At 41.3% G+C, this 72089-nt stretch overlaps 1 long non-coding RNA gene across 1 annotated transcript; it reads right to left on the bottom strand.

Annotated features, from left to right (window-relative positions):
- Window positions 1-15509: 15509 nt before the first annotated feature.
- LOC140190499 (uncharacterized) lies at window positions 15510-58310 on the bottom strand. Its single transcript, XR_011883620.1, has 3 exons — window positions 58233-58310; window positions 19108-19199; window positions 15510-17150 (listed from the first exon to the last, which is right to left on the bottom strand). It is a non-coding gene; the product is annotated as an uncharacterized lncRNA (long non-coding RNA).
- Between the last annotated feature and the right edge of the window lie 13779 nt (window positions 58311-72089).

Genomic DNA, 72089 nt, shown 5'->3' with positions numbered 1-72089 from the left:
TATCACTGCCACAGACTCTACAGAGTCATGAGAGACAAATATGGAAACCTCCAGAGGTGCCTTGATTTATATATGGATTTGTCATGTCAAGTATGGTGAAAGACACATTATCAAATACTTCATGCAGTGACATCACACACACACACACACACACACACACACACACACACACACACACACATATATATACTGTATATTGCGAATGGCGAGAGTGGAACACCATCAGAGGAGGTGTGGGACAGGCGGCAGAGAAGGATTGCCATGGTGGGGGCTGCAAGGGTGCAGACAGATGCAGCCGTCAGACACCAGGCAAGCTCATTTGATTCCAAACAATTGGTTTATTGATCATTACAGAATGTCCCTCTGGTGCTTCCTGCTCCCTCTCCTCTCCCTTCCCCTTTTCCCAACCATGATTCCCCTCTCCCTGCCCCTTTCCCACTCTCAGTCCACAATAGGGACCCATATCAGAATCAGGTTTATCATCACTCACATATATCATGAAATTTTGTTTTTTTTTGTGGTAGCAGTACAGAGCAATGCATAAAATTACTACAGTACTGCAAAAGTCTTAGGCACCCTAGCTATATATGTGTGCTTTCGACTTTTACATTGTACTGTATATTGGTTAAAATAGGAAGGCGGTTGGGAAACAGAAATAAGAGTACTTAGCTTTGTATTAGCTCAGTAGTATTAAGTGTTATTTGGTAATTGGAAAGACGTAATATACAGTACTGTGCAGAAGTCTTAGGCACGCTGGTTTTATATATATATATGCCTAAGACTTTTGCACAGTATTGTAACCTTAAGCATTACTCACCATTCACAAGTTTAATGTACGCAGAAATAGCCAGCCACTCAGGAGCACAGTTAGCCCGTGTTGTATATGGTGATCAAGTTGGTATGCAGTCTCCATGTGGCATATTGTAGTTACCTTGCCTTCTTTCAGGATTTCTACCAGAACCTTTGGTCTGTGCTTCAGATTTAATATCTTGATCCCTCTGATTATATTTTTCCAGACGTTCACCACTGCAGCGTTTTCCATCACCTTCTGCAGCCCAAAAATCTGTCATCTCAAAGTGGAATTCTAATGAAAGATTAACTTTTGTGTCCGTCTCCACAGATGCCGTCTGGCCTGCTGATCTTTCAAGAAACATCTTAAAATGAGTTTTACGACTCTTTTGCTTTCATCCCTGCAAATAATTAGCATTGGATTACCTTATTTGTCCTCTTCCCTCTTCTCCTTTCAGACACTCATTAGAATAGATCAATTAAACAAATATGTTCTTACTGCGACGTGTCTAACATTGTTGCTTTAGGGCACCTCACTAAAACACATATGGACATTTTATTTACTTAAAGGTGCTGTTAAATCTAGAATGTTTATTTTCACTCTCTGAATTTCTACGTTGAAACTGGAGTAGTTCAAATCCAGTTCGTGCACAGAATGTTCCCAAAACATACATGGGAAACGTGTAAAATGTTATAATTACTCAGCAGGAGAATCTGTGGAAAGAGAAACAAAGAGTTAATGTTGTTGTCTACACACTTTCATCCAGATAATTGCAATCACAATGGGTGGCAAGGTACCTTCATGGTTAGAAATAATGCTTTACAGTACCAGCGACCAGGGTTCAATTCCTTCCACTGCCTGTAAGGAGTTTGTATGTTCTCTCCATGACCACGTGTCCTCCCACAGTCCAGTGGGCAGATTAATTGGTCATTGTAAGCTGTCCTGCAATTAGGCGAGGATTAAATTGGGGGATAAACCAGTACATAATGGGTAAAGCCCTCCCAGCCACTGTGCACATCTACACGAAATGCGATTTATACTAATCTTGTATTAATCTACCGAAGGGTGAGCAGCTTCAATTTCTTGTGCGTCACCATCTCTGACGTAGCTCTCCCAGCCCCAACACATTGATGCAGTCGCACAGAAGTCACACCAGAGGCTCTACGTCATTAGGAGTTTGCTGAGATTTGCTATGTCATCAGAGACTCTTAAACATATTTGCAAATGTACAGTAGGAGGATTCTGACTGGTTGCATCATAACCTGGTATGGAGCTTCCAACATACAGAATCACAAGAGGTTGTAGACTGGCTGAGTTAACTAGTTGTAAATTCAAGACAACTTCAAGGAACATGTCTCAAGAAATTGGCGTCTGTCATTAAAGACCCTCACCATCTAGGATATGCCTTCTTCTCAATACTACCATCAGGGAGGAAGTTCAGGAGCCTGAAAGTCTACATTCAGCATTTTAAGAACAGCTTCTTGCCCTCCGCCATCAGATTTCTGAACAATCAATGAACACGCGTACATTACCTTACTATTCGACTTTTTCAATATTTATTTATTTATTGTAGCTTATAGTAATTTTTTTGTCTTGCTTTGTATGCTATTGCAGAATTACAATTTCATTACATAGCATTGAGTATATCTACATGAAATGCTGTCGTAGGAAAGCAGTATCCATTCATCAGAGATCCCCACTACCCAGGCCATGCTCTTTTCTTGCTGCTGCCATCAAGTAGTAGGGACAAGAGCCTCAGGACTCAAACGACCAGTTTCTTTTTTTTTTTAATTTGATTTTTATTTGGATAAGGAATTCACAAATATCATGTACTTTTTTCACACATATAACCTTTTCCATTTTTTATATGTATAAAACTACAATTATTTATACATTCTTAAGTACACATTGAGATGATATAAAAGGAAAATAAACATTTAAATAGATAATTATGTACTGTGGTAAACCTAACCTATTAGGCTAAGTAATGGAATTAGTTGTTAAGAAAAATGGTAATAATAGTTTCCATATAACCCTTCTGGACCATTTCCACTGGACCAAAATGTTGTATACAAGCCTATGTATCAACCATTATAGGTGTTTATATCCTAATTTGTTCATGCTTGCTCCCACCCGCAGACATAATTATCCAATCCCTATGTACTTATTTACTTAATTTTTTCATTTTTTTATCCCTTTCCCAAATCTTTCCCTTTACTTGTGTTAATTCTCTATTTTCCAAAAGAAAACAAAAAAAAAATCAAACATTTAGACTAGGGGTGCTTACGTTAGCAATATTACTGTGTTGATGAGAAGAGCAGTATAAATCATTAGGAGAGTCATCTAAAGTCTGCTCGCATTGGGGTTATATATTCAATCCATTTATTCCAGATTTGATAGAATTTTTCTTTTTGAGTTCTCAGGGAGTAAGTCAACTTTTCCATTTTAAATATTTCCAAGATAATTTCGTACCAATCTTCTAATGTAGGTGGTATTGGATTTAGCCATTTTCTAGTGATTGATTTCTTACTTGCCGCTAAGAGGGCCTGCAGCAACTTTATATCTTCCTTCTGTTCAAGAAACAATACATGCCCCAAATAGAGCGTCTCAAAGTTCAGAGGTATCTGGGACCTAAGTACCTTAACTAATGTTCTATGAATACCTTCCCAAAATAGACTTAATTTAGGGCAATCCCAAAAAATATGAAAATGATTTGCCTCCTTGGAGCCGCACCTTCTCCAACACATCACATTTGTATCTTTATATTTTTCCTGATATGGGGTCTTGAAGTATCTTATAATGTTTTTCCAACAACGTTCTCTCCAAGTCAAAGAATTAGTCGAGGACCATTGAAAGCTGCAGATTTTCTCCCAAGCCTCCTCTGAAAGTACCAACTCCACTTCTTTCTCCCACTTCTCTTTAATATACAGTGTATTTACATTTTTAGCATGGGAGAGTGCATTATATAATCGAGAAACTGATTTACTAGGTATTGAACTGCAAGCCGAATTCAGAATCTTGAAAAATTCTAATTCTACTGTTGATAGGTCTGTATATCTACAACTCTGGTTAACATAGTTTCGTACTTGAAGGTACCTAAAAAAGTCATTATGTTCTAGGCCATGTTTGTCCTGCAGGATTTGGAAACTTTGTAATACTCTTTTATCTATAAATGAGAGGTAGGTTGTAAGACCTTTCTTTATCCATAGCTCAAATCTTTTATCTCCTCTGTTGGGAAGGAATTCGATATCATATGCACACCATCTAAAGAGTTTTAACATGTTATTAATTCCACATGAATTAACCACCTTCTGCCATACTTTTAATGTAAGATTTATCCAAGCGTTTTTAAATTTTTCCAACTGGGCCATCAATCCTTTGTCAGCTATTGAAGCCTGAAGAGGAAAACTGTCAGCTAATCCAAATTCTATTTCCTTCCATCTAGCCTTATATTCCCTATTACACCAATATAACAGAGGGGTTATCTGTGAGGCATAAAAATAATTTCTCAGGCAAGGAAGAACCTTACCTCCTCCTTCCTTCCCTAACTGTAAGGTGTTATATCGAATTCTAGGTTTCTTTCCTTGCCAAATGAAGCAGGAAATCCATTTGTCCCATTCCCTGAATTGATTATCATCCACTTCCACCGGTAAAGTACGGAAAAGATACAATAACCGGGGAAGAATATTCATTTTTATAGTATTTATCCTTGAATTTAAACTTAAAAAGGGGATAAGATTCCATCTATGCATATCTGCTTTTATCTCTGAGATTAATGGCCCATAATTTACCTGTGACAGTGTTGAAAGATCCTTCGGCAGGGTTATTCCTAAATATTTTAATGATTTAGCTTCCCACTTAAGATCATATATATTCTGCAATTTTTTGGATGGAGTATAATTTAGAGACATAACCTGCATTTTCTTTACATTTATTTTATAACCTGATATTTTCCCAAAGTCATCCAACAGTGTAAACAATCCTATAAATGATTTTTCTGGTTCACTCAGATAGACCAAAACATCATCTGCGAATAACGCCACTTTCTGTTCAATCCCTGCCACCTTGATACCTTTTACGATTTCGCTCTGTCTTATTAGTTGGGCAAGCGGTTCAATATATAGCGCAAAAAGGAGAGGAGAAATTAGGCATCCCTGTCTAGTGCCTCTCTCTAAGATGAAGGAGTCAGAGAGGTCCCCATTTATCTTAATTCGGGCTGTAGGGCTGTCATATAGAGTCTGAATTACTTTAATAAACTTTTCTTGAAAGCCGAATCTTCCTAACACTCTGTATAGGAATGCCCAACTAACCGAATCAAAAGCTTTCTCAGCGTCCAATCCTACTACCATTGTCTCTGTCTCGTTCTTATTAACCTGTTCTAATATGTGCAGAGTTCTCCTTATGTTGTCCTGTGTTTGTCTTTGTTGAATAAATCCAGTCTGGTCTAAGTGGATTAGGCCAGGTAAAAACTTTTCCAATCTGCGCGCTAATATAGATGTAAATAGTTTGTAATCTAAGTTAAGAAAACTAATTGGCCGATAATTGCCACATTCTAGTTTATCTTTACCCTCTTTAGGAATAACTGAAATAATCGCTTCTCTCCAGGAAGGTGGAGTTTCTCCTCTCTGCAAGATCCAATTAAAGGTGTTAAATAGTAATGGGGCTAACTGTGTCTTCAGGGACTTGTACCACTCTGAGGTAAACCCATCAGAACCCGGGGACTTTCCAGCCTTTAACCTAGAGATGGCCACGTTCAGTTCTTTGACAGTTTCTGGTTCTAATAAACTTTCATTTTGTAAATCTGTAAGTTTAGGTAGATCTAAAAAATTCAATACACTGTCTATATAGGGCTCATTGGGGGCCCGGGGTTGGGAGTACAGCTGTCGATAATATGTTTCAAAACTCTCTTGAATTTTCCCTATTGTACTCTCCACAAGCTTTGTCTTTGGATACTTTATTTTATGAATTGTATTGTCTGCTTGTTGTTTTCGTAATTTATATGCTAATAATCTAGCTGATTTACCTCCTACTTCATAATTCTTTTGTCTCAGGTAAAGAAAATTTCTTTGAGTTTCCAACGTACAAATATCGTCAATTTCACTTTGCAATTTCCTAATTTCCTGTTTTCGATTTGAATTACTTTTGTTGCTATCTACAACTTGAAGTTGTTTTAATTTTCCTTGAAGGTCTGCTAATTTTTGTGCATTGATTTTTTTCATGTGAGTGGTAATGGAAATAATTTTCCCTCTCAGTACAGCTTTCAATGTATCCCATAAGATCACTGGTGATGTTTCTCCCGTGTCATTAAGGTCTAGATATTCATTGATTTCTCCCCTTAATCTCTCCATTACTTTTGGGTTATTGAGTATATGTGAGTTTAGCCTCCATAATGTTTTCCTCATTTTCCTTTCCAGGATTAGAGACATAGAGACTGGGCTATGATCCGACAGATCAATTGTTGCAATATTACAGTTTTTTATCCTGAGTCTATCTGTATTAAAGCTAAAGAAATAGTCTATCCTTGAATAGGCTGAATGAGGGAAAGAGTAATATGTATAATCTTTACTAGTAGGGTGTAATTCCCTCCAGACATCTATAATTTCCAACTCCTCCATCAATGAGTTCACTTTCCGAGTCAGAGGTTTATTCTGAGTAACTATTCTTGAAGAATCTAATATAGGATTTAATCTAATATTAAAATCCCCTCCACAAATTACTACCCCTTGAGAACTGACCATTAGGTCAAAAATGTGTCTATAAAATGACCATTCACAACCTGGAGGAGCATAAACATTCAGCAATGTTATTTCTGTACCTTCTATTCTTCCTGTGATTTTTACGAACCATCCTTCTTTGTCTCTAGTCTCTGAAATATGTTCATAATTAAGAGTACTTGATATTAAAGTAGCTACCCCTCTTTTGTGACTCAATTTATATGATGAATAAAATACATGCTTAAAGCCCATTCTTTTTAATTTTCCATGTTCAGATTGGCTCATATGTGTTTCCTGGAGGAAAGCTATTTGTGCCCTCTCTTTTTTCAATTTAGACATAAGCTTATTTCTTTTAATTGGATTCAAAACCCCATTAACATTATAGGAAATTATTTTTACCAATTCAGTTTGCATTTTTCTCTAGTAGAAAAAAAAACACTCTCCTTTTCTAACCAAACAGTAAGCAATTCCTTCTCAACAGTAAACCAAGACATATAACCACACCCTAGACATTTTTGAACGTGCAACATTTGAACATTTTTCCCGACTTCCCACAGTGAGGCCTGAGCACCGACCCGCCTCAGTTCAGAGGGATAACCTCTATCTTCACCCTGTGTTAGAGGGCCCTCAGCAGTTTGAATAATCATAGAGAATTTTCTCCTATTTATGTCTCGACCATATTGCTATCATTCAAGTTATTCCGTCTAGTTTATTTTCAGTTACCAGTTTTCATTTTACCTTTAAGTCTGATTTACTCTTTTCAGTCATTTCTCTTAACTAATCTGTGTTCTCTGTACGCTCGCGTCTGAATATTTGCAGCTTTTTCTTGTAGTTTGACACTCTGGTTCGTGTGGAGCATCCTCGCCCCACTAACTGGTGCGACTTCTGCCGAATCCTCTCCAGTAGCGACTCCGGTTGGGTGATAACTTTAATAGGTAGTCCCCGGTCCGCCAGGTCCAATGTTGCCTCCTCCACCGTAGCGTAAGTTTTTGTCCCTTTGTCGTAAAAGACTCTCAGCCGAGCTGGATACAGGGTCTGGAATATGATGTTGTTTTCCTTCAGGACTCTCCGCGTTTCCATATATTCCTTCCGTCTGGCAAGAATCCCCGGTGCGTAGTCATGGTCTAAACTGATTTTACAGTTGTTCCACATGAAACCTTTCTTTTGCCATGCCCTTTTAAGCACCTCTTCCTTCGTTCTGTAACTGAGAAATCTGATCAGAATCGATCTGGGCTGGGTGCCTGCCGGAGGCTGTGGTGCCAACGCGCAGTGAGCTCTTTCTACCTGTAGGTCTTTTGCGGCCGGTATATCAAGGTTCTCTCTAAGTAGCTTCTCCACGAAGGGAATCATCAGTCCGGGTTTACCTTCAGTTCCTTCGGGAACTCCGTAAATCCTCACATTTTCCCTTCTCGAGCGGCCTTCTTGATCTATTAGTTTCCACTGGAGCTGGTCTTGCAGCTTCAGCATTTCTGCTATCACCTGCTCTGCATTTTGTAGCTTCTCTTCAATTCCAACAATCCTCGCTTCGGCTTCATCTATCCGCGAGTTAGTTTTTACTATTTCTCCTTTAATATCTTCCAGCTGTTTGCTGTTATCTTGTTGGAACTCGCGAATCTCTCCGAGAATCAAGGACAGAGTCACCGATTCTCCCTCATTATCTCCGTCCTGGCTTGCCGTGGGGGAGCTAGGCCCGTCGCCTTGCTGCGTCTCTTTATGTTTATCAGCCTTCGGGGCGGACTTTTTAATCTCGTTCTTAGACATCATCCTTGCCCCTTTTATTTATATAGTTATGCAATATTAAGTATTTGTCTAAATTCGATTATGGGGCAGTTTACCTTCTTTTTTGTCGAGAGACCTTTTCCTTACGCCGCCATTCCCTTGATGACCCGGAAGTCCTCCCAAACGACCAATTTCAAGAACAGTTACTACTCCTCAACCATCAGGCTCTTGAACAAAAGGGGATAACTACACTCACTTGCCCATCCATTGAGATGCTCCCACAACTAATGATCTCAATTTCAAGGACTCTTTATCTCATTATCTCATGTACTCATTATTTATTGCTGTTTATTTATATTTGCATTTGCAGAGCTTGTTGTCTTCTGCACTCTGGTTGATCGTTCATCGAACTGTTTATAGTTACTATTCTATAGATTTGCTGAGTATGCCCACAAGAAAATGAATCTCAGGGGTGTATATGCTGACATATTTGTACTTTGATAATACAATTTACTTTGAACTTTGAATATGTCAATGATAATAAACTTGATTCGGATTCTTGTTATCTCTCCCCAGGTTGTACCTTTCATCTATCATGGCAATTAACGGTGGTCAATCAAACTACCAAAGTGAATGTCTTTAGGATGTAGGAGGAAACTGGGGTACTCTGAGGAAACCCACTTGTTTTCAGGAAGAACGTACAAACTCCATACAGACAGCAGCTGAAATAAAGGTTGAAGTCAAGTCTCGAGGGCTGTGAGGCTGTGGATCTACAAGCTACATCATTTTGCTGCCAAGCTTATAGCAACAGGTCCAAAAGGATGCATACCGTGATAACTTTTATTCTCTTTGTCCCCAGCTCTCCCCTTACTGTACCCAACCCTACTGTTGCACTCTTTTGGATGGACACAATGTGAAGTGTACATCGACTGTCTATTCATTTCCATAGAGTTCTTCCAGCATTTTGGATTTCCAGCATCTGCAGACTTTCTTGTGTCAATGATGTGCTGCTCCAGTCTGAAGTCTCATTGAGGGATGCTTACTCTGAAGAAGTTCAGATCTTCTCTTTGATGAGAGTTCAGTGAAACCCACTCTCACTGCTCCCCCATGTGATTTCTGCTGCCTTCTGACTCTTCGACCATGCGCTCATGCAGGCCCGCTATTACAGCCACATATCCCTTCTTGGAGCTTGTCGTCACTGCCGTCTTGCACCACATGGCTTCCAGATACATTTCCCATCTACCTAGGTTCACCCACCATCTTCCAGCTAGCCTTCTTACCTTCCCCCCTAACGCCTTTTTATTCAGGCATCTTGCCCCTTCCTTTCCAGCCCGGAATGTTGACTATGTATTTATTTCTATAGATCCTACCTGCCCTTCTGAGTTCCTCCAGCATTTATGTGTGTTGATGTGAGGTGATTAATTGAGACTGTAGATCCTGTGGATAATACGACAAGATGCTCCCTCATCTTCTGATAATTCAATTGTTCGGGATTTTATCATAATTTAACTTAGAACATAGAACATAGAATAGTACAGCACAGTACAGGCCCTTCGGCCCACAATGTTGTGCCAACCCTCAAACCCTGCCTCCCATATAAGCCCCCACCTTAACTTCCAACTCCTTTTGTCTATTAGCGGCCAATTTTCAAACAAGGCTTAACCTTCACATATTCTAGGCATAGTATTTGGCTTAAAATAAAGAAATCTGTCTACTGTTTGGGAAACGGGCACTGGGCTACAAGGTGGGTTTCCCCTGGACACTTGTCCGGTAACAGAATGGATCAGCATATGGTTGTTTGCAATCCTCTCTAATCTGTGAATCTGATAAGGTTCTATGAATGTTATGATAACCAATTATCTTTATCAATAGTGTGTAAATGTAGCCACTTGAAAGGCTTTGTGGGAAAGGACCACAATTTAATGTGTTGTTGCCACTGGACACTGAGGGGCTGGGTTCAGTGTCATATCCTCTCAAGTACTTCCTGTGTGTACAATGTAAAGAGGAGAACAAAGTGATTTTGATGCATTGTATGTGGAAGTATTGAGGTTTGATGTTAAAACAAACATATTGATTTGATGGCACTACGAATGTAAAGAAAGACAGTCTCAGCAGGTCAGGCAGCATCTATGGAGAAGAATGATCATCGATGTTTCAGGTCTCGGTCCGAATCAGCAACTTTTTATTCCCTCCGTAGATGCTGCCTTACCTGCTGAGTTCCTCCAGCATTTTGTGTGTATTACTCTGGATTCCCAGCATCTGCAGAATCTCTTGTGTTTAAAGACATTCTGATTGCTTTATATTTCCTGTATATTTTATCAATCAAATTTATTGCTGGAAAAAAATTATTATTGCTGACCACTGCAGAATCCTAGAGTCTCATTTATCTGTTCGTTTCCCATTGGAAAATTAATCATTTGTCCTGATGATAAAGCCTGATGCATGGCTCTTGCCAAGGTAACTATAATTAGCCAGTCCCCTGTGGTAACCAGGTAAAAGATTCAGTGCTGGGGAACTTTAGAATGATAACCAACTTCACCACCACTGAGCGACACAACGCAGAGCAAATTGGCTTATGGATGCAGTTCCAGCAGATGATAAAACTCCGTAGCTTCCATCCTAGTCTTCTACAAAGTCAAATCCACCCAGACGGTCCCAGGCCCTCTAGTTGGGTGATAAAGCTATGTGGGTGAAGATGGGTCATCACTTGTACAGCCACACCTCTCCAACATTCTTCTTGACTCTTCTCCCTCCAAATCATTCAAGAAGCAAGAGCTCTGTGCACAGTGTAATGCACAATCCAACAACAATTGACGCAGATAAAAATACTTAAGTTTCCCTGTAAGCTGATGGGTTCTGAAAGAGGTAGATTTCAAGACTGCGGCGGCACTAGAAATGATCTTTCAAAAATCATTGGACGCTGGCATGGTGCCAGAGGACTGGAACATTGCAAAATGTCACCCCACTCTTTAAGAAAGGAGGAAAGCAGCAGAAAGGATATTATAGATCAGTTAGCTTAATCTTAGTGGTTGGGAAGATATAAGAGGTCAATTGTTAAAGACAGAGTACTTGGTGACACAAGACAAGATAGGACAAAGTCAGCATGGTTTCCGTAAAGGAAAATCCTACATGACAAACCTGTTGCAATTCTTTGAGGAGATTACAAGTAGAATAGATAAAGGGGATGCAGTGGATGTTGTATATTTGGACTTTCAGAAGGCCTTTGACAAGGTGCCACACGTGAGACTGCTTATCAAATTAAAAGCCCATGGTATACCGGAAAGTTACCAACATCGTTAGAGCATTGGCTGATTGGAAGAAGGCAGCAAGTGATAATAAAAGTATCATTGTCTGGTTGGCTGCCAATGACTAGTGGTGTTCTGCAGGAGTCAGTTTTGGGACCACTTCTTTTTAAGCTGTATATAAATGATTTAGATGATGAAATAGATGGCTTTGTTGCCAAGTTTGCAGATGATTAAGATTGGTGGAGGGGCAGGTAGTGTTGAGGAAACAGGGACAATGCAGAAGGAATTAGATAGATTAGGAGAATGGACATGAAAGTAGCAAATTAAATATAATGTTGGAAAATGTGCGGTCAATGGATCTGGGGTTGAGATGGTAAACGGCTTTAAGTTCCTCAGCAACCACGTCACCGAGGACCTCACATGGTCTGTACACACCAGCTGTGTGGTGAATAGTGCCTCTTTCACCTAAGATGGTTGTGGAAGTTGGTATGGGCCCCCAAATCCTAGGAACTTCCTACAGGGGCACAATTGAGAGCATCCTGACTGGCTGCATCAGTGCTTGGTATGGGAACTGTACTTTCCTCAGACACAGGACTCTGCAGAGAGTGGTGCGGACAGCCCAGTGTATCTGCAGATGTGAACTTCCCACCATTCAGGACACTTACAAGGACAGGGGTGTAAAAAGGGCCCAAGGGATCATTGGGGACCCGAGTCACCCCAACCACAAACTGTTCCAGCTGCTATCAACCTGTAGTAAAGGGTGATATTCAATAGATAGTTAATCACTCAGTATATCTAGGATTGGGAGAAAAACGAAAGGTCTGGTAGAAACCTGCTCTACCATGTCACGAAAGTGCAAACTGTGCTCAAACACGAGGAATTTTGCAGATGCTGGAAATTCAAGCAACACACATCAAAGTTGCTGGTGAATGCAGCAGGCCAGGCAGCATCTCTAGGAAGAGATACAGTCGACGTTTCAGGCTAAGACCCTTCGTCAAGACTAACTGAAGAAAAAGCTAGTAAGAGATTTAAAAGTGGGAGGGGGAGGGGGAGATCCAAAATGATAGGAGAAGACAGGAGGGGGAGGGATGGAGCCAAGAGCTGGACAGGTGATAGGCAAAAGGGATATGAGAGGATCATGAGACAGGAGGCTCAGGGAGAAGGAAAAGGGGGAGGGGGGGAAAAGCCCAGAGGATGGGCAAGGGGTATAGTCAGAGGGACAGAGGGAGAAAAAGGAGAGAGAGAGAGAAAGAATCTGTGTATATAAATAAATAACGGATGGGGTACGGGGGGGAGGTGGGGCATTAGCGGAGTTAGAGAAGTCAATGTTCATGCCATCAGGTTGGAGGCTACCCAGACGGAATATAAGATGTTGTTCCTCCAACCTGAGTGTGGCTTCATCTTTACAGTAGAGGAGGCAGTGGATAGACATGTCAGAATGGGAATGGGATGTGGAATTAAAATGTGTGGCTACTGGGAGATCCTGTTTTCTCTGGCTGACAGAGCGTAGATGTTCAGCAAAACAATCTCCCAGTTTGCATCGGGTCTCGCCAATATATAGAAGGCCACATCGGGAGCACCGGATGCAGTATATCACCCCAGCCGACTCACAGGTGAAGTGTTGCCTCACCTGGAAGGACTATCTGGGGCCCTGAATGGTGATAAGGGAGGAAGTGTAAGGGCATGTGTAGCACTTGTTCCGCTTACAAGGATAAGTGCCAGGAGGGAGATCAGTGGGGAGGGATGGGGGGGAACGAATGGACAAGGGAGTCACGTAGGGAGCGATCCTTGCAGAAAACGGGGGGGAAGGGTAAGATGTGCTTAGTGGTGGGATCCCGTTGGAGGTGGCAGAAGTTACGGAGAATAATATGTTGGATCCAGAGGCTGGTGGGGTGGTAGGTGAGGACCAGGTGAACCCTATTCCTATTGGGGTGGCAGGAGGATGGAGTGAGAGCAGATATGCATGAAATGGGGGAGATGCGTTTGAGAGCAGAGTTGATGGTGGAGGAAGCGAAGCTCCTTTCTTTAAAAAAAAGGAGGACATCTCCCTCGTCCTGGAATGAAAAGCCTCATCCTGAGAACAGATGCGGCGGAGATGGAGGAATTGCGAGAAGGAGATGGCATTTTTGCAAGAGACAGGGTGAGAAGAGGAATAGTCCAGATAGCTGTGAGAGTCAGTAGGCTTTTAGTAGACATCAGTATATAAGCTGTCTCCAGAGATAGAGACAGAAAGATCTAGAAAGGGGAGGGAGGTGTTGGAAATGGACCAGGTGAACTTGAGGGCAGGGTGAAAGTTGGAGGCAAAGTTAATAAAGTCAACGAGCTCAGCATGCGTGCAGGAAGCAGTGCCAATGAAGTCGTCGATGTAGCGAAGGAAAAGTGGGGGACAGATACCAGAATAGGTACGGAACATAGATTGTTCCACAAAGCCCACAAAAAGGCAGGCATAGCTCAGACTCAATGCACTGTACTCAAAGTTGTGTTTGAACCTGGATCAGCGGATCTTAGTGGTAGTGACACTAGTTATTGTGTCAAGGTACTGCCTCGGCTACTGCACTATTTCCTGAATCATATGTTGAGATAACGTACAAATATTTGATACATTTCAATTAATTAGGTTAATAAGATCAGTACATGTACTTATGAATAATTGTATGTATGTGACATTTGCTTTGTATCTTGTTTTATAACTCTGCACGTACTTTCAACCAGGTGGATACAGAAGAAAAAACACTTAATTTAAAATTAAAAGTATCAAAGGCTAGCTTATTACTCTGCATTTCCAGCATCTACAGAATCTCTTGTGCTCATGAATAATCACAAGTCCATGAACTCCGTGTTTGTTCTCACAAGATCTTCTTAAGGTCACACCTTAAGAAGAAAAATCTATTGCTGCATATGATAGCTGGGCAGTTAAGTTTGTTATTATCCATCCCGAGAGAGTTTGCCTTCAAATGCAGAGGATTACAACTGCCTTAAGGTGCATAACATTTCTGTGTAATGGCTGTTTTGGAGGCAAAATGACACAGTTGCAAAAAGCAGAAAATACAGGGATGTGAGCTCTGAAATTTCCAGTAGACCATGACCACAAAATACAGTACCGTGAAAAAGCCTTAGGCACATATATATATAGCCAGGGTGCGTAAGACTCTTGCACAGTCCTGTAGTGACATTATGCATTGCATTGTACTGCTGTCACAAAAGAAAACAAATTGCCTGACATAGGTGAGTGATGATAAACCTGATTCTGATATGGGTCTCTATCGTGGACTGAAAGTGGGAAGGGGGCAGGGAGAGGGGAGTCATGGTTGGGAGGTTGGGAAAAGGGGGAAGGGAGAGGGGAGGGAGTGGAAACCACAAGACTGACATTCTGTAATGATCAATAAACCAATTGTTTGGAATCAAATGACCTTCCCTGGTGTCTCAGTGTGTGTGTCTGCACCCTCGCCCTGGCACTCCTTCTCTGCCACCTGTCCCACACCCCTCCCATAGTGCTCCACCCTCACAATTCCCAACATCCTTTGCTCCCACCAGATTTACAAACTTGCTCTCCGTTCCACATGTACCCCTTGGTCTTTTGCACATACTGTATCTGGACAGATATATTGGGCAAATTGTTAACTACAACAAATCTTTCATTCACTGACTTTGAAAGAGTTCCATGGCTGGAAAATTGGTCTCACATTCTCATCTACAAGACGATATCAATTTGCCGCCTTCTCCCAGTTCTAATTCTCAGTAAGAGTCTAAAGAACATCAGTAAGTACATTCATATATAGAATTAGAACAAGGAGATATCGTTCAATCAATCAATCATTCTTTTTCTCCAAATGACATTACTGATGGCTGGTGAGTTGGACAGCACTGGGTCCAAGAAAGACACCAGTTCCCCAAAATACCTTCTTTGAAAGATAAAGATGCACTGAAGCCTGGTGGAATTTATCATTTTATATTTAACGCAGTTTAACAGAAATATAGACTTAAAAAAAGCTTTCAAATGTTTCAAAGGGTTCAAAGGAACATTTAATGTCAGAGAAATGTATACAATATACACCCTGAAATGCTTTTTCTTCACAACCATCCACGAAAACAGCAGAATGCCCCAATTAAATGTTAGAACCCCAAAGTCCCCCCAGTTTAGCTCAATAAATCTGACAGAATATGATTATGATAACCCCGCATTCTTGTGCATGGGTGGACTCTTCAATTATGTCAAATTGGGTGCTCTTTAGTCCCAGGTATTACCATCCTCCTGTATTTCATCAGTTTCTTCAGGTTGTTATAGCCAGGGATGGTAATAGGGATAAGCTCCCACCACCTATCAAATGCTTCAATGGCGTGCAACTCAGATAGCCTCTGACAACCAAGTCCAGCTCCTGGTATTCACGTGTGGCTTAGCTACTAAGCCCAGCAGAACTGTTTCTGAAAGCAGGAGAAGAGGTAAAGGCAGGTTACGAGCATGTTAAAACCAATCGCTTCGGACAGACGGGGCTTGCCAGCTGTGATTGGCAGCTCACCCAGGAGAAGGAAAACTCTGATCTAAGATCTCCGCTGCCCTGTGGCATAACCATTCATGGGGACGGCTTCGGAAGTAAACCCCCATGGAAAAATGCACAGCTGGAGACCCTGTGTTGTATTCAACACTGATTGGCGACTTCTGCAACATCGCCGGTGCCAAACTGTATCAGTCTCCGCCGTTCCTTTGGAGTCATCGGCTATGTGGAGTAGGAAGCCTGCTTTCTCTATGAGTAGTACTGCCCAAAATCGACCCTGACAAACACAGGGGCTCAGCTTCATCTTATCATCTGTATTTCATATGTATTTGCACCTTACTAATGCTACCAATGAGGCCAAATTCACATCTTCAATGGTTTGTACTTTGGGAATAAGATTACCTATGTACCTGATGGAATGAAATCTTCCCCATTCCTCTCTAGTTACTATACACAAAAATACAATTACTGTCAGTGGATAAGCAACTTTCTTGCAGTAGATAAAACAAACCAGAATTCTTTATTCTACTCATGCCATTATTTGATGCTAAAAAGTTAATATATAACTACAAAAAAAAAAGAACTAGGACCCCTTCCTTTGGTTTCTAACTCTCCTTGGTGCAAAGTAATCTCTACTCTGCACTCTGGATTATTCTGGTAGTCAATCTGCTAAATATCCGTGAGAAATTAGTCATTTCAGTGAATGATCAGTTCACTTCCTCTACAGCTGTTCTTCTCTCAGTGGTGGTCTGTTAACACCTTCTGGGAGGTGACCTGGTCCTCTCTCCACAGTGCAGACACTTTGTTGCAGAGCAGTTCCACGTCCCACTGCCATAAACAATAAAACTTCAGAATCAGGTTTAATATCACCAGCATATATTAAGGAATTGTTGTTATGCGACAGCAGTGTATTTAAAAACAAAATAACAAAAATCTGTAAGTTACATTAGGAAAAAAGAAGTAGTGGGGTAGTGTTCATGGGTTCAATGTCCATTCAGAAATCAGATGGCAGAGGGAAAGATGCTGGTCCTGAATTATTGAGTGTGTGCCTTTGGGCTTCTGTACCTCCTTCCTGATGGTAGCGTCTGGGAAGAAGGACAGCTTTCCTTTGGTCCAACATAACTTATGTATGCCACCTCTCAGCTTTAATTATCAATACTTCAGCTTCTTTACACATTTTCCATTTCATCTGTAATTATAATGTTAATGTTATAATGTCAGAACATTAAATGTAATCAAACTTAACTGCAGTAGATCAAGCAATTACGTGTCAGATGAAGAAATACAAACTTTTAAGACTGATTTCTGTCAGTATTTTCAGAAGCTTCTTGTGACAGGGCATAAATATTCAAGAGCACTTGCTTTGCAATGGTGTTGTCAAGAATCAAAGTCAGTTTTCATATCACTGGCATATGTCATGAATTTTTTTGTCTTTGCAGTAGCAGTGCAATGAAATACATAATAATAGAAAAAAACTGAATTACAGTAGGTATATATATATAAATAACATTGTTAAAATAAAAAAGTATAATCACATTAGAATATATCTTATTTATTTAGCCATTTATTTATTCAGTGATTCAATTATTGATTGATTGAGATACAGCACAGAATAGGCTCTTCCTGTCCTTTGAAGGACGCCACCCAGCAATCTCCCCAATTTAATCCTAGCCTAATCATGGGACACTTTACAATGACCAATTAGTCTACTAACCAGTACATCTTTGGACTGTGGGAGGAAACCGGAGCACTCGGAGGAAACCCACTCGGTCTCGGGGGAAGAACGTAGGAACTCCTCAGATATGTTTACCTTTGCCATTTGGCATCATTTTTGAACCAAACTTAGAACAGTGGAAGATATCAGGTGAGGAATCTTGGCTCAGTCAGTGGATGGGTTAGGGCACTCCGGGTGATGAATTGGTTCCAATGCAGTAAACAATTATTGAATACAGAACGTAGTAGAGTGCAGCACAGGGACCTGACCATTTGGCCCACAGTGTCTCTGCTGACCATGCTGCTAATTTAAACTAATCCCATCCGCTTGCACCTTTCAAGTGCCTCTTGATGTGCTGGGACACGTCATTAGTGACGTAACCTGGGGTGATCAGGTATTTCGGATCGTTCAGCATCAGACACTCTCACCCAGGTGACCCAGCCAGGTTTGATCAGACCTCAGCAGGTGTCCCAGCAGCATTGGTCCACGGGTCACACCTCTTGATCCACAGCCATCTGGAGGCTCACTCAGCAGCTTCTCTGACAGCCTTGATGGCTCTATTCTTTGAAGCTCCTGGAATGCCAAGGAGAGAGTAGATTCTGCAGAGTGAGCAGCAAGCAAACCCCTCTACACCCCACCTCCATGGTTTATATCCTCGTCCCTGGCACTGCTCTACCAGCTCCTGGTATTTGGCTTTCTTATACCTAAATGCCTCCTTAATCTACATATTTTCACAACATTCCCCAGCAGCACATTCTGCCACTCAGATAAAACACTTGCCTTACAAGTCTCCTTTAACCTTTCCTCTCTCACTTTCAATCCATGCCTCTAGCAGTTAATATTTCCACTCTGGAAAAGTAGTCAATCCATCCTTACTAGGCCTCTCATAATTTCGTATCCTTCTATCTCAAACCTTTGCTGCCTTGCAGCTATACCCACTCATGGGGACTGCTTTGTGAGTAGGCCGCGAGGAAAAATCCAGAGCAGCAGTCCCTACATTGACTGCTGGTGCCAAACCGTAAGGGTCTCTGGCGTTCCTTTGGATTCATCAGCTGGGGGAGACGGGGAGCCTGCGGCATGGGCAAAGGCCTGCTCTCCCAACCAAACCGCCCTGGCTTGTATATCACCTAGACAGCTAGGACACAACACCTATGGCCAACACCAACCAATGGAGGGCCCTCTTATACCTGATCTGCCAAAGTGCAATCAACACACATCAAAGTTGCTGGTGAATGCAGCAGGCCAGGCAGCATCTCTAGGAAGAGGTACAGTCGACGTTTCAGGCCGAGACTCTTCGTCAGGACGTGACAAGTGTGAGGTGACTGAGCCTGTCTTAACAGTGCATCCAGGTCTTTAAAACTTGCAATCTAGCACTGAGTGGTATTAACGTTTTACCCTGGCTGTGTCACGGTAGTGCATGCTTTGCTCTTACAGTTCAGAGATCAGTTCCTACGACAGCTGCAAGGAGTCTGTTTGTACCCTTCATGCAATGCATGGGTTTTCTCCAGATCGTCTTGTTTCCACCTGCAATGCAAGGAATTATCAGTTAGTCACTGTCCCGTGATTAGGCTAGGTTTAAAACTAGGGGTTGCTGGACAGTGTAGCTCGAAGGGCTGGAAGGGCATCTAGATAAATACATAAATAAATAAACAATGTCAGCCTCAGTTGTCTCCTGCTTGATAATTAAGTCACCTCAGCCATATTTTGTGCCACCTCCACCATGTGGTATCTGAAGACCATGGATCTTGCCCTCTCCAGGTTCTGTTACACCTTTTCCCGTGGCGGCCTCACCATCCGCAGCAACCACGGTGCCCCTCCAGAAAATACAGACTGCTTTTAAGCACAGCAGGCAAGTTTGAACATGCCAGCCAGCCACAATGTGAAGATTCTTCTCTGGGTGTAACTAATGAATATAATGGTTAGCACTGAATGCAAATAAGCAAAAGCATGAAATTGCCCACACTGGAAGGAATGGGTGACAATAAATCATCCCAAAGAACATGTCTGCCTCTGGAGCTGTCAAATGCAACTCTTGCTGTTTTGTACACAGTTCTGGAAACCGTCAGGTAAGTAAAATGTTACTGCATGTGACATTTATACAAGTTTAAAGATAGCTCAAAAAAATCACAAACTGGTGTTTTTTATAGAGTTTCTGTTCAGTAAATAGGGTTTTGGTGAAGCGGAATAGTGTTAAACATACTGCTGAGAAGTGAGAGATTATTATTTGATAGACATCTGCAGTGTGTTAGAACATCTTTTGTGTGGCATTCTTAATTCGTTATCATGAAGTGATCTGACCACCATAGTGACTAGTGGGAGACTTTTCAACGATCCCAAGCCATTGCCTCACTTTAAATATGATAGGCAACATCTATAATTTTGGTGTTGAATGCATTGCACAGCTCAAGTGGGCATGTGTGAACGTTTTGTACGTTGTCTGTTCTGCCCTACTGAAATCCAAGTTGCAATGTTGCAAGTTTAGACACTTATTCCTTTATATTTCACTTCTCAGTTCAGTTTCATTTGAAAACAAACACTACACATTTGAGAATATTAATTCCAGCAGCCGCCGATCAATGTGTTCTAATAGGGCAAACTGCCTTCAGTTGTGGCATAATCAGAGTCCCAGAAACAGAAAGAAGGAAATAGAACCATTTGTGCAGCTATTTCAGGTTAGTTCTACTACATATACTGAAAGAATATCTTCATGTACAGAGCTATATGTTGAATTGCATTTCTCTAAATTAGGTCGCAATACACCCCCGCTTCATTCACATTAGTTTCGTGAAAGTTTGGAGCCTTTTCCCATGCTTGCAGAACTGAAACAGACTGAAAAAGGCATCGTAAATCACAAACACGAGAAAGTCAGCAGATGCTGGAAATCCAAAGCAACACGAACACAAAATGCTAGAGGAACTCAGCAGACCGGGCAGAATCTATGAGAAAGAGTAAAAAATCGACATTTCCAGATGAGACCCTTCTTCAGGACCTGTGGCCTGATCTGCTGAATTCGTCCAGCATTTTCTGCGTGTTGCTTTGAAAGGGCTATGCCGGTATTGTGCGTGATGATTGTACTACAAGATGATTACTATTCTTGCAAACTATCCGCAGACAAAAAAAATGTAAAAAATATTGAAAATGCAAAAGTATGAAGGAAATGGATGCAAAAGTAAAAATAAAACAAGTGTTGTTTTTAACACTATCTTAAAAATTGGGTTTTACAATTAAAATTAAAAGCAGAATGGAAAAGTTACAACTAGCCGGCCGGCGGTATAGTAATATCAGCACCAGACTTTGAGGCCTAGTGGTCCAGGATTCAAAACCGGCTGGTTCCTTGTACACTTTCCATCTGTGCTGGGTTGAGCATCGAACTAGCAACTCGGCCTCGTAAAAACAGACTTAAAAATGCTGAAGCAATGGCAAGGTTGCCGCTCGATGCACCACAAGGTGCAGAAAGGAACAGCTTGCTAGAATTGTTACAAAGAAGGCATGGCAGAATCAGGTTTAATATCACCGGCATATGTCGTGAAATCTGTTAACTTTATAGCAGCAGTACAATGCAATACATGATAAATAAATATATAGAAAAAAACAGAGTTACATTAAGTATATTTATGTCTATTAGATAGTTAACTCAAAATCAGCAGTGCAAAATAACAGAAATAATAAGTAGTGAGATAGTGTTCATAGGTTCAATGTCCATTTAGAAATTGGACGGCAGAGGGGGAGGCTGCAGTTCATGAATTGCTGAGTGTGTGCTTTCGGGCTTCTGTCTGATGGTAACAACATGAAAAGGGCATGTCCTGGGTGGTGGGGATCCTTAATAATGGTGATATTTAATTGGGAGTTTGAGGAGATTATGTATGTTACCAAAGACTCTTGCAAATTTCCACTGATATACCGTGGAAAGCATTCCAGCTGACTACATCACTTTCTGGTATGGATGGGCCACACCAAAGGATCAGAAAAAGCTGCAGAAAGTTGCAGACGTACTCAGCTCTATCATGGGCACCAGCCTTCCCAGCACCTAGGACATCTCCAAAAAGCAATGCCTCAAAAAGATGGCGTTCATCATTAAGGACCTCCCATCACCCAGGACATGCCCTCTTCTCACTGTTCCCATCAGGGAGGAAGTACAGGAGCCTGAGGGCACACACTCAATGATTCAGGAACAGCTTCTTCCCCTCTGCCATCAGATTTCTGAATGGACATTGAACCCATGAACACTACCACACTAATTTTTCATTCCTCTTTTTGCACTATTTGTTTAATTTAACTTTTTATTTTATCTATATACTTACTGTAATTTACAGTTTCTATTATTATGTATTGCAATGTACTGCTGCCTCTCAACAGCAAATTTCATGACATATGCTGGTGATATTAAACCTGATTCTGATTCTGAATCAGCCTTCACAAAATTGTTGTGTTTTTAGTATTTCAATAATATTTTAGTAATCATGTATATATATTGGTTAACTAACCTTTCAGGTTCATTTAAATAATTAATTACAGGTTATATGTAGAGACATGTTAATTGTATATATTATCACACCACCACATGATACGAACACGTCTTGCTTAAATAAAGATGAAGTCAGACCCTTATTTTGGACTGCCATGTGTTTTTTCAAATTAGTTTGATACTTGATGTTACAAAATATAATGAAAATGACAGGCAATTGTTAATGGAATGCCTTGCTTCCTAACTCCAGGCTGCACTGGGAACAAATTGTGGTATCTGAATGGGAAACTTCATTCTCAAAGAGGGAAAGGTGCTTTTCACGAATGCAATTGGAAACAAGCACTGAAACTAAAAGCCCAGACTTCTCCAAACTGAGGGTTCATCTGTCCTCGTCAAAATTTCGGACTGGACAAGCCTATCTTTCTGTCTATCTGGCTGGATTGGAAACAGACTGCTCAAATGGAATGAAATAAAATTTGTAGGTGCTGGAAATGTGAAATAAAAACAGTAAATTCTGGAAATGTTTAGATTATCAGACAGTATCTGCAGAGAGGAAGCAAGTTCACATTTGACTCCACTGACCTTCCAGCCCATCTCATATGCATCACTTTCAAATTCTTCTTTTGGCTCAATGATTCTGAAAGACCAAAATGCAGCATCAGCTTGGAGATACAGTACTGTGAAAAAGTCTTAGGTACATACAGTATACAGAGAGCTAGGATGCCTAAGACTTTTGCACAGTACTGTAGTAATTTTATGTATTGCACTGTACTGCTGCCGCAGAAAAAAAACAAATTTCATGACACATGTGAGTGATGATAAACCTGATTCTGAATCTGAATCTATTGTGGAGTGAGATTGGAATGGGGCAGGGAGAAGGGAATCTTGTTGGGAAAGGGGGAAGCGAGAGGAGAGGGTGTGGGAAGCACCAGGCAGACATTCCATAATGACCAATGAATCAATTATTTGGAATCAAGTGACCTTGCCTGGTGTCCCAGGGCTGGGTGTGTCTGCACCTGCTGACCCCCTGACCCTAGCATTCTTTCTCTGCCATCTGCGCCACCCTCGCCATTCCCAACATCCTTTGCTCCCGCCAGATTTACAAACCTGCTCTCCACTCCACATTGACAAATACAGTACTGTGCTAAAGTCTTAGGCACTCTAGCTACATATATGTGCCTAAGACTTTTATACTTTACACTTTATTGTTGCCAAACAATTGATACTAGAACATACAATCATCACAGCGATATTTGATTCTGTGCTTCCTGCTCCCTGGATTACAAACCAATAGTAAATATTAAAAATTTAAATTATAAATCATAAATAGAAAATAGAAAAATGGAAAGTAAGGTAGTGCAAAAAAACCAGATATTTGGAGGGTACGGCCCAGATCCGGGTCAGGATCCGTTCAGCAGTCTTATCACAGTTGGAAAGAAGCTGTTCCCAAATCTAGCCATATGAGTCGTCAAGCATCTGAGCCTTCTCCCAGACGGAAGAGGGACGAGAAGTGTGTTGGCTGGGTGGGTGGTGTCCTTGATTATCCTGGCAGCACTGCTCTGACAGCGTGCGGTGTAAAGTGAGTCCAAGGACGGAAGATTGGTTTGTGTGATGTGCTGCGCTGTGTTCACGATCTTCTGCAGCTTCTTTCGGTCTTCTTTCGGACTTTTGCACAGTACTGTACATTGAACCAATTTTCCTTTCTTATACTTGTGCTGCCAATATAGTTTCTCATTTTGTAGACATTCGGTGATTTAAATCCAGACACGAACGTAATACCATCGTGTTCGATTAAAAGTAAACAGTCATCAGAAAACAAAGCTTAAAAGTACAACTTCAATCAACTGTCGATGGCAAAATGGAAAAAGCTAATGGATGTCCTTCACAATGCATGAAGTAGGTATGTTTTCACTAAAGCAAACAAGAGAAACTCTTGCTGGAAATCCAAAGCAACACCTACAAAATGCTGGGGGAACTCAGCAGGCCAGGCAACATCTATGGAAAAGAATAAATAGTCATAATTTCAGGCCAAGACCCTTCTTCAGGATTGGAGAGGAAGGGGAGAAGTCAGGAGAAGAAGATGGGGGCAGGGGAGGAAGAAGTACAAGGTGGCAGGTGATAGGTGAAAATGGGAGAGGAGAAGAGAGTGAAGTAAAGAGCTATGAAGTTGATTGGTGAAAGAGATAAAGGGCTGGAGAAGGGGCGAAGCTGATAGGAGAGGACAGAAGTCCATGGAAGAAAGGAAAGGGGGAAGGGCACCAGAGGGAGGAGATGGGCAGGTAAGGAGATAAGGTGAGAGAGGAAAACAGGAATGGGGAATGGTGGGGGGGGGGGAGCAATTACTAGCAGTTTGAGAAATTGATGCTCATGCTTTCTGAAGGACTTCCAGGCAGAATATAAGGTGTTGCTCCTCCAACCTAAGTGTTTCTTTTTCACTAGAGCAGTTTATTTGGGAAGCTTGCCTCTGTGACTTGCACTATGTGTCTAACCTGGATAATCACCAAGATGTAGACACTTCTTGCATTAGGCACCAAGTGCTCACTCGCTACTCCGAGGAAAGGTCCTTGCGTTTGAGTGATCTCTCTCTCTCTCTCTCTTTCGATGCCGTCGGTGAATGGTGCTGGAGCAAGGTTTAATCAACATAAATTGTCAATTTGGACTCTTAGGTTCATAGTATGTTCTTGTTCTAGTTCTGGTCACTTTTTTTGGTTACTACTTTTGGGCAATTTTTGAGCTGGGGCAGCCCGCAGAAAATGAACGCCGAGCTGAACTGTAATGAAATATGGCTTTTGATTTTGAGTTTTTGTATTCTGTGTTCTTGATCTTCATTTTGTTGCTGATGGTGTGACTTTTTTGTGAAGGGGGGGTATGGTGTTTGATGTTTCTCTTTGGATGAGTTGGTTCCTGTTTCGTGTCTGTCTGTGGGAAAGACAAACCTCAGGGTTGTATACGGCATGCATACTTTGATAAGTAAATTTAACTTTGAACTTCGAACTTTTTTGGTGCTGTAGTGTTTCCAACAAGCAAAGTCTCACAGAAACCAGCAAAGTACAATGTGGAATAGAAACATGGTGTTGCTATCATTGAAATTCTATGGTGTTAGTAGTCTGATTAAAAACCTGCGGCTTTTCCTGAGCACTAATTTAAAATTTTCCATGGAGCAGTAAAGTGGACCAGCCCAGTCCCCAGCTTTCTTCATAAGAACATAAGAAGTTGGCTCTTTGAGCCTCGTTAGCTGTTCCTCAAGATCAAAATTGATTTTGTTTTCCATCACAATCACAATGTCCCTTGTTTCCCTGAGTCTGCAGAAATCTAACAGCATCTGTTTTGAACTAACTCAACGACTGAGCCTCCACAGCTTACTGGATAGAATACTGTATCTATCCTCTGCATAAAGAGGTTTCTCCTCATCTCAGTCCTAAATTGATGCCTTCAATTCTCCAGTTCTGTACTCCTAAGCCATGGAAAATTCTTCTCTCATGCCCAGCCTATCAAAGCATGAAAGAATTTTGTAAGCTTCAATGAGATTTTCCTGTTCTCTCATTCTTCTAAACTTCAGAGAACACAGGCCAAATCTAGCCAATCTATTCTCATATGGCAAGCCTACCCTTCCTGCAACTAGTCTAGTGTTGCACTCTCTGTGTCATAAGAACATCTTTACCTCACATAGTGCCCACTGTATTCCATGTGCAGTATCACCCGGACCCTATATAATACAGTATATTTACTCATGTATTCAAATCCTCTCAGAACAAATGGCAGCTTACCATTTGCCTTCTGAACCACTAACTATCCCCTCAGGCTTTATGTCTGTGTCTTGTATACAGACACGCCCGAGGTCCCTTTGTCAAGTACAGTCATTTCAAATTATTTTTTATTGAAAATCAAAATTTATTTCCCCTCACTAAAAAAAAACCATCTGCTTTTCTGGTTGTGCACTAAAGTGAGCAGCTTCATACCTTTGCACATTATACTCCATCTGCCAAGATCTCACCTACTCACTCAGCTTATCCTTATCTTTTTAATCTTCTTTACATTCTCCTCCCTTCTTACCATCCCACCTCAGTGAACTTGGAAACGTGGCATCTGGGCCCCTCAGCTAAATTGTTGATGGAGATCCCAAATAGCTGGAGTCTAAGCACTGATCCCCACAGTTCTCTATCGTCATCCCCTGCCTGCCAATCTGTATTTACAGGAAATCCAGTTTTGGGAGCTCTGAACTTCCTACTATATCCAGCTGCATTCTCAACAACCAGCGCAAATTGAAGTCAATTGATATGTCATAGATTAGAGTCACATAGACATAGAACTCCAAGTAGAGTCACAGAACTCCTAATGCCATTTTTCCCACTCCTAAGTATAATGCAGGGTAGTGGGCTGGAGATACGTCTCTACCAAGGGAGCTGTAAGGCGCTCCTTGCTTCTGCTAGCCCTGCAGGTCACCTTTGGGCAAGGTGTAGCACCTGATTAGCACCCTAGTTAGGGATACATGAAGTCATGGGAGCAGGTGGTGCATGGTCATACGAGCAGCTAACGCGTATCGCAAGTCCAGGCAATCTCAGAAGAGTATTGGTAGTGGCTGGGGTCACCCGTCTTGTAAAGACACTGCCCAGAAGAAGGCAATGGGAAAACACTTCTGTCAAAAAATTTGCCAAGAACAATCATAGTCCTGAGGTCATGATCGCCCACGTCATACAACATGGCACATAATGATGACGCTGAAGAATAAGGCGCTCACTGAGATTGCTACGGGAGTTAAAATGGTCAGAAAAGTAAGATGAAAGAAACATTTCCTAGCAAGCAACTGGGTGGTGCCCTGAATTAAAACCTTTGGTTTGCAGGCTCAGAATTCAACAATTTACCGAGTGACCCTCCCACAACCCATCCTCCTCTGGCCTTCTGTTGTCAGGTTGCCTTTGTCCCACCTGATTTTGCTTAAGTTCAGAAGGAGCTGTATGTCCCTTCATAGCCTACTACATTGCCCACTAATTAAAATCTGCCTGACCTCTGACTCACACTTTGACTATAAGGTCAGGTACAGGCCGCATCGAGGCAGTGGGATCCAGTCCCCAGAGGGTGTTGAAGCAACTGAAACCAATGCTTGGATGATGACTTAGGTGCTGGGACAGATTGAATAAGTCAGGGCCTGAGGTGAGGAACAGGCTACTCTGCACTGAACTAAGGATCTGGGGACAGACTCTGTTTGTGGACTTCAGTGCAGAAAGTTATTTATCTGCATTTATTGTTTGCATGGTATTTTTTTCTCTGCACATTGGGTGTTTGACAGTCTTTTTTAATGGGTTCTATCGGGTTTCTTTGTTTCGTGGTTGCCTGCTTGGAGGCAAGTCTCAAGATCCTATAATGTATACATACTTTGACAATAAATGTACTTTGAACTTTGAATTTTGCTCGCCACTACCTTTGTCTTCCCATAAGTCAGCTCTCTAGAATTGTACTGATCCATTCTTGGGCGAGGCACACTTTTTTTTTGTGTATCTAAAATCTTTTTTGACTGCTTCTTGAGAATTCTTGAAGGGATTTTCTTGTTCAATATGGTATTACTTAAAATGTGGGCTTATGCTTAAACGCCACTGATTGTATCCAGAATTCCTTCCTCTTTATTTTATTTCACGTTTTTCTTAAAGTTTGCATGAGATCTGTTTCAGTTTGGAGTTTCTCACATACTTGAAGCATTAATTGCTTGCTAAAATTTTCTGGTACACCAGTAGAGAAAGGGGTAGAAATATTAAATGCTTAACTTGTGTTAGTTAATGCTATCAAGTGATTTATTTGAAACAGGGTGCAGTCTTCACTGATGCACAGATACAGTCCTGTCTCTGGTGTCTATAAAGCTACTGCTGGGACTATAATAATCTTGGAGCCCTGGAGCTTCATAAAACTTCAACACAAGCCCTTCCTACCGACTAATCCTGATAAATAACAACATAAACCCTTAGTGGTCACTGTTCACCCGCTCATTAATGCAACTATCTTATCAGCTAATCATGTGGCCTCAACTCAATGCATAAAAGTATGCAGGTGTGGTCAAGAAGTTCAGTTGTTGTTCAGTCCAAACATCAGAACGGGGAAGAATTGTGATCTAAGTGGCCTTGACCGTAGAATGATTGTTTTCTGCCAGACAGGGTGGTTTGAGTGTCTCAGGAACTGCTGGTCTCCTGGGATGTTCATGCACAACAATTTCTAGAGCTTACAGAGAGTGGTTCAAGAAATTCAAAAAAAAAATCCAGTGAGCAGCATTTCTGTGGATAGAAATGCCTTGTTAACTGGAGAGATCTGAGAAGACTGGCCAATCTGGTTCAAGCTGACAGGAAGACAATAATGACTAAAATAATCACGTGTTACAACAGTGGTGTGCAGAAGAGAACCTTTGAATGCTCAACATGTTGAAACTTGAAGCAGATGGGCTACAGCAGCAAAAGACCATGAACATTCACTTTGTGGCCCATTTAGTAGTTACTGGAGGTATCTAACGAAATGGCCACTGAGTGTATGTCATTGTAGCAAAACAAAGTACTGGATGAACTCAACAGGTCTGGCAGCATCTCTGGAAGGAAATGCTCCCTAACCCACACAGTCCCTTCAGTTCCTCTGAGTCTTGCTGCAAGTTCCCAGCATCTGCAGCCCCTTGTGATTTAGGCTAGCTTGCATTATTGCACCTCCTGCTGAGGTCATAGGCAAGTGACTGCTCATTAATATAAGGTGCTGGCGTGCAGTAAACATTATCCTTAGAAAAGTGTGGGTTGGGTAAGAAGTAAAGAGTTAGATAAAATCAATGCTAATCTTAGGAACTGTTGATTGAGTTGCTGAATTTACCCCGACCCAATTTAGTTTGATTCACTTAAATTAGTTGGGCAATTCAGATACGGAACGTAAGTAATTTTTGAAACTCTACAGTTTGAGTCATTCACATTAACTGTTCTATTTAACCTTATGTTTCTCTCTCCCTTCCCCCAACCCACCTTTTAAATCGACTCCTCAGCTTTTTCTCTCCGGTCCTGCCGAAGGGCTTCCGGCCCGAAACGTCAAACGTACTCCTTTCCCAGACGCTACCTGACCTTCTGAGTTCCTCCGGCATTTTGCGCATGTTGCTCGGATTTCCAGCACCTGCAGATTTCCTCTTGTTTGTGGGCAATTTTAATCACTTGTTTGTCATTTTTGCTTAAAACCAATTTCAGTTTTCGGTGCGTATTTTGGCAAAGGACACTTTCCGAAAAAAGTTTCACTGGAATTTGTGAAATGTTTCAGTTCTAGAAGTTCAAAAATATTAATGATGAAAAAACATGATATTTTAACATGAGTGAAACTGAAAATCCTTCCATGTTCCCAGGGATGTCAGATGAATAATACACAGAACAGTCAGTAAGAATGACTCAAATGGTCGAGATTCGAAAATTAGTTACGTTCCATATCTGAAGATCAAACTCTTTTATGTTAGTTAAAGTTCCAAGACTAAAGCAGTTGCAAAACTTAACTACGCATTAATATTTTTATTGACAAAAGAAAGAAATATAATGCTCATCATTACCTGTTTTCTCTTTTGTGATCCTCATAATCATTTTGGTAGCATAACACCAAAATCAAACACCTCCAGAGGCTTTCTTTTATCATTGACAACCTCAAAAAAGTCGATTTGATCAGAATCAGAATCGGGTTTAATATCACCAACATACGTTGTGAAATTTGTTAACTTTGTGGCAGCAAGTGCCATACATAAGAATAGAAAAAAAACTGTAAACATCGGTAAATATATATATATAGTGTTCATGGATTCAGTGTCCATTCAGAAATCCTGAAATACTGAGTGTGCACCTTTAGACTTCTGTACCTTCTTCCTGATGGTAGCAATGAGAAGATAGCATGTCCTGGGTGATGGGATCCTTAATGATGGATGCTGCCTTTTTGAGGTATTGCTTCTTAAGGAAGCTACTGCCCATGATGGAACTGACTAAGTTTGCAACTCTCTGTAACTTATTTCGATCTCCTGCAGTAGCCCACCCCCTCCCACACACCCAATACCAGATGGTGAATGAGCAGTTGGAATGGTTTCCACGGTACATCTGTAGAAATTTGCAATTTTCCTCAATTTTTAGCCTATTATTTATCCTGCTGTGTCACTGCCATGTGTTTCTTTTGGGTGCCAGGTTTGATGGCATGGTTTCACAGCTGTTAGAGCTGCTGCCTCACATCTCCTGAGTTGGGGGTTCAACCCTGACTTCTGGTCCTATGTGTGAGGAAGTTGCATTTTCTCTCTGAGGCTGTGAGGGTTTCCGTCTCACGTCCTAAAAGGCACGTGGGTTGACCTATTTTTGGCTGTTGTGAATTGCTTCTAGTATGTGAATGATTTGGAGAACCTGGAGGCAATAAAAAGAGGATTAACGAAAATGGGTGGTCGGTGCTTGTCATGAGCACAGTGGTCTGATGAGCCTGTTTCTATGTTCCATCAGTCATTGAAAGGAACAGCACAGAAAAAGGCCCTTCAGCCCATCTAGTCCATGCCAACCCATTTAAACTGCCTACTCCCATCGACCTGCACTGGGACCGTAGTCTTCCATATCTCTACCATCCATGTACCTATCCAAACTTCTCTTAAATATTCAAATAGAGCCAGCATGCACCGCTGGGGTTGGCAACTCGTACTGCACTCTCACCACCCTCTGAGTGAAGAAGTTTCCCCTCATGCTTGCCGTTAAGTTTTCATCTTCCTCCCTTAACCCATAACCTTTGGTTATAGTTCTACCCAGCCTCAGTGGAAAAGCCATGATCCACAACAATGCAAAGCCCAGGGAACCTTCAAGTAAATCGGAGCAGCTTCTCCAAGAATCCTTTAGAACAACTACACTAATAAGTTTTGACATTACTATGAATATCAGTGGAAATCTTTGGTACAAAGTTGATGCCTTTGAACAGAACTCAATTTTCATGGTTTCTAAGGACAGTCTGTGAAAGTAAACTTTGGAAGATCAACATCACTGACCTAGTCAGGACCCCAAATGTAAGCAGATTTCCCCATTAAATAGACATAAATAGAACTTAAAGGAGAGATTAATACTCACTTATACTGTGAGTGAGCATTGCATGTTATAGTTTGCATCCATAAGCTCTTAATTTATGTTGGTAATGGAAGAAAGGGGTGTCGTGTGACTAGTGACATCATGAAGTGTGTGGCTGATACTGGAAACTTGCCAATGTGATTAGTGCATAGAAATGCCCAGTCTAATTTCTCTAATTTAACCTGGGTGAAATTGCTTCTATGTTACAGGGAAAATAATTGCTGAGCAAAAAGTTTAACAATACTGCGTAAATAAATATCTTCTAAGCTCAAATACTGAGAACATAATTCTTAATTCTAGGAAAAACGCCTCTCAATATCTTCCTTGTCACTTTCACTCAAGTTTTGCATGTTTTGCAAAGAGATCAACTCTTTAAGTTTCATGAATATTGGTCAATCATAACCTTAAATTAGTGCTTAAAGGAGGGTATCAATGCAATTATATCCTTTGATTTATCTGTAGAGCCACATACATAGAAATAGCCATACCTCCTGTGATTTTTTTTTAGACTTAACCTTATCATGTCCGGAGCAAACTGAAAAATAAGCTCTCTCCAGTGGAAAATCCAAACACAATTTGGTGATTAATTCAGTGGCTTTATGCCTGGATGAAAATCAATGTGATTCTAACGCGATTCGAGGAGATAGTGCTTAGTCTTGCGATCAAAGCAAGATCTTCTTAGTATCAGATTTGGTGTCAGGTGACTGCTGATCTTAAAAGATAACATCTGGGCAAATGCTTTCCACTGTCAAACTGCTCGTAGGTTGTCTTTGCTGCACTGAACAGGAGAAAGTTAACCAAATAATTTCAAATCTATTACATTGAGAAATAAAATATACACAACTGTTGACAACTGCCAGCAGTTACGAACAACCACTGCCTGGGTTTAAAATGGCCCTGTTTTGATGCATTAAACAGTGATTCGCAATTCATTTGAAGATTTATTGCTAGGGAATTCAAGTACTTTTGGAACAGTGCGATGGTGAATCGGCTTTAAACTATCAAGTTCCTTTTCAGATATTGTGGAGCACATCAAGGAAATCGGGTAAATTTGTGGTCAGGTCTAGGTCTGGGATACTGAGGGCCCAGACTCATGGAATTATAGTTGTGGCTGATTGCTAGCACAGTTCCCTCTAAGCTGCACAGGTGCACAGCTGTGCAATAACTGAAATGCTCCTGCGCACATAGCCTTCATGTCATGCAGATGGAATTTCCTTTTATATATTGTTAATATAATTTTGAAATCTGCAGTACTGTGCAAAAGTCTTAGGCACATGTAAAAAAAATTCCCTAAAGCAAAGATGCTTTCAAAAATAATGAAATAAAAATTTCTGAATATCAAAAAATAGTATAAAGAGCTGTAAACAGTAAGAATCTAAATCAAATCATTATTTTGGATGACAACCCTTGAAAACAGCATCAATTCTCTTAGCTACACTGTCATGCAGATTTATAAGAAAATCAGCTGGTAGGTTGTTCTAAGCATCTTGGAGAACTTGCCACACTACTGCAGACTTGGCTGTCTCACTTGTTTCTGTCCCTCCAGGTAATCCCAGACAGCCTTGATGATGTTGAAATCAGGACTCTGTGGTGGCCATACCATCTGAAACCATATAAAAAATCTGGGGTGGCTAAGGAACATAGAAACATAGAAAACTTACAGCCCAATACAGGCCCTTCGGCCCACAATGCTGTGCCGAACATGTACTTACTTAGAAATTACCGAAGGTTATCCATAGCCCATGTACCTATGCAGGAGTCTCTTAAAAGACCTAATCGTATCCACCTCCACCATCGTTGCCAGCAGCCCATTCCATGCACTCACCACTCTCTGTGTAAAAAACTTACCCTGACATCTCCTCTGTACCTACTTCCAAGCACCTTAAAACTGTGCCCTCTTTTGCACAGTGCTGTAGATCAACATAATTATGAAATACCCTGTAATTAATTATGTTAATAAATATAATCCATACATTTTCTATATAATAAACATACCACAACCTTTAGTTTGAAACATTTTAGAGATTCAACGTATTTACGTTTTCAGTGTTACAAGTTACAACACTGTTACAAATTGTAACAATAACACAGAATAGAAGTCATTGTTAATAAACTGCCAGTCCACCAAATGCCGATGCTATCTAGTCAAAACATTTTACTTTCACCATTATTTCTGTCAGTTTTTTTGACAGCCTGATATTGTTTACTTGTAGCACACACAAAATGCTGGAGGAACCTAGCAGGTCAGGCAAATGAATAGATAGTCGATGTTTTAGGCCCAAACCCTGCTTCAGGATGGAGAAGGAAGGGGGAAGGTGCCAAAATAAAGAACAGCGACCATAGAAGGAAAAATCATGAAGTTTTTCACTAATCTTCCATTGCTTCTTATTTTTATTTAAACTGAATTAAGATGTACAGAAAAAAAGTACTCCCATTTGATCCAGGCAACTGTATTTTCTAACAGTAGACTATTGGAACTAAATTCCTGTTGGAAAAATATATACTGTAAATTATTGAATAATAAATTCCCATGAAATTACTTGGGTGCAACGGTAGCGTAGTGGTTAGTACAACATTATTTCAGCTTGGGGTGACAGAGTTCGATGTTCAATTCGGGCATCCTCTGTAAGGAGTCTCTGTATGTCCTCACTGTGGAATGTTTTGGTTCTCCCTGGATGCTCTAGTTTCCTCCCACAGTCCAAAGACATACCGGGTAGGTTAACTGGTCATTGTAAATTGTCCTGTGATTAGGTTAGGCTTAAATCGGTATTGCCGGGGTTTGCTTTGGTGGCGTGACTCAAAGGGTCTATTCTGCTCTGCAACTCTAAATAAATTTAAAAATAAATAAATTCCGTCAGCAATAATCACAGCAAATTATATTTAAAACATCTATTATCGTTACCAGGATGATGCCAATGAAAGACTTACCAAAAGATTAGTGATCATACATTAAATACATTCTGATCGACAACTGAAAATGAAATACCATTAGCAGCCATTGTGAATGAACTGTCAATATCTAGAGGTGAAATTCTGTTCACTAATGGTAAAAGCCTGAGAGAGTTTCAGCCATTGGTTATACTTACTTACCCCCACTCATTTCATTACCTTCCTCGGTGTCTTAACTAACGAGAAACAGCTGGTTATTTTTTAAACAAGTGAACGGTGAACTTAGAAACATGGAACAGCTCAGTGCAGGAAATGGCCTCAGCCCTCTATGGTCTGCAAAGACGTAAGTGCCACATAAAAACTAATCCAAGCTGTCTCTACATGGTCTGCATGATTCTACTCCCTGCTTGTTCATCTGTTCATTTAAGTGCCTTAAATGTTACCACCATATCTGTTTATCACCTTCCCTGGCAATGGGCTTCAGGTGTCTACCAATTTTGTGTAAGAAAAAGCTTCCCTTGCAATCTCCTTTAAACTTCTCCTCTCTCACCTTAAACCAGGAGTTCCTAACCTGGGGTGCACAGACTCTTTGCTTAATGGTATAAAAAAGCTGGGACCCCTGCCTTAAACCAATGATTTCTAGTATGCCTTCTTCATTTCAACCTGGGGTAAAGACTATCTAACCTGTGCTGTGTTGGATGATGTGTCCATGTCTTCCACCATGATTGTTCTTGGCAAGTTTTTCTATAGGTTGGCAGGAGTTCCCAACCTGAAGTCCATGAATCTCTCAGTTAATGGTAAGGGTCTATGGCACAAGAAAGGTTGGGAACCTCTGCATTAAGGAATTTAACTTCCTTTGTATATTTTAAAATTTAAACTCTAAAGCTTTGACAGACTTTGATAGATGTGTGGTGGAGAGTATATTGACTGGCTGCATCATTGCCTGGTCTAGAAACACCAATGCCCTTCAATGGTAAGTCCTACAAAAGGTAGTGGATACAGCCCAGTCCATCACAGGTAAATCCCGCCCCACCATCGAGCACATCTACATGGAGCATTGTCATAGGAAAGCAGCATTCATCTTCAGTGACCCCCACCACCCAGGACATGCTCTCTTCTCACTGCTGCCATCAGAAAAAAAGGTACAGGAGCCAGACAACTCACACCACCAAGTTCAGGAACAGTTAATACTCCTCCACCATCAGACTTTCTAAACCAAAGGGGATAACTTCACTTGCCCCATCATTGAAATGTACCCACCACCTATGGACTCACATTCAAGGACTCTTCATCTCATGTTCTTAATATTTATTACTTATTTATTTATTATTATTATTTTTCTTTTTACTTGCACAGTTTGCAGTTTTTTGCACGCTGGTTAAACGCCCAAGTTTCATTGATTCTATTATTATAATTATTCTATTGATTTATTGAGCATGCACATAAGATAATCTCAGAGATGTATATGGTGACAGATATGTACTTTGATAATAAATTTACTTTGGACTTTATAAGAGCAAATACACACATTAATTATGCATTATCGATTCTTTTTTTGCATTAATTTAGCATTGCCTATTTTACAATCGGCTTCCAATTTGATGACATAAACATCAATTTCTCTAACTTCTGTTAATTCCCCCCCCCCCACCCACTTCTCTCTTTTTCCATTGCCCATTCTGTCTCCCTCTTAACCCTTCTCATCTCCTCACCTGCCCATCACCTCCCTCTGCTGACCCTCTTCTTTCCCCTTTTCCCATGGCCCACTCTGCTCTCCTAGCAGATTCCTTCTTTTTCAGCCCTTTACCTCTTCCCCCTATCATCTCCCAGCTTCTTACTTCATCTGTTCCTTGTCATCCACCCACCTTTCACCTCACCGAGCTTCACCTACCAACTGTCAGCTTTTACTCCTTCCTTTCCTCCCAGCTTCTTATTCTGGCTTCTGCCCCCTTCCTATCCAGTCTTAATGAAGGGTCTCTGCCCAAAACATCAACTGCTTATTCCTTTCCACAGATGCTGCCTCACCTGCTAAGCTTCTCCAGCATTTTGTGTATGTTACCCTGGATTTCAGTATCTGCAGAATTTGCACAGGATCGAAAGAAGCTGCAGAAGGTTGTAAAATTAGTCAGCTCCATCTTGGGTACCAGCCTCCGAAGTATCCAAGGCACCTTCAAGGAGCGTGTCTCAGAAAGGTGGAGTCCATTATTAAGGACTCCCATCACCCAGGACATAGCCTATTCTCACTGTTACTGTCAGAAAGGATGTCAGAAGCCTAAAGGCACACACTTAGTGATTCAGCAACAGGTTCTTCCTCTCCGCCATCCAATTCCTAAATGGACATTGAACCCGTGAAAACTACCTCACTTTTTTAAAATTGTTTCTGTTTTTGCACTACTTTAACTATTTAATGTACATATATACTTACTGTAATTGATTTACTTATTTTTTCTATATTATCATGAATTGCATTGAACTGTTCCCGCTAAGTTAACAAATTTCATGACGCATGTGCCGCTGATATTAAACCTGATTCTGATTCTTGTTTATAACCTGCTGTTAAAATAATAGTAATCGAACTGGTTATTCTATGTAAATTCTATAGATTTGCACATTTTTCTTGTCATATAAAAAGAAATTCCATTGATATAATGACTTTCTCAGCCTCAGGTTACCTCAAAGTGCACCATCGTCAGTAAGTGTCTTTTGAAGTGCATTCACTATTGTTTTGTGGGCAAGAGGCAACCGATTCACACAAAGACCGACAAACAGCAATGAATCAGCTTAGAAAATGATGAACCTACATTGGTAAGGAAACTTCGAGAATTTGCTGCTTTTATTTGAAATTGTACCAGTGAATCTTTTGTGCCCTATCAATTCTCGATTTGAGCTGTTCACTGGTAAGATGGTACATCAGGCATAGCTGTCTCGATGTTATACTGAAGCGTCACTCTGAATTTATTTAATTTTACTAAATTCTTGGAGTAGCTGTACAAGGCCCTGGTGAGGCTGAACTCGGAGTATTTTGTGCAGTTTTGGTCACCTGCCTACAGGAAGGATGTAAATAAGGTTGAAGGAGTACCGAGAAAATTTACAAGGATATTGCCAGGTCTGGAGGACCTGAGTTATACAGAAACATTGAATAGGCTAGGACTTCATTCCTTGGGATGATTGAGAGGAGATTTGATAGAGGTATACAAAATTATGACGGGCATGGGTGGGGTAAGTGCAAGCAGGCTTTTTCCACTGAGGTTGGGTGGAGCTACAACTAGAGGTCATAGGTTAACGGTGAAAGGTGAAAAGTTAAAGTGGAACATGAGGGGAAACTTCTTCACTCAGAGGGTTGTGAGAGTGTGGAGTGAGCTGCCAGCACAGGTGGTGCATGCAAGCTCAATTTCAAAGCTTAAGAAAAGTTTGGATTGGTACGTGGATGATGGGGGTATGGAGGGCTATGGTCCCAGTGCAGATAGTTTAAATGGCTCAACACAGACTAGATGGGTTGAAGAGCCTGTTTCTGTGCTGTACTCTTCCCTGACTCTATGTCTTTACAGCTTAAACCCATGGTCTGCAGCCCAAGAGGTAAATTTGCTCTCGAGTATGGTTCACTTGGTTGGTCTCTTGTCTATGAGATAGCAAGCTAGCATTTCAAATAGCATTCTAGTAATTTACCTGCAAATGTCTAGGCCAATACTCCTGTGTAATTTTGAGGGAGTTCTATATTGTCATCGTTCTGTACTTTGGACTGGGGCCATGTTTGTCCTTTGAACCTGATACAAAGCATCATTCCATCTCATGATGCTTCAGAGGAGCAGGAGCTTTTCTAAGCCAATGCACTTAGTTCTCACGCAACAACACAAATACTTTGTTGAGTATTTGAGTTAACCCTTCCCAAGCACTGAGCACATCTACATGAAACGCTATCACAGCAAAGCAGCAACCATCATCAGAGAACCACCCCCTCCCCCCCAACCGAGGACATGCTTTCTTCTCACTGTTGCCATCAGGAACAAGGTACAAGGACTTCAGGACTAACACTGTTCGGACACAGTCACTACCTCTCAACCATCGGGCTCTTGAATCACAGGGGATAACTCCACTCATCTTCACTCACCCCAACACTGAACAGCTCGCATACCCTATGGAGTCACGTTCACAGACTCTTCATCTCATGTTCTCAATATTTATTTCTTACTTATTTATTTGTTACTTAGGAACATAAAAACATAGAAAACCTACAGCACAATACAGGCCCTTCGTCCCACAAAGCTGTACCGAACATGTCCTTACCTTAGAAGTTACCTCGGGTTACCCATAGCCCTCTATTTTTCTGAGCTCCATGTAACTGTCCAGGAGTCTCTTAAAAGACCCTATCGTATCTGCCTCCACCACCGTCTTAAAACTGTGCCCTCTCGTGCTAGCCACTTCAGCCCTGGGAAAAAGCCTCTGACTACCCACACGATCAATGCCTCTCATCATCTTATACACATTATTGATTATTTCCTACTTTTTGTATTTGCACAGTTTGTTGTCTTCTGCACTCTGGTTAGAACACTCTAGTTGGACGGTCTGTCATCGAATCTGTTATGGTTATAATTCCATAGATTTGTTGTGTATGCCCACAAGAAACTGAATCTCAGGATTTTGTATGGTGATGTATATGTGCTTTGACAATAAGTTTACTTTGAACATTGGGTTATTATCACTTACCATTTATAGGACTTTCTAGTCACATATTAGCTTCTATATCTTCTACATTGCACACACGACAGTGCTGAGACATGTTGCATTGGCTGTTAAGAAGGTTGGGATACTCTGAATGGAGTGATGGTAATGCCATCTAAATGAAAGCTTTTCCTTCTACTGAGACAGACTGTTTCTAAAAGAGTTTTTGAAGAGATGTGAGAAGGAGCTTTTTTTTTTGCATCCAGAGAGTTGTTGGACTGTGGAATAAATTGCCATAAATGTAGGCAGGTAATCTCATTACATTTAAGCAGTAGCTGAACAATCCACTTGAATCCCCAAGGCAAAGCATGCTGCTAACCAAGTACTGGTAAATGGAATTAATATACTTGGGACTTCATTTCATTTTATTTTCTTACTTACTGCTCATTACACCGCTGGCGTTTAGGGCAGCAATGGTAGACCTCCATCTCTGTCTGTGCTAGGTCATCATCACGATTCTGCCCCGGGTGTGCCCCAGGGTCCTCACTTCTGCCTCTACAGAATGGCGCCAAATTGTCTTTGGTCTCCCACATTTCCTCCGCCCTTCAGGGTTCTTGGTCTTGGCAGTGTTCGGGGCTTCTTTCATCTCGCCAGTAGCTTCCGCTCGGTTTTCACTGCGGTCAATCACACAAGTCCCGGAGGGAGGTTCGGGAATACCGTTGCACACAGATATTAGAGGATTCTTCATTGCTGTTTCCGTAACAATTTCATTTTGGCCAGCCAAGGTTGTTAGCCCTGAACTGAACCCCTGAACCTGGAGGACTGGTGGACCACTCTTAGTCCGGCCTCTACCCTTTGACCTGTTTGGCATGGGTGACCCTACCAACAGCCAAAGTGTAAAGCCCTGACTCCAGCCGACATAGCTCTCCAGGTCATTGAGGCATACATCCTCCAAACCCTACAACAAGGTTATGGTCCTCTTGGAGGTTCATTTTATTTATTTTATATTTTTAATTTAGAGAGACAATGCTCTTCGAGCCCCAACATACAGCAACGCTCGACAACCCCAATTTAACCCAAACCTAATCACGGGACAATTTGCAATGACCAGTTAACCTACCTGGTACGTCTTTGGTCAGTAGGAGGAAACTGGAGCATCCAGAGAAAACCAACTCATTCATGAGGAGGACATACAGAGACTCCTTACAGAGGATGCTACGATTGAACTCTGAACTCTAATGCCTCGAAGTGTAATTGCGTTGTCCTAACCGCTACGCCACCTTGTTACCATGACACTTTGATACTTGACAGCACGGTTGTTCAAAGAGTCTGTTTCTATGCTCTATGACTCTAAATACCAGTGGCAAACCTGCAAATTTTTACATTGCTTTTGATATTTACTTTAAAGATACCGTTGAGATAACAGAGTGCGGTAACATAACTGTGATGAAGCAAGCGATTAAGAACTGCAGACCTAGGGGATTTTTCGGACCCCCATTCTGTTTTATGCTTCGGTGAAGAAACAGCGGCAGTAGGATGCAGAGGACTTCTTTGACAGTCTTGTGAAATGCAAAACATTAAGTTGTCTGGTGTAGTTTACGACATTGAACAGAGTTTGTCAACAAGCAAGATATTTTAGCCTTTTTTTACCGGGGAAAAAGGGCTTGAAGTCGTACTTTTTTTTTGTCTCCCTTTTCCATTTCTACTACAATTCTCTCTTCCATTAGTACTCAATGAAAAGTTCTGTCCAAATCAAGGGTATTTTCAAAGGGTGTGGTTCCCTTTTTGCAGCACAACAATTTTTAGCATAGGTAGTGAACACATACACCCCCTAATGGCCTTGCAAGTGATCTAAAAGGTGAATCTCAATGTTCCCAAATCTTAAACAAGGAGGAAAAAAATGTATAAATTTATTTCACTGTAAATTGACAGCTTTTTGACATATTTACTGGAATTCTTTGAGAATATAATGAGTGCAGTGGATAGAGGGGAACAAGTAGATCTAATATACTTGGATCTAATATACCTGGAGGTTTCGATAAGGTGCATAAAAGATTTATCCATAAATTTAAGGGTGCAGAGAGTTGGGAGTAATGCATCAACACTCATAAAGGATTGGTTTGAAAGTTTGGCAAGGATTATTCGATTAATTTACTCGGCTACATCTAATGAATATCTTTCTTTAATTTCTGAATAAAAATTATTATTGAGAAAAATGGCTTGCAGAGCTGAAATTTTATTGGAGTGAAAGTACTATCTCACTGGTTTATATGTTCCTCCAAGCCTCTGCCTATATACCACAGTTGGTTTAAGGAGAACAATTTAATAACTATTGTACAAAGGAGTGGACATAAAGGATGGAAAGATTAACAAATGTGGATAAATAAATATTATTTATGGATGGAGTGGATGTTTCTTATAGTGGCGGAGTCTAGAACCAGAGGGCACAGCCTCCAAATATAAGGACAACCCTTTAGGACAGAGATGAAGAGGAATTTGTTTAGCTGGAAGGAAGTGAATTGATAAAATCATTGTCACAGATGGCTGGGGAGGCCAAGTCATTGGGTATATTTAAAGCAGAGGAAGATAGGTTGTTGAAGTTATGGAGAGAAGGCAGGAGAATGGGATTGAGAGGGGTAATAAATCAGCCATGGATGGAATGACTTAAATCTGCTTTTATGCCTTTTGTTTATGGTCTTAATTATTGATATTCATTTATTTAAAATAGTCAGACGTTGTTTCCCAGATTCAAAGAAAATCACGAGTAATCTTTGGGATGGGGATTTATTTTGTCCTGCAACACACACCAGGTACTGGAAGAACTCAGCAGGCCAGGCAACATCCATGGAAAAGAGTAAATAGTCAACGTTTTGGGCTGAGACCCTTCATCAGGGCTGAGGATGAGCCAGCAGGTTTACAAGTAGATGATGGATGTAACATGAGTGTAAGGAAGGACAAGCCAATGGTTGGGTACAAACGTAGACAGAGCAAAGAGTTAAGTTGTACCACAGAGACAAAATTCAAAAGGGCGAAGAATGCAGGACTGGAGGTGTTGTATTTAACATAACATTCAGAATAAGGTGGACGAACTCGTAGTGCAATTAGAGATTGGTTGGTATGATGTTGTGGGCATCACTGAGTCGTGGCTGAAAGAAGGTTACAGCTGGAAGCTTAACATCAAAGGATATACTTTGTACTGAAAGGACAGGCAAGTAGCAGAGGCAGTGGTGTGACTCTGTTGGTAAGAGATATAAGTACATCTTTAGAAAGAGGTGACATAGGGTCAGAGAATGTTGAATCTTTCTACGTAGAGTTAAGAAACTACAAGGATAAATAATATGATGGAAATAATGTATAGACCTCCAAATAGTAGCCAGGATGTAGGGTTGAGATTGCAAAGGGAGCTGGAAAGGGCATGTAATAAGGGTAATGTCACAATTGTAATGGGGGACTTCAATATGCAAGGGGATTGGGAAAATCAGGTTGATGTCAGATTGCAAGAGAGAGATTTTGTTGAATGCCTATGAGATGGCTTTTTAGAGCAGCTTGTGCTTGAGCCTACTTGGGAAAAGGTTATCTTAGATTGGGTGTTGAGTAGTAACCCAGATCTTATTAGGGAGCTTAATGATAAGCAACCCTTAGGAGACAGTGATCATATATGATTGAATTCATACTGCAATTTGAGAGGCATAAGTCAGATCTATCAGTATTGCAATGGAATAAAGGCTATTACAGAGGCATGAGAGAGGAGCTTGCCCAAGTGCATTGGAGGAGGATATTGGTGGGGATGACAGCAGAGCAGAGATGGCTGAAGTTTTTGGGAATATTTCACAGGCACAAGATAGATATGTCCTACAGAAGAAGTTCTCAAATGGCAGGGGTAGGCAATCGTGGCTGACAAGGGAAGTTAAGGACAGCATGAAAGCCAAGGAAAGGGCATATTAGATAGCAAAAGTGAATGGGAAGTTGGATGATTGGGAAGCTTTTAAAATCCCACAAAAGGCAACTAAAAAAGCTATAAGAATGGAAAAGATGAAATGTGAGGGCCAATAATACAAAGCAGGATACTAAAAGCTTTTTCCAGTTATATAAAGAGTAAAAGGGAGGTGAGAGTTAATATTGGACCACTGCAAATGATGCTGGTGGGGTAGTAATGGGGGACAAAGAAATGGCAGATGAACTTGATAAGTACTTTGCATTTGTCTTCACTGTGGAAGACACCAGCAATGGGCAAGAGGTCCATTAGTGTCAGGGAGCAGGAGTGTGTGCCATTGCTAATACAAACAAAGAAGTGCAAGGCAAACACAAAGGTCTTAAGGTGGATAAGTCACCTGGACTAGATGGACTACATTCCAGAGTCCTGAGAGAGTTTGCTGAAAAGGTAACGAGTGCATTGGTCATGAACTTTCAAGAATCACTTGATTCTGACATGGTTATGGAGGACTGAAAGATTGTAAATATCACTCCATTCTTTAAGAAGGGAGGAAGGCAAAAGAAATAAAATTATAGGCCAGTTAGCCTAAACTCAGTGGTTGGGAAAGTGTTGGAGTCTATTATTAAGGATGAGGTTTCAGGGTACTTTGAGACTAATGATAAAATAAGTCAAAGTCAGCATGGTTTCTGTGAAGGGAAATCTTGCCTATCAAATCTGTTAGAGTTCTTCAAGGAAATAACAAGCAGAGTAAACAAAAGAGACATTGTCGTTGTTTTTCAGAAGGCATTTGATAAGGTGCCACACATGGGGTTGTTTAACAATTTAAATTCCTATGGCTTTACAGGAAAGATAATAGCATGGATAGAGGATCAGCTGACAGGCAGGAGGCAGCGAGTGGGAATAAAAGGGGCCTTTTCTGGTTGGCTGCCAGTGACTAGTGGTGTTCCTCAGGGGTCAGTATTGGGACCACTGTTTTTCACATTGTTTGTCGATGATTTGCTAATGGAATTGATAGCTTTGTGGCCAAGTTTGTGGATGATACAAAGATAGGTGGAGAGGTAGGTAGTGCCAAGAAAGCAATGTGATTGCAGCAGGACTTAGACAAATTGGAAGAATGGGCAAAAACGTGGAAGATGGAGTACAGTGTTGGGAAATGTATGATAATGCTTTTTGGTGAAAGGAACAATAGTGTAGACTATTATCTAACTGGGGAGACGGTTCAAACATCAGAGGAGCAGAGGGATTTAGGAGACCCTGTGTAAGACTCCTAGAAGGTTAATTTACAGGTTGAGTCTGTGGCAAAGAAGGCAAACGCAATGTTGGCATTTATTTTAAGGGAAATAGGAAATAAAAGCAAGAAGATAATGCTGAGGCTTTATGGACACCAGTCAGGCCACATTTGGAATATTGTCAACAGTTTTGGGCCCCGTATCTCAGAAAGGATCTGTTGTCATTGAAGAGAGTCCAGAGGAGGAGGTTCTTGAGCATTCTGGGAATGAAGGGGTTAACATATGAGGAACATTTGGCAGCTTTGGGCCTGTGCTCACTGGAATTTAAAAGAATGGTGGGGGGTGGGGGGATCTCATTGAAACCTACCAAATGTTGAAAGGACTAGATAGGGTGGATGTGGAGAGGATGTTTCCTATGTTGGGGGTTATCCAGAACTGGAGGACACAAGCTCAAAATTGAGGGGAGACCTTTTAGAAAAGACAAAAGGAGGATTTTTTTAGCCAGAGATTAGTGAATCTGTTGAATTCTGTGCCACAGACTGCAGTGGAGGCCAAGTGCGTGGGTATATTTAAGGCAGAAGGTGACAGTTTCCTGATTGGTCAGGGCATCAAAAAGATATGTGGAGAAGGCAGGTGAATGGGGTTGAGTAGGATCCGAGAACAGCCATGTTCAATGGCAGTGCAGACTCGATGGGCTGAATGGCCTAATTCTGCCCCTATGTCTTATGGTCTTATTGGGTCTGGAAAGCAAGAGGAGAAGTTAGGGACGGGGGAGAAAGAAGAACAAGGTGATAATTGACAGGTGAAAGCGGGTAAGGGGGAGTGGGTGAAGTAAACAGCTGGGAAGTCGATGGGTTAATGAGATAAAGGGCTGGAGAAGGGGGAATCTGATAGGAGAAGACAGAAGACAATGGAAGAAAGGGAAGGAAGAGAAGCACCAGAGGGTTTTATTTTATTTTTTTATAATTGGTAAAGTTGCAATGTTTCTCATTAAGGTACTTCAAAATTCATTTGCGTAGCATAGTGCACCACATCTGAGCGATTCCCAAAAGAATAAATTAATTTGGATCTGAAGTGATAGGCCTGTTAATGAGCGTGAGGCCCATTCATCCTGGAGATTGATTGAATCACTGGGTTCAGTGATGATGTTAACACGACTCTTTGGTCAGCAGATAATGGGGCGAGTGGAAAGTAGGTGGGGTGTGAAGCTGTTGGTCCAAGGTGCTTTGTATAAGAACCCTTTACCATTTTATTCCTCGCTGTGGAATTATTCTCCAGCTGCCAACGAGTTCCTGTTAGGAAGAGGAGTCTGTATGTGGGCTTCAGCTGGAAAGTATTGAAAAAAGCCTGGTTGAGGGTCTTTGCATAATCACCTACAGTTTTGTCCAATGCAGAGGATAGAGATCAGTTAAAGATCTTCCAACTAGCTGATAAATCATGTTTGTTCAAAAATAACTGAAATGTACGCCCTTCTTTTCCTTTAAAAAAAATTAAACAAGCAGCAAAAGATTAGAACAGTGATTTGGAAACCACTGGATAGCCAAATACCAATTTAAAAGATAGCAGAAACAAACCGCAGCAAATAAGTATGCATAGCTAATTTGTTTGCTAAATGTGCAATTCGCATTTTTACATCACACTGTCTCACAGACATCCTCGCTCAATATATTAACTTGTATTTTTCACCTTTAGTGTTACTATAGTTGCCAGATATGCATGATTGCTTGTTACCATCCTGACTTGTACCTGTGATATTCATGGAAATAAAATTCAGTCAGACAGACAGACTTGACCAGCATCCATCCCACAACATTCAGCAAAGTTCATATTAATTTGTCCATTTTATATTTCTATGATAACGAACTGATTGTGGACTTCAGAAAGGGTAGAGTGAGGGAACGCACAAACCAATTCTCATAGAGATATCAGAAGTGGAAAGAGTGAGCAATTTCAAGTTCCTGTGTCTATATCTCTGAGAATCTAACCTGGTCCCAACAATTCAATATAGCTATAAAGCAGGCATGACAGCAGCTATATTTCATTCGGAGTTTGAAGAGATTTGGCTTGTCACTCAAAACACTTGAAAACTTCTACTGATGTTCTGTGCAGAGCATTCTAACTGGCTGCATCTCTGTCTAGTATGGGTAGGGGGCTACTGCACAGGATTGAAGTAAACTGCAGAGAGTGATAAAATTAATCAGCTCCATCATGGGTATTAGCTTCCATAGTATCAGAGACATCTTCAAGGAGCAGTGCCTCTGAAAGGTCCCCCCACCACCCAGGACATGCCCTCTTCTCACTGTATAGAAGCCGGAAGCCACCCACTCAAGGATTCAGGAACAGCTTCTTCCTCTCTGCCATCCAATTCCTAAATGGACAAGGAACCCATGAAGACTACCTCACTGCTTTTTTTAAATTTCTGTTTTTCCACTACTTATTTTAATTTAAGTATTTAATACACTGATTCATACTGAATGTAATTCAGGTTTTTTCTATATTTATCATCGTATTGCATTGAACTGCTGCTGCAAAGTTAACAAATTTCACAACATACGCCTGACGAAGGGTCTCAGCCTGAAACGTCGACTGCACCTCTTCCTAGAGATGCTGCCTGGCCTGCTGCGTTCACCAGCAACTTTGATGTGTGTCCCATGATATTAAACCTGATTCTGATTCTGAATAATGCATTGCACATGTTAATTAGGAAGGTGCCACTCATCTATAGAGCTGTAAAATAAGTGCTCACCTTATAAACTTTGCACCATATATATATATATATAAACATTACTTAAACAACCCGCAAAATACTGGAACAACTCGGCAAGTCAGGGAGCATCTATAAACAGTCAGGGTTTCCAGTCGTGACCCATTTGCTGTCTCTTAATATGTTGTATCATCTCTTTATGTAACTCTGTTGGGTGGCAGCCTTATCCTAAGCAGGTTTAAGTACTGAGACAAAATTACAAGTGCACTTTTTGGTTTTATGCAAGGACAATTTCCAGCAAAGAAACATTAAAAATTGTATGCTTTTATACTGTTTAGTTTTGGATGGTGGGGTGGAGATACGTCTCTACCGAAGGAAATGTAAGGCACTCCTTCCATCTGCCAGCCGGACAAGGAGTAACCTCCATTCAATGAGATAATAGCTCATTTAGCACAGACTGATTTCTTCCTACCTGCCTTTTCCCCATAACCCTTAACTCCCCTGCTATGCAAAAATCTATTGAACTGTGTCTTAAATGTATTTAATGACATACCCTCTACTTCTTCCTCAGACAGAGAATCCTACAGATTCACTACGCTCCAGGAAAAGCAGTTTGTCCTCTTCCCTGTACAAAATCTATTTCCTCAGATTTTGCGGCTATGTCCCCTCATTCTAGTCTCACTCACCAATAGAAGCAATTTCACTATCTATCCCATTCATAATTTTATATGTTTCTATAAGATCTCCTCTCATTTTTTTGGATTCCAGCGAGTTAAGTTCCAGGCAATTCAATCTCTCCTCATAAGCTAACAGCTCCATCTCTGGAATCAATGTGGTGAAACTCATTGGCACTGCCTCCAAAACCAGAATATCATTCCTCAAGTAAGGAGACCAGAACTGGACACAGTACTCCAGATGCAGCCTCACTGGTACCCTGTACAGCTGCAGCATAACCTCCCTGCTCTTAAGTTCAATCCCTCTGGAAATGAGAGACAATATTCCATTTGCCTCCTTGAAAACCTGTTGCCCCTTCATATCAACCTTTAGTGACTCACATCCAAAATCATAAAACCATAAGCCATAAGAGCAGAATTAGGCCATTTGGACCATTGAGTCTACTTCACTACTTCATCAAGGCTGATTTATTCTTCTCCTGCCTTCTCCCCATAACATTGCCACACTTACAATTTCAGGGCCTATCAAAATCTGCCTTAAATATACCCAATGCCCTGGCCTATGCAGCCATCTGTGGCGGCAGCCTCAAGTGCCCTCAAGTCCTTCTGCAAACAGTATGTTGCAATCCTTCACCATTTAAATAATAATCTGATCTACTTTTCCTTCCAAAGTGGATGACCTCACATCTACCGATGTTGCACTTCATCTGCCAAATCCTTGCCCACTCACTTAACCTATCTTTATCTCTCTGCGGATTCTCCACATCTCCTGCAAAAAAGTTTGCTTTTCCACTCTGTTTAGTGTTATCGGCGAACTTAGAATTGCTGCACATGACTCACTACTTTGAAATGTCGCAATGATAATAAACCAACACGAATACCAGCTTTGGGCTTCCTTGCCACGAGACCAAGATGGTAGTCAGCCAATACTTCTTTTACTTGGTAGGTCCCACAGAACTTAGAAATGGAAGATACTTCCTGCGTCCATCAGTTAAAAAGTAACCTTTATTTGGGGTTGCATGATAGCGTAGTGGTTAGCACAAAGCTTTCCAGTACCAGCGACGTGGGTTCAATTCCCACTTCTCCCTGTAAGGAAATTGTACAGTGCGTTCTCTCCACGACCATGTGGGTTTCCTCCGGGTGTAGGCCTGCAGCACTCGGCACACCACTGACTGCCAACCAGGGAAACACCCGCTTATCCAAACTCTCCAATTTAATAATTTGCAGCACTGTCAGGTTATTCCATGATCTCATTATCCATCACTGTCTCCTTAAGATATAAATATCTACCACCAGCCAGTACTTCCCCAGCATGTTGCCATCACTCTCAGAATCAAAATCAGGTTTAATATCATTGGCATATGTTGTGAAATTTACTGTTATGCAGCAGTAGTACTGTACATTCCAATACATAATTTAGTAAAACTGTATATTATAGTAAGTAAACAATGCTTGACGAAGGGTCTCAGCCTGAAACGTCGACTGCACCTCTTCCTAGAGATGCTGCCTGGCCTGCTGTGTTCACCAGCAACTTTGATGTGTGTTGCTATTATAGTAAGTACATATATTCTAAAAAGTTAAATCAAGTAAGAATTGTAAAAAGAGAAAAAAATATAGTGAGGTAGTGCTCATGGGTTCAATGTCCATTCAGAAATCAGAATCAGGTTTATTATCACTGCATGTGCTGCGAAATTTGTTAACTTAGCAATACAGTTCAATGCAATACATAATATAGAAGAAAAAAAGTAAAAATAAATAAATAAATTACAGTATTTGTATATTGAATGGATTAAAAATTGTGCAAAAACAGAAATAATATATATTTTAAAAGTGAGGTAGCGTTCATGGGTTCAATGTCCATTTAAGAATCGGATGGCAGAGGGGAAGAAGCTGTTCCTGAATCGCTGAGTGTGTGCCTTCAGGCTTCTGTACCTCCTCCCTGATGGTAACAGTGAGAAAAGAGCATGCCCTGGGTGCTGGGGTCCTTCATAATGGACGCTACCTTTCTGAGGCACCACTCCTTGAAGATGTCCTGGGTTGTAGGCTAGTACCCAACATGGCGTTAACTAAATTTACAACCCTCTGCAGCTTCTTTCAGCCCTGTGCAGTAGCCACTGCACCCCCCCATACCAGAGAGTGATGCAGCATGTCAGAATGCTCTCCATTGGATGACAGAGTGGGAGAAGCTATTTCTGAATCGTTGAGTGTGTGCCTTCAGGCCCCGGTACCACTCATGGTAACAGTGAGAAGAAGGCATGTTTGAGTGATGGAGGTCCTTAATGATGGATGCCACCTTTTCAAGGCATTGCTCCTTGAAGATCTCCAGGATGCTGGGAAGGTCAGTGCCATGGTAGAGCTGACTGAGTTCACAACTTCCCGCAGCTTATTTCAATCCTGTGCAGTCACCCCCCCCCCCCCCCCCACACACAGCCAGTCAGAATGCTCTCCACGGCACATCTGCAACAAGTTGCGAGTGTCTTTGGTGACATTCCAGCTCCTAATGAAATATAGCTGCTCCAGCAGTGCTTTTTGAGGCTCAGTACTCTGCTCTTTCAAAAGGGTCTCAGAAACCTACCGTCCTTCAATCTCTCTGCACCCTGTATGGTTCCCATTTTAGGTGAATGTGGGGAATACTCTGGCGGGTTGGAGTTACTGGTCATCTCTACCAAAAGAGGTATAATACTCTCCTTCTCTCTGCTAGCCTGCAGGTCACCCTTGGGCAAGGTGTAGCACCTGCTTAGCCCCCCCACCCCCTGATCAGGGTCATGTGAAGCCGTGGGAGCAGGCGGTGGGTGGCCGTATGAGCAGCCGGTGCATATCGCAAGTCCTGGTTACGCGACCACTGACGCCAGGCATGCAATCTCCGAATAGCATTGATAATGGCTGGGGTCACCCGTCTTGTAAAGGCACTGCCCAGAAGAAGGCAATGGCAAACCACTTCTGTAGGAAAATTTGCCAAGAATAATCAACGTTATTGATAAGAGCATGATCACCTATGTCTTAGAACATGACACATAATGATGAGGATGAATATGGGGAAGTAAGATGGCAAGTAGACAGAATTGTTTGGGTTATAATAAGGTTCAAAGACCCAAACCCTCTCTATTTTCCTTCTTATCAGCTGAAGGATAAGCAACATAAGGGTTGCCTGTCTGTTCTTCATGCTTAGTTTTGAAAGTTTCATTTGATCCTTCGGTGTCTGTGAGAAGGCAGTTCCACATTCCCTCTATCCACCTTTACTCACACCTGTAGGTACATTTCAAAATAATACAAACTTTCTATTTGCTTCAGAAGAACAAGAATAAGAAGTAAAGCCAAGTGAACTGAAATACAAGAAGCAGGTGATGTACACCTGTGTAAATGCGTGTGTTTGTTCCCCCCCAGAAATAACGATCAAAGGTTGCTATCCCACACACTTTATAATAAATACTCGTGGATTGTTATTATAGAAAGTGTATGGTCAAGTAATTAACCACAGAAATACAAAATTATACAACTAATTTATTTCTTCAGGTAAACTTACAGCCATTGTAATCTATTGCTAAAAGTTCAATATCTTCAATGTTGTAATTGCATAAGCTATCTTGAAACTATGATTTATTACTTTTAATTAAATATTGCATCCCGCACCATGTGGAAGTGATTTTCCTCTATTTTCTAAGGCTGACTGTTATGGCACAGAATTAGGGAAATATTTAAAGCCACAGAAGATTCTAAATTCATGTTTCAGCCTGAATGCAGGAAGCCTGCATGTTTTAGATTTTAAACACAAGAAAATCTGCAGATGCTGGAAATCCAAAGCAACACACACAAAATGCTGGAGGGACTCAGCAGGTCGGGCAGAATCTATGGAAATGAATAAACAGTCAATAAACAAACCATTCTTCAGGACACAGATTTTTATCTAAAACTAATTTTTATTTAATCTAGAACTTCCGACCATTCAGGGTCATCTACCCGCCTCTCGCTTGCTGCTACCTGAGAAAGTCTCTGTGTGTGACGGTCACTCTCTCACCGCTCCCAAGGGAAGGTCTTTGCATCTGAGTGATCTCTCTCCCCCTCGATGCTCTCAGTGAACGAGGCTGGAGCATGGTTTAATCGACGTGGATTGTAGATTTGGACTCTTAATTCAGATTTATGAGGTGATCTAGTTTCTAGTTCTAGTTCTGGTCGCACTTTATTGTTACCACTTTTGGGTGCTTTTTGAATCAGGACGGCCTCCAGAGAATGAACACGAGCTGAAATGTACTGAAATGTGCCTTTTGATTTTGTGTTTCACATTGTGTTTTCACTTTTTTGGTTGCTGTTTGCATGATTTTTTGTATGGGGGAGCAGTTGATTTTTTTGTGAACAGGCTGATTCCATGGTTCATTGTGTCGTGGCTGTCTCTGGGGAAGATGACACTCAGGGTTATCTACTGCATACGTCGGCCGGCGGCGTCATGGCATCAGGACCGGACATCGAGGGGAAATGGTCCCAAGTTCGAATCTGGCCGGCTGCTTGCAAGCTTTCCATCTCTGCTGGGTTGACCATTGAGCTCGCAACTCAGCCTCACAAAGAGCAGTCAAGTGCTACAAAAATGGCAAAAGTGCTGCCCAATGCGTCACAAGACGCGAAAAGGAACAACTTTGATAATAAATAATAAATGAACTTTGAATCTTTCAGCTATTTGAGATTTTTCCTTAAAGAGTGAATCCCTATTGACTTAATGAATACTTGTTGTCTATAAAAGTGTGCCCTGTATCCTCCTTTAGGTGTCTGGGTACTTAATTGGCTAAAAGTTTATTTTTCATACATGCAGACTCATTTTAAGCATTCTCATGCCAACTGCCAGATTGGTAGTTGTTTTTACACTAAAGAAGACAAATCATGCCACAAGTTGCTGTGTAAGGCTGATCGAACTCTAGATATGCCAAATCGGATGTCATCTATACAACTAAGGCCACGTTCATGAAAAATTTAACATGAACCTTCCAAATGAAGTACCCAACTGAAATATCGATTGCTTGCAACTTTTCAGGTGATTGATTTGAAATGGTGTTGATTGTGAAGTGGGATTGAGCTATCAGAGCAGTAATGTCAGCGATTTCACAACACATAGCAGATGAGCCTACTGAGATGGAGCCTACATACTAGGAAGGATGAGCTTAGGCTCTGCACTGAGCTCAGCACAAAGTTGAAGCTGAATGCTCATTAACATTTTGTGTGTGCACTCCGACAGCAGTTCACTGTAAATAACGATTAGCTTTCTGTAGTAGTTTGTTTGGTCATCTTTCCAAGTCAGCTCGCAGAAGAGCACCCTTTGGGGTGTTCGTACTAGGATTATTCTTACAGCCTGTCATGGTGCAGACTACTTGAGTTGTATGTCTCATCATTTGCATACACTACTCTCAGTAGCGTGCACAGTCCCAGTAAGCTGATCTGCTAACAGTGAGTGGTAGGATGAGTGATGGTGTGTGGGACTTCTTTCCTATACTTTGTCCACCAAGAAATGGGAATATCTGAGTGTTTACTCTAGGAAGCTGCTGACAACTGTGGGACAACACAGTATCAATCAGAAGTCACAGAAGAACTCCTGGTATTGAATAACTTTCTTTATCATTCATTAACAGTGGCCAGTAATTCATAAAATCATCATCATTATGTGCCATGGGCAGTCATGGTCTTCTCTCTGTCTTTAATCTGCCTGAGGGCTGATCCCCCTTCATACTGTTGTTCTTATTCTTTTCTCTTTCCATGACTATGATCGCTCTTGGCAAATTTTTCTGCAGAAGTGGTTTGCCGTTATCTTCTTCTGGACATTGTCCTTACAAGATGGGTGACCCCAAACATTATCAATACTCTTCAGAGATTGTCTGCCTAGCGTCAGTGGTCGCATAACCAGGACTTGTGATCTGCACCGGCTGCTCATACGACCATCCACCACCTGCTCACCTGGCTTCACATAACCCTGATCGGGGGCATGGTGCTACGCAGGTACTAAACCTTGCCCAAGGGTGACCTGCAGACTAGCGGGGGGAAGGCGCACATTACATGTTCTTTGGTAGAGACGAAACGCCACCCCGCCACCCTATTCATACAATAGGGCTCAGTAAGTGTGTACTAAGGCTGACTAGAGCACAGTTAGTCCTGACTGATCGCAAGTTTCTTTCTCTATCATCACAATGAATTTTAGTGATATCTTTCCGCAAATCAAGTGGCCACAAGGTAATTACATATCAGTTCTATCAATTTAGGTGTACCATATTACCTTCTATCAATGTTCACTTCAAAGTGTAATCTAGGTCCAAACTGGTACAGTATCATTGACCCACATCTTCTCAAAGACGGCATACAGTAGATTCATGAAGTTATGAGGTTGTACAGCATTGAAACAGATTCCACTACATCCACACTGACCTTTTTACCTACCCACAGTAACCTCACTTGCCAGCATTATAACAATAATCTTCTCTGGGATGCCTAAATGCCTCTTGGACATTGTGCCTGATTCCATCACTTTCTCAGAAAATTGATTTCGGCTACCAAACACCCTTTGTGTAAAAATATGCAGCACTTCAGATCAATTGGATGGGTTTATGGAGAGGAGAGGTTTAGAGCAGGGGTTCCCAGCCTGAGGTCCACAGACCCCTTACTTAATGGTATTGGTCCATGGCATAAAAAAGGGTTGGAGCCCTTGGTTTAGAGGGATAACAGCCTCTATCAGGGAAATGGGATGAGTTCAGTGAAGCACGTAGGTTAGCATGGATGAGTTGAGCTGAGCAACCTTCTTCCATGCTTTCCATGCTGTATAACTCAAAAAATTCATCCCCTTTAAAAGTCTTTTCTCTCACCTTAAATCTATGCCTTCTAACTTAATGATACTGCAACCGTGGGAAAAAGGTTTTGACAATCTTCCCTCATAATTTTATAGACAGTCCCCTCTCAACGTTTTTTGCTCCAGGGAAGACAATTCTAGTCTATCCAAACTTTCCCCATAACTGAAGTCCTCCAGACAAGGCAGCATCCTAGTGAACATCCTCTGGATTCTCTCCTGCGAGTTCATAACCTTCCCAATATGTGGCAACTAGAACTGCACAGAAACTCCAAGTGCAGCCTAAATAGTTCACTCGAGCAGCGAGAGAAAACCACATTTGTGTTTCAAAACGCTAGGTCTTGAAATCCTCAGAATCAAAGTTTGTGCAGATTGTGCATTTGAGGGCAAGGGGGGCTATTGAATCCTGATAGATCTCCAATAAACTGGCAGCAATTCAGCTGAGAAATCCCCTGTGCTCGTCACTGACTCGAGTGACTGAACTCATGTTTTTCTTTCATACCTTATGACAATTGTTGGTTTTATTGGTGGTAAAATTTGCAATATTTTCTCTTGTTTGCAATTTTTAAAAAGTTATGAAATAGCAGCTGATTTTGAAAGAGTGAAACATTAGCTTGTGAGAACCAGAACATACATTAGTTTCTAATGTAGGCAGCAGTGGAGATTATTATGGACATTTAATCTTCACTTCTGTGTCTAACACACCTCCTGCCATTACTGCTGGTTAAATGTTAGTTTTCTAAGTCAAAGTTGAGTTTGTTATCAGATGCACACATACATGTATGCACCACAGCAATGAAAAACATACTGCAGCAGCATCACGGAAATGTAGCATCAGATAGATTCACAAGAAAACAATCAAATAAACATATAAAAGAAAGAGCACAAAAAAGAACTGTTGTGCATTTAGTATTTCAGTAATACTTGGGTAACCTTGAATGTGTGTATATACATACATACATACATATGTAATTATATATTTATGTGAAAGAGATAAAAATGCTAAATCAACCTATATATATAGTATATATAGTATATAGGTTGATTTAGCATTCTTATTTGTTTCAATAATTCTTACTTAATGGACTTTCTACTTAATGTCCATTACACTGCTACTGTAGTTCGGGTTGGCTACTTGGAAGTTTGATTAATCGTGAGCTTGACAAAATGTTTGCAGTCGTTTGGCTCCAATCGAGAAGCCGTCTTCAGTGTGCAGCTGGGGGTGTATCCTCAGTATGCCAGCTTATATACTCCTCCGGTTTCCCACTGGATATTAGTTAGACATTGTGATCTGGTTGGCTGGGTCAAACCACTATGAGTGGTATAGCTAATTGTGTAGAGTGTGTTCTGGGACCATGAGAGATTGCGTGAGATGTGCATTTGCAGGAGTGTGAAATTGCTCACAGTTTCCACTGCTGTGCCACCGATGTAAAAAGGACTGTGAGTTGCCAGAGTTCTCTGAAGTCGATAAACATCTCTTTTGTCTTGTTGACACCAATGAAGAAGTGATTTTCCTGGTACCTGGCCTCCGGCTCTTCCACCTCCTCTCCATATTCTGTTTCGTCATTGTTGGTGATGAGCCCCACCGCTGAAGCCCCATCAGTGAAGTTGATTATTCTGGTGTTTGGCTGTGCAGCCACGTGTGATCAGAGTGTAAGGCTATGGGCTCAGCAAACAAACAAGAGAGGCACCGTACTGAGGGTGATGAGAATGGAGAAGCAATTGTGCATCTTGACCATCTGAACTCTGTTTGTTAGCAAGTCCAAACCCTAGTTGCACAGTGGTGTGTTCGGACCGAGGAGTAGGAGATTGTTCACCAAGGTCTATGGGATGTTAGTGTTGAATATCAAAATGAAATCCAGAAACAGTATTCTGACGTAAATGTCCTTGTTTTATAGGTGTGTCAATGCCAGGAGCATGATAGATGCTATGGCTTCTGTCGTGGAGCAGTCCTGTCAGTATTCATATTGGCGAGTGTCCATTGTGGCACGAATAGAGTTTTTGATGTATGCCATTGCCAGTCATTCAGCTCACTTCATAATGATTGGCATCAGTGCCACCGGGCAGCAGTCGTTTAATTCTGAAGGTGTCGAGTTAATATGTGGGTGGCAGGGTGGAGCTACGTCTTTATCAAAGGAGGTGTAAGGCGCTCCTTCCCTCCGCTAGCCTGCAGGTCACCTTTGGGCAAGGTGCAGCACCTGTTTAGCCCCCCGATCAGGGTCACGTGAAGCCATGGGAGCAGGTGGTGGATGCTCGTCTGAGCAGCCGGTGCGTATCACAGGCCCTGGTTATGTGACCACTGACGCCAGGCAGACAATCTCTGGAGCGTATTGATAATGGCTGGGGTCTCCCATCTTGTAAAGACACTGCCCAGAAGAAGGCAATGGAAAACCACTTATGTAAAAAATTTTTGCCAAGAACAATCATGGTCATGGAAAGACCATGTCACGCATGCCATACAACATGGTACATGATAAACAAAGGGAGTTTATATAATATTTATACTACTGGAAGGGTTGCTGGAAAGCAGAATGGCTTGAAGACAAATAATTATTATATGAACTGTGGACTAATATAAGCATTAACACAGCAAACTAATTCATTATGGTCAAGGAACTGTATCTCAGTTCAATCTCATACTACGGGGGTGGGGTGGGGGTTGGGGAGGGTGAAGTAGGAAGCTTAGAGATCCTGCAAAAGGCAGGATCTTCCGGTGGCCACCCATTTCAAATCAGCTTCCCATTCCTATTCTGACATATCTGTCCATGGCCGGCTTCACTGCCACAATGAGGCCCAACTCAGGCTGGAAGAGCATCACCTCATGTTCAGTCTGGGTAGCCTCCGCTCTGATTTTCTCCAACTTCCAGTAAGTACTTCCCATTGCCCCCCTTTGCTCTCCTTCCATTCCCCACTCATGTTATCCTCTCAGCCCTTCCCTGCTTTTCACCTGTCTATCAGCTCCCCCCTCCTTCCTTTTCTCTCATGGCCCATGATGTCTCCAATGATAGTTGAAGTATGAGAAGCAGTTGGATATATCGTGGAACTATGAGATAAATCAAAAGAATACATATGTACATTGAAATACAGCAAGAAAATCAGAGTCTTGTATGACTGTGAGATGTTGGTACATTGGAAACAGAAGAATAAATAATACAAGATTTGAGTGAATTGAGTCAAGAGGTAGATACAAGTTCCTTTCGGAAAATCAATGCAATTCAGTTTTAATCTGCAATGGCACAAATGCGTTAACTACACACATGATATCTGCACACATGTGTACAGTGTAGTTAGTAAGATGAAACAAGGCAGTTGCACTTTTTCTAACAGCTCTCTGTTTCCTCCATTTCGGCATCGCTCAGATCTAAAATAAAGAATGTGTGCACATACATTGCACTCTCCAATCAGGGGCCTTACAACCAAACAAAACACAAACAAGTTAACACCAACAGTGCAGTGTTTGCAACAAATCCATTAGGTATTTCTTCTTACTAGTTTAACAAGAAATAAATAAATTTTCCATCCTAAATTATAGAGATTATGTGTTGCTCTTACAGTCGACTTCTTAAAGTACTGTCATTTCAAAAGAAAAATTTAAAAAAAACAAAGTGTATCTTGGAAAACGACAAATAAATTGCGTTAAGTTTTAGTGACATTAACTGAAGGAAAGTACCTAAATATTAGGCAGTGGTTTTAGCCCCCATAGATTCCCAGGAGGAAATTCAGAATACATCGAGCATAGAAAGTCTAACAGTACAGTACAGGAATAGGCCATTCATCTGCTAAAGTAAATCTTCAACGAACCAAGGAGCACATCAGTTTAGCACAAAACATTCTGCTTCACACTCCTAACACTCCTAATCTTAAATCTGTGATTTCATTGTAAACTTTGAATTACTATTTTATGATATGAGCTCAGAATATAGCAGAGTCGAAAGTTGTTGAATCAAATGGAATTCTAATCGAGATTGTTTTGAAAAACCTTCAACGAAACTGCCGAAGATTGAGCCTGAAAATTCTTATTAGAACAGGAAGTATCAAGGGCACTGGTCTTATGCTTATTTTTAAGTTCTTAGTGAATTCAGTCCATTTTAAGTCTGTTGATGCAGAAAGTTACTCACATGCTATCAGTGATGATTTAAGGTGAAGTGAGGATGTGGTCTCAGTTGTGCGATCAACCAATTTACCAGCAAGACTCGGTTTCCCAGGAGTCCTCAAAGACTAGTTTTATTTCCCAGAGACATTGAAGAATCTTTATAAATAAAAACTTACCTTACTACGTATTTCTGATGCATCACAGAGCGTAACACAGCAACAGACAGGATATGAGGGTGCTTCTTGTAAAAGATGAAATCTGTTCTTGCATTAGTTTCTGTCACATCTTAACCTCCACTTTACAACCCAATTCCAAATCACCTTTATAGTAATTTTAAAAAGTACAATACTGTTGTCACTGTCCATTCAAAAAACTTAAAGAGAAAACCATTAAATTATCTAATGTTAGTTTTAATTAATTTCTCTGGGTGTTTGGATAGCAAAATGCATTGAGATTACTCAGAAAGAATATGTTTGCTTCATATGGAATGTGAGCATTCTTTGAAACAGTGTAGGCTTGAGCGGATTGGTATAGTAACACTCACAACATACTGGAGAAACTCAGCAGGTCGGGCAGATCCGTGGAAACGATGAGTCAACATTTCAGGCCGGAACCCTTCGTCAGGACTGTAGGGGGAAGGGGCCTCTGCCTACATAGGGCCTCTGACCCTTCCCTCTACAGTTCTGACGAAGGGTTCCAGCCCGAAACGTCGACTCACCGTTTCCACGGATGCTGCCCGGCCTGCTGAGTTCCTCCAGCGTGTTGTGAGTGTTGCTTTGACCCCAGCATCTGCAGATTATTTTGTGTTTACGAATGGTATAATAATTTTCTGTAATTATTTAGGATAATATCAATCTTTTATTCAAGTCTCCATGCAACATCAGAAGGTACAAAGGAGGAAAGTGAGGAAAATAAAGTTGGGTTAGGGTACATTGGTGATTAATTGGTGATCAATGGCTGAAAGAGCTGTACCTCTGCCCTGTGATTCTATTATTTTGGAAGAATGAGTAGCTCATTTGTAGGGCTGCTTACTGTGAGTACATAAGGGCTGCTTAGCATGTTGTTTTCTTAACAAGGCTTTTATCAGCAAAGTGAGATGTAGTAAGTGTGACATTTGCAGGATGTTTACATTATGAATAATTTACTTTTTTTTTAGTTAAAGTGGTACACGTTAGAAACCATATACTGCTCTCCCAGCACTACTATGCAATCAAGTTGACTTTCATTTGTCCTTGTGCTTCCACAATTATCCAGAACGACAACATGGGCCATTGTGGAGACAGAGGTCCTCACAATGCTGAAGAAGTCTCCAGACAAGCACTTGAGAAGCCAAGGCAATGGACCAAGTGTTGGAAATGGGGTGAACATAGATGCCACTTGACCAGCAGCATGGACAATGCAGACCAGACGGGCAGCTTCTGTGCTGTGAGTCTGAAATTGAGAGCAAGCATAAAGGAGATTCAAAGGATCCTATTGTTGATATGTGGAGTCGAAACCCTGCTTCAGGACCCAAAATACTGATAATTTCTTACACCCCCGCTTGATCTTCTGAGTTCTCCCAGCAAATAATTTGTTGCTCCTGCAGTCTCCAAAAAAAAAATCCATCGAATGGGGAAAGAGTTCTTACAGAAGAGTGGTTCTGTCAGAAAAATAAAGGGTAAAATTATCCATGGAGACTAACGTATTCAAAGTGTGCTAGTTTTTACCAGGAAAAAGGAGTCTTAACAAAAGAACTTGTAGTTCAGTTTCAGGATGGGAAAAGAGTACAAGAAAGGCTAGATGTTCCTAAAGAGAACAGGTCATTTGGTTGGGATGGCATACACCCTCAGCTGTTGAGAGGCTCTGCACATGTAGTAATCTTCCAAACATCTCAAAATTAATAGGTTGACTGAGAACTGGAACTGGAACTGGAGCTAAAGTAGTTATGGCGCCCAATGGCAACTCCTTTGTTTGCATCTTCGAAAACAATTCTATTTCCATCCTTATTATCTCTAGTTTTCCCTTCCAGGGTTCTTTTGAAGACACCGACCTGGAGTTACACGCTGACTACGGTTCTTTGCGGGAAAGGGACCCGCTCTTGGGGTTCCACGATCAGCCGTTATTCAGCATGCCAAAGGCTTGGCCTAAGATTTTGGCACGGATTCAGAAGCCTGGGATCTCGAGGAGATAGGCGGATCAAGGGTCGATGTCGCCACAGGAGACCTGTGTGTTGTTGGGGGAGTCAGAACATTTGTGTGTGCTTGGGGACCCATGATCTTTGCGATCTTCAGGCACAGAGCTCGAAAAAAACGACATAACGGACTTTCAACATTGCAAACCAGCAAGTTGTTTGTTATGTCTCCCCACTCGTTGGAAAATGGAGTCACCTCTTTCTCCCTTACTAGGAGAGAAAGAGCCTGCAGCATGTCGAATTATCGGGTGAACAATGTAGTCTTTGGGGTAACTACAAGTCTGTGTCTTTGCTATTTCTTTGCTCATACTTGAATGCTAATAGCGGGTGTGCTTTATTTTTTGCCGGTGGGGAAAGGGGGATTGTTGCTCGCTGCCGCTTACGCACAGGAGGGAGGGGAGATGGGGGGCGGATTTTGGGGTTCTAACATTTAACTGTCATTCATTCTTGGGGCACTCCTCTGTTTTCGTGGATAGTTGCGAAGAAAAAGCATTTCAGGATGTATATTATATACATTTCTCTGACATTAAATGTACCTGTGAAACCTTTGTCTAAAAAGGATGTACTGATAACTACCCTCCAAAAGAACCACAACCTTGTCGTAGGGTTTGGAGACTTGCATGCCTCAATGACCTGGAGAGCTGTGTTGGCTGGAGTCAGGGCTTCATGGTTTGGCTCTTGATAGGGTCGCCCATGCTAAACAGGTCAAAGGGTGGAGGCCAGACTAAGAGTTGTCCACCGGTCCTCCAGGCTTGGGGGTTCAGCTCAGGGCTAACAACGCTTACCAGTTAAAGAATATTGTTACAGAAACAGCAATGAAGAATCCTTCTACATCAGAGTGCGACAATATTCCATGAGTCTCCACCTGAAACTTGCATGACTGACAGTAGTGAAAACCGAGAGGAAGCTACTGACACAATGAAAGAATTCCTGAGCGCCGATAGAAATGGGGCTCCTTCAGTACTGCCCTACTCACCAGTAGCATAAGGGGCAGTAACTACAGTCAGCTTAACATTGATTGTGGAGAAATTGTCACCTGGATAAGTGTTGATTAATTAGCAAAAGCCCACATAAGCTGATGAAAGCAATTCCTCTCCAATGGAAGGTTTTTAATAATGAAAAGGATGATTAGGGAAATATGGAATGCTGGAGGAATTCAGCAGGTCAGGCAACATCTATGGAAAAGAATAAAAAGTCTTCAACCACAGTTCTGGGTGGCACATTCTAGGAAAGATGTAAAGGCTACAGAGAGGGTGCAGGAGAAACTTATTAATATGATTCCAGGGATTTTAATTATGTGGGTAGACTGGAGAAGTTGGGATTTTTCTGTAGAACGGAGAAAGCTCACAGTCCAAAGTAAAACTGTAAGGAGACCTACCAGAGAAACTGGTTTTATTGGCAGAAGGCCAAGAATCCAAGAACACAAAACAAAAATGATTGCATAAACAAAACTAACCTGACAATATTAATTGAAAATTGGCTCAAGATGTTTTACCTTGGAAAAAGAAACATTGAAAGTAAGAACAAGACTGGGCCAATGCATTTCAGATTTGCTCCACCAGTGTTTTCTTCCCATATTCCTAGTTTTGCATTTGGAAAAATTCTGTCAGAATGTAACTAGTGTAGAATGACTCATCTTGCTCTCAACCTTTGCTCTCCAACACTCTCAACACACCCATTTTTCAAAGCTATAGGTTTTTTTTCTCTCTACAGTTTAAGCAGATAAATCTAAAAATGGATGATAGATAAATGAACCACTAAACCCTTCATTTCTGAATCTGAACATGAAGAGAAGATTTAATCCAGGAAACCCAGCCCTGAGTAGTTACAGTGACTGGTGACTTGAACATATAGAAACATTGGAAGATGAGCTTTCTATCAAATGAGGATGTTGTAACAGGGGTGATGCTGCGTCCAACTGAGAACCCATCAGCAATGAGAAATGTAATTAGAAAACCAGAAGATGTATTCAGACAAAATCCCTCAATGTGAAGAGTAAACATTTTAAGGCTTCTTTCTTTATGTCACAGCCCTGTATTAAACTATGGAGTTGGTCAGACAATGATTAATTCACTTCAGTAATGATTAGCTGGTCTGTGCACACACTTCCTCAAAATAGTATCACAAACAAGAGAAAATCTGCAGATGCTGGAAATCCAAGCAACACACACAAAATGCTGGAGGACCTCAGCAGGTCGGGCAGCATCTATAGAAATGAATAAACAGTCGAAGTTTCGGGCCAAGGCCCTTTCTAACATGGATGCTGCCTGGCCTGCTGAGTTGCTCCAGCATTTTGTGTGCGTTGCTCAAAAATAGAATGTCCAGTTGAGGGCTAAGACCATGAAAATCAAAAACAAACAAAATACTGGAAATCTGAAATTCAGACAGAACATGATGGGAACATACAAGCAGCGTCTGTGGAATGAGAAGCAGAGCTAAAGTTTCAGGCTAAAGACCCTTCATCTAGCCATTCGGCCAAATCTATGAACCATGAGTCACTCTTGGGAATGAGTCGAGACTGAACGATAAAGTATTTTTCTGAAAGATGTTTCATCATGAAAGAGGAAGAATGAGGCCTTTCTAATACTGCTGCTGGAAAATAAAATGCCATATATGAAGTAATATATATTTATATATATAATAGTGAGGTCATAGTGATGGGCTCATTGTCTGTCCAAAACCCTAATAGTGAAGGGAAGAAGCTGTTCCTAAACCACTAAGTACTCTCTTCAGGCTCCTAGAGGTATGGCAACTCTGCGTGCAGCTCCAATGGGAGTCATCAGATATTTCTGTTTCAGACCAGGTACAACAGGTATTAGTATGTTTGTTCATGGTCGAAGTCTTCACGTACTGATAATTGCTACAGAAAAGGACAGCTTCTAGCTAAACAACAAAGCTTAAGAGTGCATGTGGCTTGTGTGTGGGTGAGCATGTGTGTATGAGTCTTGTAGCATACGTGAATGTGTTTGTGAGAAAGGAGGAAGGAGAGCGCGAGAGAGGAGGCACGGTGAAGTTGAGAAAATTAAAAAGTGAGAAAATGAAAGCGAGCATTTGAAACAGATGCCTTTTACTGTTTACATTATTATTTTGAGTCAGTTTTCCAGAGTGGGTAGAGACTTCTCCCTTTGGTCTTTTTTACAGCATTCTGCACACATCTTCGGTCACCTTGTTTTTCGAAAAGTTGGAAGATTTCCTAGTATCAATAGCTTGAAATGACTCAGCCTCTGAATTACCCATTGTCTCTGTTTAAAAACATTTTCTCCTACTCAAAACTTCTTTCCCTCTTTCCTATACCTCGGAAGCTCAGGACAACATTCCCCTAAAAATAGCTGTGCGAAATCCTGAACGCAAAACTAAGAATACATTGTGGTAGTCTGAAGCCTTCTTCTATTGTATGGTTTTATATCAAATACTCAGGTGTAGTTATTTTGTTTGGAAAATGCAAAATTCACTTGGCAGAGATGGGAATTGGAGCTAGAACTCTCTCAATAAGAGAAGGATCACTTTCATAAGGCATCACACCAAATTACTAATGAAACTGATCTTTAATGACTCATAGATTCAATTAGCAGATATTGTGCAGTATAAAATGCATCATCCTCAACCACAAGATTTTTTTTAGTGTAGTCAAGATCAGTTAAAAATGAGGATTGTAGAAAAGGCTATAAAAGCATTAATCTGGCAGGCAATCATACAGCAACACAAAACACGTAGCCTTCAATGCAGCAAGTGTCCACGGAGTGAAATGGCAGAACTCATTGACGTTCAAACCATATTTATCGCTACAAGGCCTATCTGTAAAATGATCAGAATGGAAACATGAGGTTATAAAAACACAATTATATGACCACTGTGAACAAGGCAGCATTTTACCACTGAAGACAGTCTGCTGTTTATAAAACAGTTCCTTTTTTAGTTAACTTTGTTTCAAAAGTCTCAGAAAGCATCTACTCTTCATGTGAACTGCAGAAGTAAGAGTTCTTTCAGACGCAAACTCAACTTTTCTTGGGACCAGTGAGCAGACAAGAAGTATCAGAAATCAGAGTCATTCTCACGTAAAGGAGGCTTTCGAAAGCCACCAAGCGTCTATTCTGCTGCTAAAACGGAAGTGTCTAGTGGGGATAAGGAAGTCATTGGTTTTTGATGGCCATCAGAGTGGTTTTCAACTTCTCTCACATCGCCATGACTGCGCTGTACACTAAAGTTAATGCGTGAGAAAGGATGTGAGAAAACCTGTGAAAGTAAATGAAAGCATTTGAGGGAACTAGTCTTATTTTTTAACACTCTTTAACATTAAAAGGCAGTGTTTGAACTTTTCACTGGGCAGAATGATTTAAGTCAATAACATTGAACACATTAACCATCAGAACTCTGAATTATGCCCTGTCATTTCTCCGACAGGCTGATCAACTCAAAGCATCTCCTCAGATATTGACGCTAGTTGGAGATGGTTACTTCCGCTTAGTTTTCAGACTTCTCATCAGCCAGAACTGTGATGGCTGCTCAGCAGTTCAGCAAGAAGTTCTGAGAAGTCCGAGCACAAAATTCCTTCTCAAGAAAACTTGGTTATCATCTTCGAATTCCTTCCTTTTCCTACTTTGTTTAAAACATCCCAGTTTCATTGCAGCTCCTGACTAAGATAGTGACTCACCCCAACATCACAGCATCATTTGGCCCCAGGAGCTCTACAAGTGTACAACTGCTCCCGGAAATCTTTCTTCTTTGTTTAAGAGAATTGGTTAATCACACAGTAGCATGGTAGCGTAGTGGTTAGCACAACAGTTTACAGTTCCAGTGACCCAGGTTCAATTCCCACAGCTGCCTGTAAGGAGTTTGTGTATTTTCCCCATGACTGTGTGGGTTGGTAGGTTAATTGGTCATTGTAAATTCTCCTGTGGTTAGGCTAGGGTTAAATTGGGGATTACTGGGTGGTGCAGCTTGAAGGGCCAGAAGGGTCCATTCCACGTGGCATTGCAATAAATGAACTAATTAATTGTTGCAACTGGGACCAGGAACTAATGATGTGCGAAATATGAACAGCAATTGTCTTAAACTTTTGTTATGCCTCAAGGATGAGAATGCTAATATCCTCCAGCACTGAGCTACCTGTGTGTGAAATGTACTATACAGTAGTTCTGATTACAAAAAAATCTAAGCTGTTGTTTGTGAAGAATTGGGGCAATTAGCAGCTAACCGATTATACTTGTCCAACTCAATTTGATTAAGACTTAACTGTTATAACATGGGTAACTTACTTGGGCCCTCAGCTCCCAGTGGAGCACAGGCTGTCGTTGACCTCCCGTCTCCATCTTCCTCTGAAGTCGATGGTATAGTTGGAGTTCATCAATGCTTCTGCAACCCACTGTACGGGGGATTGGTCTATACAGCTCCACCAAAGCCCTGTTGGCCGGCCTTACCCATTTCCACCTCTCATGACAGGGTTGGACTTTGAGAGGCATAACATGATTAAGGCTGAACTTATCCCACTTAGCTATGTGCTGTCTGCAAATCTGGGTATATTAGAGTTAATTCTCTCATCTAAATCATTAATACATTACAATGTATCTTGTGAATAGCTGGATTTCAAGCTCTGGCCTTAGCGATGTACAGTTAGCCACTACCTGCTGTTTGGGGAAAAACATGCTTATTCCTACTCCTTATATCCTGTATCTCGTCCATTTAATATTTCAGTCATATTTGAGCAACACACAAAGTTAGACTCACATTTTGGACTCCCATGTCTTCCTTTGAATTAGTTTAATGTTTTGCAGTTACAAAACATAATGCTGTCTATCAAGCAGTTCTCTGTCTAAGTCATTCTCCTACCTTCATTCCTAGTTGCTGTCATTTGCAACCTTGAATGTGGGACCTTATCGGAAGCCTTCCGAAAATTCAAATGCATTACAGGATTCTCATTCATCTTTTCCTGCTGATTTTACCCTCAAAAACCTCCCATGGGTTTGCATGATTTACATTTCATAACTGACTCTATCCAATGCTGTCCCTGTCATTACAAGATCTATGCTATTACATTTCTTACCTGAGCGCCAGCATTTTCCCCACTTCCAGTATCAGGCTCGTGGGCCTACAATTCTGTTGTCACTCTCCTTCCATTAATTCCAATAATTACCCTCAGGTCCATTTGGAACTGTATTAGAGTCTATAAAACATTGGGATAGGTCCAGCAAAATACCTATTTATTTATGGATTTACTTACTTGTTTCGAGATACAGCTTAGAACAGGCCCTTCCAGCTCAACAGGCCGCACTGCCCAGCAACCCACCTATTTATCACAGGACAGGGTGGCAGGGTGGAGATACGTCTCTACCAATGGAGGTGTAAGGCGCTCCTTCCCTCCGCTAGTCTGCAGGTCACACTTGGGCAAGGTGTAGCCCCTGCTCAGGGTCATGTGAAGCCATGGGAGCAGGTGGTGGATGGTCCTATGAGCAGCTGGTGCACATCACAAATCCTAGTCATGTGGCCACTGACGGCAGGCAGACAAACTCTGAAGAGTATTTGTAATGGCTGGGGTTACCCGTCTTGTAAAGATGCTGCCCAGAGGGATGTAATGGCAAATTACTTCTGTAGAAAAATTTCCCAAGAACAATCATGGTCATGGAAAGACCATGATCGCCCATATCTTACGAGATGGGGCGTAACGATGATGATGAATCACAGGACAATTTACAATGACCAATTAACCCACTAACAGGTACGGACTTTTAGGTCCACTTCCATCTGCACTCTGGTATATAGATCATCAGGCCCTAGGATTTATAGGCCTTCAACCTCAGAGTTTCCCTACTAACTTCAGTTACTTCCTCACTCTCATTGGACCCTATGTCCTCCAATATCTCTGGGAGATTATTTTCCTTTGTTTGTTGTCTTCTGCATTTTGGTGGAATACCCTAGAAGGGTGGTCATTCATTGATTCTGTTATAGTGACTATTCTATAGATTTTTGTTGAATATGCCCACAAGAAAATGAATTTCAGGGTTGTATATGGTGACCTACATGTACTTTGATAATAAAATTGGCTTTGAATTTTGAACCTTGAAATGGTCTGCTACTTGTTCTCTTTCAGTAAAGTGACAAGTTGTTATCCAATGATCTTTAACTTCTGATGGCCATGGTTCTACCAATTTTCCCATAATTCTCTCGCTTAAATCGGGGGTTCCCAGCTTGAGGGCCACAAAACCATCGGTTAACGGTAGGGGTCCATGGCATAAAAATAGTGGCAAACTCCTAGTTTAAGTGGATATGTTTTACTTGTGTATTAATTCATTCAAAGTGATCCAATACCTGATTTCTGTTAAATCTTTGAACGCAGTTTCTTGATCTATCATAACCAAATGATGTATCATGCCTTCATAGTTACACAGAGTTAAGACCCTGGTTTTGGTTTAAAGTAACCAGTTTTCAGTTTTATACAAATGTAGGAATTGGCACCGCTATACATATTAGACTAGATTATGAGAGCACTTTTATTGTCATTTAGAAATGCATACATGCATTAAGAAATGATATAATGTTTCTCTGGAGTGATATCACAGAAAACAGGACAAACCAAAGACTAACACTGACAGAACCACATAATTATAGCATATAGTTACAGCAGTACAAAGCAATACCATAATTTGATGAAGAACAAACCATGGGCACGGTAAAAAAAGTCTCAAAGTCCCCGAGTCGATCGACTCCCGAGTCCCCGACAGCGGCAGCAAAAGGGAGAAACTCCCTGCCATAAACCTCCAGGCACCGTCAACTTGCCGATGCCTTGGAAGCAGCCGACCACAGCCGATCAATGACCTTCAGAGGTTTGCCTCACCAAGGATGTACTTGTAACCTTGCCTGCCCTTTCCAACTTCAGGGCCACCATTACATGCCTCAAAAATGCATCATCCATCATTAAGGACATCACAATCAGGACATGCCCTGATTTCACGATGAGTAGTTTCAAGTTCTTTAGTATACACATCACCAATGATCTTACTGGACTGTGGGGCAAAAAAAGCACAACGGCCTCTCTTCCACCTCAGGCGACTGACAAAGTTCGGCATGAGCCCCCAACTCCTAAAAACCTTCTACAGGGGCAACGTTGAGAGCATCCTGACAGGCTGTATCACCGACTGGTACAGGAACTGCACCAACCTTGATTACTGGGCACTGCAGAGAGCGGTACGAACAGCCCAGCGTATCTGTGGATGTGAACTTCCCTCCATTGAGGACATTTACAGCGGCAGGTGCCTAAAGACAGCCTGGAAGATCATCGGGGGACACCAGTCACCCCAAGCATAAACTGCTTCCGTCTGATGAAAATGGTACCACAGCATTAAATCCAGGACAACAGACTGCGGGACAGCTTCTTTCTACAAGCCACCAGACTTATAAATTCACATGTCTGTACATTGCAACGGAGTCATAACGCAAGGATTTTTACTCCTTCATGCTATGAGATGGATGTAAGATTTAAATAAATTCAAATTAAAAATTCAAATGTTATTACGTTCCGGGAGGAGGTACAGGAGCCTGAAGATGCACACTCAATGTTTTAGGTACTGTTTCTTCCCCTCTGCCATTAGATTTCTGAACAGTCCATGAACTCATGAACACAGACTCACAATTGTGCTCTTGTTTTGGATTATTTATATATTTGTTTATATATTTCTTATTGTTATTTATAGTCATCGCTGACAGCGTAGAGTCGCTCATTACAGCTTCTCAGCTGCGTTGGACTGGTCATGTCACAAGAATGAGCGATGATCGTTTAACCAAAACTGTTTTCTGTGGCTAGCTACATGAAGGAAAGAGGAAGCATGGTTGGTAAGAAGCTGTACTACAAAGACGTGCTCAAGCACTATATGAAGAACACTGACATGAACGTCAACACCTGGGAGAAAAGTGTTTTGGACAGAAGAAGTTGGCTCTGCGTTGTCAAGAAGCCAATGCCAGCTACCAAGGAGAAAAGGCAGAAGAAATATGAAGCAGATCATGAACGCAGACATTCGGTGCTAGACCAGTCAAATCACAAATGCAGCCGATGTGGGAGACAGTGCCGCTCCAGTGCTGGTCTTGTGGCCCATAAACGTGCCTGCAAAGGCTAAACTCTCAGCACAGTCAACATCGAAATCGATGGACAGCCGAAGAAGAAGAAAAGTAATCTTTAATGTCTTGCACCCTGCTACTACCAAAAAAACAGATTTAATGATATATATCAGTGATAATAAACCTGACTCTAATTCTGATATTTCAGATAATGACTCAACTCTTTCAAGAACCTGACCAGAAGGACAGGACTTGATTGAAAGAAGCCACATAAACCTAAATTATCATTAAATTATAATTAAAATAAAACACTCTTTCTGTGCGTTATTAGTTAATAATCAAAAAATTAGAGCAAAAGATTGTGGGATAGATGAGAGAGCTTCCCCACATCTTCCCCCCAACCCAGCCACCCACAACTACCAATATTTCAAAGGGAGAGTCTCATTCGCAAATCCCCAGTTTGCTCTTCCATTTCCGTAAGTCACTGTGATTATGTTTGCCCCCAGTTGGCCGGGCAGAATGAGTAGATGATACCTACTTGCAAAATAGGGCCTTCCAATGCTGGCAGACAATGCAGGAACTGAATTAAGGACTATGACTATTGCTATTACTTCAGCAGCAAACTTTTTTGGGATTTTATTCATGATACTCATCCAAAAGGGAGATACATCACTGCCAAAGGAGGTGTAAGGTGCTCCTTCTCTCTGCCAGCCTGCTGGTCACCCCTGGGCAAGGTGTAGCACCAGCTTAGCCCCCCCCCCCCCCGATCAGGGTCATGTGAAGCCATGGGAGCAGGTGGTGAATGGTCGTATGAGCAGCTGGTGCACATCACAAGTCCTGGTGATCCAACCACTGACGCCAGGCAGACAGTCTCTGAAGCGCATTTATTGGTAATGGCTGGGGTCACCCGTCTTGTAAAGACACCGCCCAGAAGGTGAAATAGCAAACCACTTGGCCAAAATTTGCCACGAGCCATCATTGTCACGGTTAGACCATGATCCCCCACATCATGCAACACAACACATAATAAATAAATAAGTACTGAATCTGCAGGTGGTGTGGTAATGTGGCAGTTAGTGTAATATTATACAGCACCCACAATCGGGGTTCGATGTTGTCTGTAAGGAACCTACACCTTCTCAACGTGACTGCGCGGGTTTGCTGTGGATGCTCCAGTTTCCTCCCACATACAGTCCAAAGACATTTGGGTAACAAATTGTGGGCATGCTTTGTTGGCACTAGCAGCATGGCAAAACTTGTGGGCTGCCCTCAGTACATCCTCAGACTGTGTTAGTCGTTGATGCAAACGACACATTTCAAACTTCGGAAGTACAAATTAAAAAGTAAATTGTATTATCGAAGTACGTATCAATCACCATATACAACCCTGAGATTCATTTTCCTGCAGGCATATCTAGCAAGCCTATAGAATAGTATCTATAACAGGACCAATGAAAGATCAACCAGAGTGCAGAAAACAACAAACTGTGCAAATGCAAATGGGAACAAAAGCAATAAATAACAAGAACATGAGATAATGACATAAAGAGATCTTAAATCTTGTGCGAACGTCTCAATGTGTGGTTATCTCCTTTTGCTCAAGATCCTGATGGCTGTGGGGTAGAAACTGTTCTTGAACCTGGTGGTGCAAGTCCTGAGGCACCTGTACCTTCTACCTGATGGCAGCAGTGAGAAAAAAGCATGGCCTGGGTGGTGGAGGTCTCTGATGATGGATGCTGCTTTCCTGTGATAGCATTTCATGTAGATGTGTTCAATGGTTGGGAGGGCTTTACCTGTGATGGACTGAGCCTCTTGTAGGATTTTCTGTTCACTATATGATTTGATATTTCATTGTACATGTGACAAATAAAGTTAAGTTTTATGCTTATTAAGGTAGTCCCAAAATTTCCAAACTTCTTATTTCAATTGAAATCCATTCTTACAAGCTTAGTAAAGTTAACAGGATTTCTGGGCAATGCTAGTCTTTGTGTAGTGTGAGTGTTCCAAACATGGGGTCCACAGACCCCTTGGTTAATGATAGGGGTCCATGGCATAACAAAATTTTGGGAACCCTTGATGTAATGAGATGTTGAGTTTTTAACATGAGGTTTGAAGGAAATCAGAAAATCATGCATCCAAGTCAGCAGATCATGTACTTTTTTTTTGTTCATATGTTGGATTAATTGATAATTTTGAGAAGTGGTCACTTTGCTACCAGCCACCAGTTTAAAGACCCTTTTGGTTTCTTGTATGCCCATGCTAAACTTTAACACAATCATAAAACCTTTATCCTATAATAATTGCCCTAGCCCTGACAATCAGTTGGGAATGCAAATTAGTTCTCTTCTGGATGTACTAAACGTATAATGCAGACCAAAGAGCAGATTGTGGATTTCAGAAAGGGTAAAACAAAGGAACACAAACCAATCCCCATAGAGGGATCAGAAGTGGAGAGAGTGAGCAATTTCAAGTTCCTGGGTCTCAAGATCTCTGAAAATCTAACCTGGTCCCAACATAATTGATGCATCTATAAAGAAGGCAAGATAGGGGCTATAATTCATTAGGAGTTTGAGGAGATTCTGTATTCTCCAAAAACACTCACAAGTTTCTACAGATGTACTATGAAGAGCATTTTAATTATCAGGTATGGTGGGGCTATTGCATAGG

The sequence above is a fragment of the Mobula birostris genome, chromosome 30 (assembly GCF_030028105.1).
Source record: "Mobula birostris isolate sMobBir1 chromosome 30, sMobBir1.hap1, whole genome shotgun sequence".
NCBI classification, from domain to species: Eukaryota; Metazoa; Chordata; class Chondrichthyes; order Myliobatiformes; family Myliobatidae; genus Mobula; species Mobula birostris.
Note: the sequence above shows the minus strand (reverse complement) of the source record. Positions and strands in the feature narration are given on the sequence as shown.